The sequence below is a fragment of the Idiotropiscis lumnitzeri genome, chromosome 22 (assembly GCF_059441095.1).
Source record: "Idiotropiscis lumnitzeri isolate Australia: NSW breed Sydney's pygmy pipehorse chromosome 22, RoL_Ilum_1.0, whole genome shotgun sequence".
NCBI lineage: Eukaryota > Metazoa > Chordata > Actinopteri > Syngnathiformes > Syngnathidae > Idiotropiscis > Idiotropiscis lumnitzeri.
Window position 1 is genome coordinate 6825909 of NC_142412.1, and position 72089 is coordinate 6897997.

Here is a 72089-nt window from a genome sequence, read left to right on the forward strand (position 1 = left end):
GGTGTAACATTGCATTGTGTCATACCGAGAGGACACGATCGGTGGCGACGTTTCGCGCGGTTCGGACCTAAATCTCATATGTGCCATTACGCGTGCTCCGTCGTATAACTTGGCTGCTAAAAATCCAAAACTTCACATGTACATAAAGAGTCAATGGGCTCTGTCTGAGGTGGGATTCGAACCCACGCCTCCTGTTTGACCCCCGAAACATGCACAAAAACTCACCAAACTTGGCAGTCTCATCGGGCATGGCGAAAAATTTGATATTTTAACGTCTAATAGAACCCGGAGAAAACAGCGTGACCCTGCTAAATAAATGATTAATTTTTACATTTTAGTATTTGTAAGCGATCTTGTGTTCATGACAGCATTTTCAACAGTGTGCATGTGTGCGTGTGCACGAATGTGGGAGCGCGTTCACTATGGTGTGTCAGCTGCCTCGGCTGCGGTGCCTCACTTTTTTGTCTATGACGCAGTTTGCACAACATGTCCAAGTCCCTGTGTCCAAGAAGATTAACATAGAGTGAGTAAAATGATTTCCATTTGTTGTTGGTGTTATGGCCGACTAGGGCGGGCGTGTGTCACAGTTAAGCCGAATTGGAACACCTCTTCCTAGACCCTACACATAGTGCAGAGGCCCTTACCTCTACAATGTCCGCTCCAGCGCCCCCAGTGGGATTGAATGCCCGACATGACTTTCCGCTTACTCAGAATACTCAAGAATACAAGATGGCGGCCAAGATCTTTGCGTACATCAGCACGATGATTCCCAGCGGGAGGGCGATGAAATTTTTAGAAGGGAGGTAATTTACCCCTTCTCACTGGCAATTTGTTTTTGTTTTTTTTCCCCAAAATAGTTGCTGCTTATATACATGTGCGCCTTATAGTCCGTTAAATACACTGATTTGATGGGGGGGGGGGGCAAATCTATCATGCATTATGCAGCACAACAACAGTGATAAACGAGCATTTAAAAAGGAAGCACGTTGCGGCTGGCGCTCAAGTCCCTGAACTGAGAACCCCTAAAACTCTATTGTGTCATACCTGCAGGTAGGACTGTTGGCAGCGCTGAACAAGTTGGTGAGCGAAACGTTTGGTTTAGCTGTTATAAAAGTTCATCATTTTACTTCTCATCATTGTGGGCGAGTTCTTCAGCGCTCCGGCCAGACACCGGGAGGAAGTGAGGGACGAAGAAGAGCCCAAAGATTCTCTGGGCCAGTGGATGAACCATTATTCGTCGCCCGGCCCGAATATGAGCACCTTCCCCGGGCACCGTCTTCAATTAATTTCAACGCCAAACTGGCGGTAGGAAAGCCGCCCATTCACATGCACGTTTACATGTGTTTTATAACAGCTAAACCAAACGTTTCCAATGTAAATTTCCACCTTTATATAGTGTAGAAAGGCATCCTGAAGCCTGGAAAGTCATTAATTTGATTGTCCAGTATTTCCTTCATGAGATATGCGTCCCCGCGGAATTAAATATAAAAAAAAAGAAAAGTGTTTTTGTCTTGGAAACCTAAATCTAAAAGATTACACTTGTATTAGCTATATGACTGAAGACCAAACAACCAGCAAAGCACATTCAGATCGTTCTAAACAACTCAAAAGAAAAAAAAAAACATTTATTTTTTCTGGTTAAATATTGAATTTGCTTTATTAAGATACATTTTTAACTCATAAGGGAAATATTGGACAATCAAGCTCTGAAGAAGTATCCTGCTCATTGGAATCAGGTGTGTTGTAGCCGGGAGAAATGGAAAACATGCAGGAAAGTGGTCTCGGTCCCCATTAACCGCGATAACCCTCGGGGCTGAAAACTGTTTGGTTGGGGTGCCCTCCGCTTGCCACACAGCTTTGCTTTGTCTTGCATGATGTATTTGACTTCGCTGATATTGTCTTTTCAGAGATGAGCTGAATCGAGCGATACGCTGTATTTGGAAAATAAGGCCCGATGTGAGTCATGACGCAATAAAAAGTGTCCAATAATGTGGTGATACTTAATGATCCCAATCATTTTCACATTTAACATGTGAAATAAATAATGATAAAATGTTCAATTAAGCTTTGACAAAAGCATATCCCATTAAGGAAATTTTATATCCTGCCCAGAAGTGATTCAAGACTGAATGTTTTAAATCACGCTATGTGGTCCCATCAGAACCCACGCCTCCTGGGGAGACTGCTGTCCCGCCTCCAAGTGGAATCAAAAATGTGTTTTTATTTTAATTTTCTGTGGATATATAAATAGCAGGAAGGATGTGCTTCCCTCCAGTCACCAATTCTTCGCCACAAGTCCCTATCCCGGCGGAGCACGTTCTGCGTCCGCCCCCAGTCCCTGTTCCGGCGGAGCAGGCCCCGCGTCCGCCACAAGTCCCAGTTCTGCAGAACGAGACCTGGGCTGGCACGCATCTGGCACACAATCTAGGTCAAAAACCAAAGTAGAGGCCACAACAAAACTTTTATAACAGCTAAACCAAACGGAACCGAATCCAGCTGGTTTGCTTCTCGGCATCAAAAATCCCGATCCAATATTTCCCTTATGAGATAATGCCTCTCATAGCAAATGTGTACAGCGCGAGCTGAAAATGCATTTACAGCACTAAAAAAACAAACTTTTATACAAAAGGTTATGCTCAACAACGAGAAAATTATTACAAACATTGAACAATTGCAAAGTACATATTAATACAGAAATTTTATACAGAAACAATAGGGACTTCGCAGCGGTCGCTGCTCATTCAGATCTTGTGGCCCCTAAGTTTAACCGAATGGAAGCTCCGGAGGAGGAGGGCATGCTCGCGTCACAGTAAGCCGAAGAGGAGCACCTTCCCCGGGCACACGCTCAAACACTCATGTGCTTGGGAGTGATAACATGATTAAATTGAATTTAAAGAATTAAACAGTGCATCAGACACAGACAGATTTATGCAGTGTGACTACAAAAATCTTACCAAAATTGCATTCACAGATTTGCTGGGGTTATATTTGTGTATGTTCTCATAAGAAGCACTATTCTCTGCTACACTTTCATTAAGGATGTTCTCGTAGTGTACTTTAATTAGTTTCATGGCCTCACTGGCCTTCCGGCCCTTCGGCCTTCCCCCGGACGCGAGGTGGGCCGAGTATATTTTGGAACATTAAAAAAAAAATCTTGACTCTTATGGAGTTTCCTGATTGCTAGACTTCAATGCGATGATATATAGTTGAACGCCACTTCAAATGGTTTGCAGTTTTACTTTATTTTTGCTCTATTTATCTGTATTGTGCAGTTCTCTTTACATTTAGATGACAGGAATACTCAAATTTTAATTACAACACTGCCTATACGGTAAATAAAGGTCTTGTATTGTCAGCCTTTTGAACCTGGTCCAAATGGATCTACTTTATTCCGGGGCAATTTATAGTTCTAAAAATATGGTGGGCATTACATATATATATATATATATATATATATATATATATATATATATATATATTTATATATTTATTATATATATTGTATATTTTTTTTAAGCATTTTTGAAGGTGCGCCGCTACTTCGCGGATTTTCAGTTTTCGCGGGTGGTCTCGGTCCCCATTAACCGCGATAACCGAGGGTTCACTGTACTCCATAAAATTTACAAAAAGCGAGGTGAAACACTCAACCAGAGCTAACGTTTCCAATGTAAATTTCCACCTTTATATAACACTTTTCACACACTTTTACTTACGTCACGGCACAGGTCCTCATATGTCTACTTCGCGGCGCACCTTCAAAAATGCTTAAAAAAAATATACAATATATATAATAAATATATATATATATATCATGCACACAAATAATTTGCGGTGCAATAGATCTTTCCAGTTTGTATTCAAACGGTTTGACTGTAAGTATAGGTTGCCTTTTGACTTCCATTTCGTTCACTTTTGAGCCACTTCCATCCATTTGTTGTTCATAAAATGTTTTAATATCAATCTGTTGTCAGCACAAAGTTTTGGCATTTTTTTCTCCCAGCTGTGTTTCTGGTCTGTGGCAGAATACCATCTGAGACGAACGTCAGGTTAAATCCTTCCCATGTATAATTGTCAATTGGTTCCACACAATTGATTTTTGTTAATTTAAAAGACTTTTATTGAAATGTTCTTTCTTCGTGTGGTGCCGGCGCACCGTTCACTCGGAACGAGCAGCAGCGCCTCGGAGCCTCGCGGCGGAACGCAACGCCTTAGACCGCTATTTGATTGTCCAGTATTTCCTTCATGAGATATTGCAACACTTAGAAAAAGTGCAAGATATATATTGATGTGCCGCCACGGACGAGACAGAACGACCTTCTACTGCCGCACTGATTAACGAAGCTTACGAGAAAAGTGGACGTTTCGCGCGGTTCGGACCGTACCAGAGCTCCGGCCGCCCCAGGAGGCGTGGGTTCGCGCCACCAACTGGTTAAAACAAACGTCGTTCCCACGCTCTTCTTCGGCGCACGCCGGCCGTCCTCTTGACTGTGTTTGCTTTGTTCTTGCTTGGTACTTTCAATGGGCTAGAACAATAATATTAATCCACCTTGTGGGTTCTACGTTATGTTTGATTCGGAATTTATTTAAAGTGAGTTTTTTGCATTTTTGACCCCCGAAACATGCACAAAAATTCATTATTTATTCATTTATTCATTCATAACTGACAGCCTCGAGCTCCTGTTGGTACTTTCAATGGGCTCTGTCTGAGGCGGGATTCGAACCCACGCCTCCTGGGGAGACTGCGACCTGAACGCAACGCCTTAGACCGCCCGCTACATTTAAACAAGATCAGAACATATTTCGCCTGTTGGCCCAGAAACCCACCATGTGTTATTTCTGAGGCAGCACTTTTTTTTTGGCTGCTTTGTTTCTGTTACGCAATCGTGTCGCTTCTCTTTCATCGTAGTGATCCTCGCTAAAATTCAACTGAATGGAGAAAGCAGCACGAATGAGTGGATCCAAGTTCATTATTTTTTTTTGGGGGGAGGGGTAATTTTCACATGGCCATCCTTTAAGAAGGGTGAAAACAAGAGTTTGAAGTGCACCTTTTCCAGTCAGGTAATCCAAAGTGCAGTGTTTTTCAACCTTTTTTGAGCCAAGGCACATTTTTTTCATTGAAAAAATCCCGCGGCACACCACCAGCTGAAAATGATCCTCTCTGCTTGATGTCCTCTGAGGTTGTCTTGTTACACGCCTCCTGGGTAGACTGCGACCTGAACGCAACGCCTTAGACCGCTCTGCCATCATGGCCTCTTCTTTTTAGAACAGTGCAGATGTGCATATTACTTGGAGGACTGTTAAAGGGATAACAAATATAAACGGATACTGGACAATCAAATTAATGACTTTCCAGGCTTCACTTTTTAATGCAGAGTAGAGTCAGCCTTTCCGTCTATCTGAATAAGTTAATGACTCTCATTGTCATTTCCCTTATGAGATAAGGAAAATACCAGACTGACAACTTAAAAAAAATAATTTAAGATCCGCCGCGAGGCGTGCCACCGTCTGTCCCAGCCCCTGCCTCTCGGCCAACCGTTGGAAAATGTCAAATATATTTTTGCTTTTCTTCAACCACAATGGCTGAAGGAGGGAAAAGTGTGACCTTGCACTTGCTGTGCGAGTTCTGACAAAAACGGAACTTTGAATCTACCATTACCAACATCCTGACCAAAAATAATTTCTAAATAATGCATGCCTTCTATAAAATAACAAAAAAAAGCACAAAAAATATGTTTTTGATAAAATAAATTTATTTGCACATAACACTAAACGACTGAACTGTTGAACTATGTACAAAAATGAAATACATCAGTGTCACACATCAAATCAAAAACAAACTAAACACCAGGAAAGTGCTGATTTTTTGGGGGGATTATAACAACAAGTCCTATAGCTAAACGAATATACATATATATATCAATATATATATATTATATATACATATATATATAATTATATACGTACGTATATATATATATATATTCCTCCAGGGTCGAGTGATCTCCCCTGTGAAATAAATAAATAAAAAGTCCTTGAGCAGTTAAAAGCTGCTACGACACGCTGACAGCCTATACACTAAACTGTTCACGTTCAGTAAGTTTACATCTCTCAAAAGTAAATATCAGTATCATAGAACATGTCTGTGTCGTATACGGAAAGTTTTCAAATTGCTTAGTCATGTTGTCAATAATAATAATAATAATAATAATAATTTCCACAAAAACAATGGGGACCTCGCTCCAATTCGCCCACAACTCCCTCTCCTGCGCCGCTACAGGTATGTCTCGCTTCATGGCCTGTCTCGGCTATCAACCCCCTCTGTTCGGTGAACAGGAGCACGCCGTGCCTGTTCCCTCATAATACACAATTACAAGTTGTATTAACTGCCCTACATGAACAACTCATATCATTTCTTTCTCGCTCACCATTTGGTGATTAGTTTATTAACTGATGTAAAATTGCTCAGCCTTTTCCATCATCCCCTTTGATAGGTGTCCATTTCAGTGCCTTCTCGAGGTAGATTTACCCATGTTGCGAAGTCAAATTCTAATATTGTGCCACTGCCCAGGCTTCAGGATGTCTTTTTACACTATATAAAGGTGGAAATTTACATTGGAAATATGTTCCCCTTTATAAAGGAATTATATGTAAATGATTAATAACAATGTTACAAGTACTTGGTAAATCATCAGGAAACAATTCATAACAACTTCCCACACTTATCTTAGCGTGTATTATGTCGTTATAAGTCAGGCATCACACAAATTGAACGGCTAGCAAAGCTACATGCAATTGTTCATTGTACATGTACTTTTTTTTTGTGTGATATAAAATAAAACAGTTGCCTTGATGCAAGGGCATGTACTTTGAGGGCCTCAGTATCTGTGACCACAGTGCTGCTACTCTCATCTTCTTCACGGGGTCTTTTGGACAATGAGGAAGAAGATCCTGGTGTCGCTGAAACTAGACATAAAGCCTTGCTTTTATGTTTTTGTGGTCGGCGAGGCGAAAAGAGGAATTGGTTCATTTGAGCGCGTGGGCGTGTGTCACATTTAAGCCGAATTGGAGCACCTCTTCCGCCCGGGCACGAGCGGAGCGCGAAGCTGTCAGTTATGAATGAATAAATGAATAAATAAATAAATAAATAAAGAATGGCACCTTTCATTTCACAGGGCACACCAGACGGCGTACCAGCGTCACTCCATCGCACGAAACTGAGCTTTTATGAACCATAGGGACCAACATCGGACAGCACACCCGTGGCGGAACACCTGAACGTCCCACCATGAAGTGTACAGCGCCAGCAGACAATGAATTTTCAGCACTAAAAAAACGAAACTTCATTAACAGCTAAACCAAACGTAAATGATCCAAATGTTTGAATTATTCTAATGGATAATTGAACATTGAATTGACTTTGTTAAATGACAATTTTATCGTGGGGGGCAGTGTTGCGATTCATAGCGAGGCATTTTTTTGTTGCTGGTAGTTGCACCCATAAAACGTTGTTATAACCAACCAAAAAAGGTTTGGCAGCCGTTTACCAGTTCACACGTTGTCAGAGCAATGAAATTTCAACTGTGAACCCTCGCTTCCTGTGTGTCAAACTCAAGGCCCGGGGCCAGATGTGGGATTCGAACCCACGCCTCCTGGGGTTACTGCGACTTGAACGCAACGCCTGAGACCGCTCTGCCATCCTGGCAACTGGTAATGCTCTCTTGACTGTGTTTGCTTTGTTATTGCTTGGTACTTTCAATGGGATCTGTCACCGCGTACAGCTGTTTACTTGAGTATTTGTTGTTTTTTTATTTTTTATACAGGTCCCATGTCAGGTAAAAAATAAAAGTTTGGTTTTTTTAGTGCTGAAAATGCATTTTCAGCTCGCACTGTACACATTTGCTATGTGAGGCATTATCTCATAAGGGAAATACTGAACGCCGGACTTCGTTTTGGCTCGCGGGATCACTACTGCTTGGCCAGTCGGTACCTGTCAGCTGCCTCCGGAGTACCACAGGCCAGAAAGGCCCGATATGACCTCCACCGCTGTGAGATAATGGGTTCATTACTTTCAATGAAAAATAAAAGTACAAAAATCATTTGTATAAACATTCCAAATAGCTGACAGGTAAGTCACACCCTCATGGAACATCAGCTGATAAAGACGGCAATGAACTGATGGATCGACAGAATAGCACATCGGAGCGTGCTATCTTCAAAGTGAGAGAGCTGCGCCGAAGAAGAGCGTGGGCGTGCTGACACGGATCGGACATGAGCTTTGTAGGTTGGAAGAGATTAAAATACAACCTCAAATAGGCAGAAAGAAGTTTAAAAAAATGTACCACTTGACAACACAAGAGCCTGCTGACGTACTGTGTCTCCACCGGACAATCAAATTAATGACTTTCCAGGTCCGGAGGCTCAAAGCGGAATGCGTGCGCGTGTGATATGCACCTGCAGCTTATTATGGCAGCCTTTAGCTTTTTAATAGGAATTTCCAAGACCCCCCCCCCCTTCCAAAAAAAATTACATCATATTACGGTAAACGCAAAACATGCTCAGTCAGTTGTTTTTAATTTATTTTAATTTTTTTTGGGAATCTCGTTCCCCATGTCACATCTCTGGTGTCATACTGAAGCAATACCAAGACACACTATTAAGATGAGTTTTGAACAAGAGTTCACTTTTTTCTGCCCTTAACAGTCCCATTAGTGCGTTCCACAAGTCCTGCAGACTGTATGCACAATGACGCTTTGAGTCAATTTTGCAACAACTGTCCCACTTGTTACAACATCATTCACAAAATGCATAATTTTCAGACGTATAGACCGAAGGGCAGTGCATTTGCCACCAGTCACTTATACACAAAAATATCGCTTCACAGATCCACCTGAGAAAAAGCAAAGAGTGCGGAACCAGCAGGTAAAAGTCGGAGTAATTAAATAAATACAAAAAGAATGGTTGGGGAATAAACATGAGGATGTCACAATACGTAATTCATCCTTTTTCGTGAAAAGTTGTGGGAGGGCCCTAAGTTTAACCGAATGGAACTTTGAAACATTGTATCCGACCGTGGAAGGCTGAACACTGAGGTGAATGTAGGTTTTCACACATGAGGAGAGGGAAAGCGGGAGACTTTCAACTCACTGAAATCTGCAGGATTGTGATACATTAATGAAAAAATGCTGACCTAAAAGAATCTCGCACTGTACACATTTGCTATGTGAGGCATTATCTCATAAGGGAAATACTGGACAATCAAATTAATGACTTCGCGGTTCACCTTTCGCGGGTTCAGTGCTTCGAAACAAGACCTGCTGAAATGGTGGGAAAAAAAAGTTTCAATTTAAAATGAGTGATGAGAAAGTCATTGCACTGTGTGCAGCACCGCTACGAAACATTTCTCACTTTCCGTTTTGCTTGAAAGCAGGTACGAATTCAGGTCAGGAATAAATTGTGCACTTTCAATGATAGTAATCTTGCATGAGTCTGAATTGGTTATAAGAAACATGCGTTGGTCCTTGTGTAAATAAACATGTTTCTCCTCAACACTAGGAGTGAACTATCACACAAAAGATGCAGTCAGAAAAGACTCAAGACAATGATCTTACTCTCTGCCGAATTTTGTGACGATGCTTGAAAGGAAGCAAAGAGGCTTATTTTCTGCCACAGAAATCGCAACAGAATAATGGAATACATGTACTGGCGTTACGTATTCAGAATTAAAAAATTACATGTACTGCGTGATAGACGGGTGATACAAAATGGCAAGAGCATTATAAAAGCGGAATCAAACTGAGAGCCAATGGGCTGAGCAAAAGTTAACGCTCTTGTTTTGATTGAACGTAAAGAATGCTTGTCCTTGACTACACATGGAGCTTATGGTAAATGATCCGACATTGAGCAGCATTCCCCTGTGTGTCAGAAACATGATCATTTCGAATGATTCTGCATTAAAACACTCCATTGGGAGAAAAAACTGAGGCCATCACCCCCGCAAAAATAATAGAAAAATTATAGTCGCTGGAAGCCTTGTGGTGACAGGTCAATGTGTGAGGCCGACTCCAACCCAGTCTGTTCGGATCAAACCCTCTGGTGAAGCCGGCGAGTCGCATGCAAGCCAATCGACCGGCGAGGAAATATTGTGGGAAAACTGATGGTTTTACAATTTTTGGTTTAGAAATTGGTCACGGGCCACACATGACGTTTATCACGTTGATTATTTCAAGCTGCTTCTGATGTGGTCGGTAACACAACCGGTGCGGTATTGGGTGTAATCTCACTGACATGTTTGATTACTATGAGACTGTGTGCAGGCCCACCACTTCGTCCCCTGCGAGTGTCCCGTGTGTGAAGATCCCCTCGCCGCAGCGATACATGATTTTCTCATGCTTGCGGGACCGCCGAGGGCACGCCGGAGGGCGGTTGAGTCGGTAAAAGTTGAAATAATCAACCAGATGCTGACCATCAACCCCTCATAAGGGAAATATTGGACAATCAAATTAACAGGACTACAATCCCAGTTATTCTTGTGACCCGTGCTTCTACTTTCATCTGATAAATGCTTTTTGTTAGGCCCTCTTGGCTGTATACGTTTGTGCCGGAGGGGAGATCAACCTGGCCCAGAAGTGTCTTTTTAGCGTTTAGGCGACCAGGGGCGTTGCAGTTCCGCCGACTGAGCTATTTATAGAGGGCAGGATATGGCACTCCAGGACCTGGATTCCGGCCCGTCTCCTCCGGAGCCTCAACACAATATATATAATAAATATATAAATATATATAATAGTGTAGAAAGGCATCCTGAAGCCTGGACAGTCAGGAGGAGACGGGCCGGAGTCCGTGAAAGTTAGGCCGAAGAGGACGGCCTTCCCCCGGACGCGAGGTGCGGGGGACCTGACCCTGTGCTTAAGTGAAAAGCCTTTTGCAATTTCACTCTAATTTCCAAATGCTGTATCGCATGAACAAGTCAATGAAATCTATTTCACAAACTACTGAGAGAATGTGATGCATGAACAAATTTAAACATGTACTACAGGAGAAATATTTGTTTTTCGTAAAAAAAGTTGAAAATGGTAATTAGCGCCAGAGTGACGGATGCCCACGTTTCTGTTCTTTTCCGATAAATATCATGTTGCAGAAAAACAAAAGTGTTTTTCTCTCATCTCCAGATGAGAGCATTACCAGTTGCCACAAAAAAAATCAAATGTGACACTACAAAAATATTTTTTTCACATGTTCACCTGATAACAGTTAAAACAAAACAAGTGGAGCGCTCTCCTGCTGACGCGTCTGGGGGAAGGCCGTCCTCTTCGGCCTAACTTTCACGAACGCCGGCCCGTCTCCTTGACTTAAAAGTCCCTGAAATTACCAGATTTTCGAGCCAGAATTTGAGTTACAAACATCAGATCATCACTTGAGTGAAGTATAAAAAAATATATATATAGGCTAACGTACTGCAATGCCCTTATTGTCAATGACCCCCCTCATGAACCATGGAGGGTTCACTGTACTCCATAAAATTTACAAAAAGCGAGGTGAAACACTCAACCAGGGCTGCTTTTTTGAAAGCATTATTGTGTTAAAAAAAAAAACACTTCTCTTTCAAAACTAAGGCACAATTTGATTTGAGCCAATTCTGAGAGGATCCAGCAGTCCAGCATTTTTAACGATTCTTGACCCGTTCCTCCTGGGGGATAGGCTCCAGCACCCCCGTGACCCTCGTGGCCTGGTGGACCCTTCACACAATTCATTCCTCAACATCATTAGAATTCTTCACAATTTGTTTAAGATAACAGAAGTGACTAAGGAAGCAATACTACCACGCTTGACTCCCTGCTGTGATATACACAGCTGAAAATGACAAGCTGCATTCGTTTAATTGCAAAATATATGTTTATTTTCACAGCTGCAAATTTTCACTGAGCTCGGAGCACCTTCCCCGGGCACGGGCGGTGCCAAGCGGCCCCTAAACTTCATTTATAACATTGTTATGATCCCATTAATTTGATTGTCCAATATTTCCCGAATGAGACAATGTCCTGGAAACAAAAGTTTGGGATTGCCCTGAGGGTGAATATATATATATATATATATAGGAGCTTCCATTCGGTTAAACTTAGGGGCCGCTTGGCACCGCCCGGGGATCGTTGGGAGATTTTCATAGCCAAAAGCCGCCTAATTGCTTTCGATCGACTCGCCTCCTCGTGTCGGGGGGTATTTGCCTAGCCTTATTTAACGACGCTCAATGACAAATGAGGACCAGGGACCGTGATTGATATCTGAGAAATATAGTTGCTCAAAAAATTATATTGAGAATAGAATTGAATATGCAAATATATCTTGGTCCCTAATTATTGGTGTGTTCAGAAATATGCTCAGAGCACGCAAATATTTTTTTTCATGCTGTATTATATTTTTTATACATTGGATTATTTTTATAGTGAAATGATGGTATTTTCCTGCTACCTTCATGACACTCTTTCAGCAACTGCCAATTGTCACATCTGCTACAGAAAGTTGAAATTGAAAGATGAAAAGCTTGATATCAGCCCACTGCTTGTCGGTGACAGAAAGGTTGGTTAGCAGCCGGAGAGCGCCAAGCTGAAGGCCAACACAAAAAAAAAAACATGCGTCCATATGCAAGACTCGACCCCGATCGACTCCAGCACGCCCAATTGTAATTCAGAGCCTTAAACCTAATAAGTTGCATGCCTGCAAAACGTAACAAAATGGGGTGGGCGGGGAGTTATATATTATTTACAATTATGTCGCAGGAAGCTTGAACTCTCTTAGCATTACGGGGGGGGGCGTAACAGACAATCATTGAGACGCACTGAACTCGACACATTGTCAAACAATTGCCACTCGTTTTGAAGCGACCATTATTTGCTGGACGGGTTGATGAAGAAAACCAGTACTGGGACACGCCCCCTCTGACACACGTATGCACGGAAAGGTCATTAAAATAAAGCTGCTTTTTTAAAACATAGTTGAAGTCACAGTACACACGTGTCGATGCTTGAAATGAAAATTGAGAGTAGCAAAAGGCAGAACCATAGATAAAGCCCTGGGTTCAGTGCTTCGCGGGTATAAAAAATATTCGGGGGCATTGTAGTTTCGCCGCGCGGCACGACGGGCGCTGGAGCGGTTAGACGGCCGGCGTGCGCCGAAGAAGAGCGTGGGCGAATATATACGGGGGGAGAGAGAGAGAGAGAGAGAGAGAGAGAGAGTACAATTTTGTCATAGCAAGAATTACTTGGCCATAATTTGTGAGTCATTTTTTTTCTCAATTTTATTCCTTCTAAATAAATTCAAACCATGAACTCATGCCAGCAGAAAAATAAAGACTCATAGCTGTCCGACGCCGTGGAAGCCAAACTCGCGCACCAGACGGGAAGCTCTGCCCCAGGACCGCCGCCCCCGCCTGGCGGCCCCGGCACGCGGCCGTCGATGAGCCACGGCGTCTGCGGCAGGCTGCGAAACCAAACGTTTCCAATGTAAATTTCCACCTTTATATAGTGTAAAAAGACATCCTGAAGCCTGGGCAGTCATTAATTTGATTGTCCAATATTTGAAGACAGAGGCCTCGAGGGCAGTCGCTCTCCGAGTGGAGACTTCAGTCTTGCTCCTTTGTGTCATTGACAAACAACCTCAATGGCGCACTAATGATTTAAGTAGGAAGTCAGAAAGTGATTGAAGCAAGCACAATACTATATGACGGGGGCGGGGCTTCAAAGTTTTCACTTAAGATTTCCTTCGCCGCAATGGACAAAATGCTTAATAACTCTCATGCACATGCTGCTAAAAATCCAAAACTTCACATGTACATAAAGAGTCGGTACCTGAAGACATCTATATGTTTATATTCTGTTATACACCTTGCGCCAATCAATCTTTTTCTTCTATTGATTGGCAGCCAGTCACACTTGCTGATGACCTTTAAATTCCGCCTTTGTTTTTCATTGCCCAAGGCATGTTTTTCAACTCCTGGAAATGTCTAATTTTTCGATATTCCCATGAAACAATGTAAATTAACCCTCAGTAAGTATGTTAGCATCTGTCGATTTGGTGGCCATTTTATAGGCGCCAAATTCTTTTTACCAATCCAACCGTGCAATGCCACTCCCACAACTTTTAACGGGGACCGAGACCACCCGCGAAAACTGAAAATCCGCGAAGAACCTGGGACGGACGCACAACGTGCTCCAATGGGCACTGTCTGAGGCGGGATTCGAACCCACGCCTCCTGGGGAGACTGCGACCTGAACGCTATTTTGGACGGGCGCTCCAAATAGAACCCAAAGTGTTCCTAAACCTTAACCCAACTCTGCAGATTGCTTCAGATCATGCACAAAGTTATGTTGTTTTAATGAAGGGCTCTTGGACGTAAAAATGGTAGGGGCAAATAAGTGTAATATTGTGTTATATAATGGGTCTACACTCTGGGTTACATTTCCGGCTTCATATATTTTTTTTTAAATCATGAGAACACTGCTATATTGCCCAACATATCCCTCCTCTACAATACATAAGGGCCTTATTTTTCATCGTAGTAGTAGCGCCACCAACTGGTATAAATACGTCTTCGGGAGGCAGGGATGACAATTTTGAAAACGTATATATACGTCTTATGGATTGAATGAGTTTTAATAAGAAAAATTGACCTAACACCCACAATGCATGAGGTTGTGCCCCTGACTGTATGATTCTATAGTCCCGTCTCGTCTCGTCTTGCCGAACAGTGCAATGCCACTCCCACAACTTTTCAACAGACTGGACTGGCAAATTGAAGGATGCAAGGGAAAACCTGTTAAGCACTGGCAATAAGCAAAAAGGCCACATTTACTGCAATGAAAAGCGTAACATCATAAGACGGTGCATCATTAAAGCCATGAAGGGAATATCCATCCATCCATTATCTGAGCTGCTTCTCCTCACGAGGGTCGCGAGCTCAAATGGGTTACTAATTGTACTTTTGTCGAGCGTGACTATGCTTAGTGTAAAAAGACATCCTGAAGCCTGGGCAGTCATTAATTTGATTGTCCAATATTTCCCTTATGAGATAATGCCTCACATAGCAAATGTTTAGTTTAGCTGTTAATGAAGTTTCGTTTTTTTAGTGCTGAAAATTCATTGTCTGCTGGCGCTGTACACTTTTAAACCAAACGTTTCCAATGTAAATTTCCACATTTATAGAGTGTAAAAAGGAATTGTATACCTTGTCAATAAAACGCCTGCTTCTGATTAATTAAATTTTAATTTCTAAATGCAATTGAATAAGGAAAGATTTTATTCAAGGAAATACGGTTTTAATCTGATGTTTATGAATGTCACTGTACAAAACAATTCTTCATTGGCTCGAAGCCAGGAGTGGGCAGCGTGAGAGCCGGGCAGGTTAACAAAATCTACCTTACATCCGCAAAAAATTTTAGCCCCAGTGTTTGTCCCAGGTCTTATTTTATTTACAGGTGAAGGTCCACAAAGGTCTTCTGACATGTTTCGGCGAGTCTTTCGCCTTCTTCAGAGTGTCGCATGATGGTGTCTTGAGCTGATGTTCCATGAGGGCAGTTTATATGAAATAGTGGTAATCGTCATGCTGATGTCTCCTTCTTCGTCTTTCTTCTTCTCCACAAACGTGCCCAATGCAACTGAGTAAGCACAGTAGGTATAGCTTTGCGGACGAAATACATTTCTTTTGGCTGCTTTTGCGGATGAGGATAAACTTTCTCACGAAGCTTTGCACCTTCCCCGGGCACGGGCGGTGCCTTGAAGTGACCACTTTTTGTGGACAACTGGGGTGGTCTCCGCCAATTGGGGCCCGTAGCAAAAAACGTTTCATCTACATCATGCCAGCACGCCTTCGTGAGATGATGTGGACAGTTGAGCCACTCGCAGTCCGAAGCCGCACCGAAGAGAACAAACAACAGCGCTTACCTTCCTTTTAGAGAACAACATTTAGTTTTGAGCTAGTCTGTTTGTGGGGATGCGAATTCACCAAGCGTTGGATTGACTCCCAAATATAGTGAGGTAAACAGAAAACTGCTCCCAGATTTTATACCGCAAACACAGTCAAGAGAGCATTACCTTTTTTTTTTTTTTAAATCTGAGTTGCAAGTACAACTATACCTGGGCTGGCAGTGAATGAGTTAAAGATGACTTCCTTACTCAAAATAGAAAGTGGAGCGTGTTGTTAGAAGGGCGCCGCCCGGTCCCCGCGCCCACTTGTTGAAACATGATATTCTGTAATCTACAAATTGTGTGCACTGAATTACTTTGATTAAATTTGCTAACTCTCTTCAGGTACAAAAAAACCGCCGTCAAGTAGTCCCTGCTGCCTTTTACTGATGACGTGACGCGATAGCCTAGCACATAGCTAAAGATAAAGCTCCTCTAGTTACGTGGCGCGCACAGGATTTGGTGTGTTATGGCCGATCATGCTCAGCAGAGCGTTGTATCTCTGGATCTCTTGCAGCAAAACCACATCTTTAAAAATATGGAGCGGGGAAGAGAAGATTTCTCCTCCTTTCCCCGAAAGGCGGCAGCTTAGATGGGTCACAGGACCCCACAATTCGCAACAGGTTTCATCGATGAAAGGACTAATACATCCGTAAGGATGTCCACTTCCATGCCTGCTCCTGCCCCTCTTGCAAAAATTACTGAAACATCGAACATTCAGTGTTTTGAAGACCAAACGTTTTTGGAACCTTTTGTCTGAAATTTTGGAGTGACAACTAATGCAATGCTTGTCCACAGGCTCAATTGAGCTGGACTTACTCAATCTAATCGCCCCTGCGAAGAACCCCGAAAAGTGCAGCAGCATCAGGGGGATCGTGCCTATTCAGTTGCCAATCCTTCCCTATGGAATGACCTCCCATTAAATGTCAGACAAGTCCCCTCTCTGTCCATTTTTTAAACCCGTTTGAAGACACATTTTTATTCTTTAGCTTTCGACTCAACATGAATGGAGATGATGGTGGCCGTCTTTGCATTGACGTCAAACTCAAACATGAGTACGACCCATGCATGTTCGCCAGGGTCTTACAATGAACGGCGAAAAAACAAAAGCCTGTTCCCCAAGTTCACATGCGCCCCCCTCAGCATTTGATGGAAAAGACACGGACGGGGAAGTCCGAAATTTTTAATAAGACCTTATAATGACTACACACTTAAATCAGTTTACATAATTTAACACTTTATATAGTGTAGAAAGGCATCCTGAAGCCTGGAAAGTCATTAATTTGATTGTCCAGTATTTCCTTCATGAGATATTGCAACACTTACAACTTATTTTTGATCGCAGTGGTAGCGCCACCAAAAAAAAAAAAAACGTAGTCGTGCACGCGCATAAAGCTATTGCAAACCTTTTTAGTAGGGGGCATCAACTACTGGCAAATTTTCTCTATTCACAGCAGGGATCGGATCCCATTTCCCGAGAATATTCCATTGCACGAAATAAAAGCGTGCAAGGAAATGCAGAATTTGAACGTGTACTTTGTGGTTTTGTTTCCTGGCGTTGAAATATGAAAGATATTCTCCACAGGAATACATTTTTGGTGAGCAATGAGCCAACATAGGATGGTTGCAAATATGTCCAAATGAAACATTTTGTCTAGTCGCTGCACGGGCGGTGCCAAGCGGCCCCTAAGTTTAACCGAATGGAAGCTCCGGAGATTTCTTTGTTTTTTTTAAAAACAAAAAACATCCATGTTTTGCTAAGCTACTCTCGTGATATAGTGGATTCTGCGGCTAAATTAAAAATTATGGGGCCAAAAAGTCGGATGGAGCATTTCACCCCCGCCCCCCCCGTAAAATTATTATTATTTTTTTAAGGAGCTGATGGTAAATTTCCCCATGTAGCTAGTCTTCCTCCTCCTGCTGCAAAAGTAGCGGTGCAGACCCTCGATGTGGTTGTTATTTCTCCTGAACAAGCAGGTGACACGTCCAGTGTCATCACATATATGAATATCATTGCGTGTATGGAAGTTGAACATGCTGACTGACTGGGGGAGTTCTCCATTGTCCACTATCTGTAGAATGTTCGATCCCTCTCCAACAAAATGGACGAGCTAACAGCGCTGTTACGACCGGCTCTGCTAGGAAGGAGGGAAGTAACATAAACCAAGCTGTTAAATGGTGTGGAAAGAGTATACAATTTATTTTTAGTAAAGCAAGGAGGTTGGTTCTAAACAAAGGATCTTAATCAACCAGTATTAACAAATGAGTACAAATAACAAAAGCGAGTGTCTCAAGAATTCACACAAGTCCAAACAAGAGACACAACGAGCGCAAGCGAGGCGAACTGAACTGTAAAGTTCCAGCCGCCCTGAGCAGCTGGACCGAGGTCCTTTTATTGGTCCCAGCTGCACAGGTGGAGCTCGTTGATGGGGACGTCCATGTGTAACGAGCAGGCAAAGCAGTCCACCAATAGGGAACGAGCAGGAAAGCAGTCCACCAATAGGGAACGAGCGGGAAAGCAGTCCAGAGATGAGGCACAAGTCCATTGATTTACAAACGAAAGGGTGGAAGAGTTACTGCAATACACAACGGGCCTGGCCTTGTAGGTGGGCCCTAGCCCAGGGCCGTAACACTCCCCCCCTTAAAATACAAAACAAAATTTTATATCAAGCACAACACACAAAATACAAAGTAAAGTTGGTCATACTTATACAAAGGTGGGTAGCTGGACCCAAAGTGCACCTGAAAAGTGTTGGAGAGCAATCAACGGTGACATTTCTTTTGGAATGGGCGATTAACGGAGTTGGCATCTATGGAATTTTCGTGAAACTAATATGATCTACCCCACTATCATCCTCCTGCATCAGGACTCCACCAGCACCGGCAAATATGGCAAATTTGCGTTTTATGCGTTTTAACTGCATAGTCTGTACCACTGAGTTTTTGTTGTATTTCGTATGGACCAGCAAACTTGGCCGATAATGCGCGACCAGGAACAGGAGGGAAAACAAGCACTTTATCACTGATTCCGAAGTCACGTCTCACAGCCTGTTTGACATAGCGACGCTTCATTTTTGGCTGTGCCTTGGCAAGTGCAGTATGGGCAATTTTGTTTGTCTTAAGAGGATGCTCATGAAAGGTGCTAACATGATTAAGAACATTCGGTGAAACTGACGAGGACGATGATACCGTTTTATCCCTTCGTGCCTTTAACAGTGGAATTACTTTATTTGTTTTACTTGTTGGTTTCAAGGGTTCTGAAAGCGCAGACCCAAAAATGCTATGGGGGTTTAAACTAACGGTGTCGGATGTAATTAAACCAACGCCTTTGGTTTGGGATGCGGACCGATCCGATTTTCGTTTTAGCGCGGGGCAGTTTGAGATGATATGTCCCGTTTTATGGCAGTAAAAACACTCTCGGTCTTCATTGGTGAGTTTAGGAGGCGAAGTGCTCATAGGTGGGTGTACATGGGAACTTTTAACAGGATTGGTAAAGACATTTCTGTGGGTTAATACAAATTCATCAGCTAAAACCGCAGCTCCAGAAAGACTGTTCACTTTTTGCTCATTTAGGTAGACAACAACACGTTCTGGGAGATTGTTCTTAAAGTCCTCCAACAACATGAGTTCCCTAACAGCGGAAAATGTTGCAGCTTGCACAGATGCACACCATTTATCAAAAAGGGTTCCCTTCTCCCGAGCAAATTCTACATAAGTGCGGTTTGGGGCTTTTCTAAGATTCCGAAATTTTTGCCTGTATGCCTCAGGCACTAATTGGTAAGCACGCAAGATGGCGGTTTTGACGGTATCGTAACATAAGCTTTCTTCAAGGGGCAAGGCCGCAATTACTTCCTGCGCTTTTCCAGACATCTCAGATTGTAAGAGAATTGGCCAAACATCACGTGGCCACTGTAAAGCCATCGCGATTCTCTCAAACGCTGAGAAATATGCATCAATCTCATTCTCTTGGAATTTCGGCATAAGAGGAATGCATTTACTTACATCAACGGGGTTGAGGGTCTGGAAGGTGGAAGACAGGCCTGCCCCAAGGCCAGGGCTCAACAGGTGTCGCTGAGCTTCAAGCTCCAGCCGCTTAAGTTTGACAGCTTTGTCTGCCTCGATCTCCATTTTACGCACCTCCAGCTCCACATGGGCTTTGCGGGCACTCTCCCTTTCCTCAGCTTCCAACTTGAGGCGAGCTAGACGAACTTTTAGTTTCGCCTCACTAGCCGAGCCAGGAGAACGAGGAGTCGAGAGGGGGTCTCCACGAGAGTGACTGTACGGTTGATCAGGCCGTTCATCGCCCTCGGACGCCGCACCCTCAGTTCTGGAGAGCCCCAGGAGGTGTCTCTCTCCGCCCCTAGGAGGTGTCACAAACCCTGGATTGGGCTTTGGAGAGAGGTCTTCAGCTGGCAAGACCAGCAGGCCCATTTCCACCAACCTATCCCGAATGTGCACGCGAAGTTCATCCTTTCGGATTTGTTTCGGAACCTGCAACTTAAAATGTTCAACAATACTAAGTAAATGAGTTTTCTTGCACATCTCCAGGACCTGCATTGATGGATTTGCAACAAAATCTAAGACGCTAAACGTTGCCATCTTGACCTAACAATACTAACGAGCCAAATTACCTACACGAAAAAAAACAATTGCAACTCTTCCCTTACTCCAACGCCGGGAAATGATGTATAATTTGGAAAGGTATATCCCGGATGAGCCCCCAATATGTTACGACCGGCTCTGCTAGGAAGGAGGGAAGTAACATAAACCAAGCTGTTAAATGGTGTGGAAAGAGTATACAATTTATTTTTAGTAAAGCAAGGAGGTTGGTTCTAAACAAAGGATCTTAATCAACCAGTATTAACAAATGAGTACAAATAACAAAAGCGAGTGTCTCAAGAATTCACACAAGTCCAAACAAGAGACACAACGAGCGCAAGCGAGGCGAACTGAACTGTAAAGTTCCAGCCGCCCTGAGCAGCTGGACCGAGGTCCTTTTATTGGTCCCAGCTGCACAGGTGGAGCTCGTTGATGGGGACGTCCATGTGTAACGAGCAGGCAAAGCAGTCCACCAATAGGGAACGAGCAGGAAAGCAGTCCACCAATAGGGAACGAGCGGGAAAGCAGTCCAGAGATGAGGCACAAGTCCATTGATTTACAAACGAAAGGGTGGAAGAGTTACTGCAATACACAACGGGCCTGGCCTTGTAGGTGGGCCCTAGCCCAGGGCCGTAACAAGCGCTATCTAGGTCCCATATTGATAGCATCTAATACAGGAACAACTTCCGCCCGGGCACTAGCGGGGCGACATTTCGCTCCGTTCGTGGCTGATTTTCTTTTTGTTCTTCACCTGAGAACATTGTCCAAATACGTGCACCTGAAAACAAGCCAATTCAGTCAGGCCACGACCACGTTTGTTACTGTCAAGTTCATGCTCTCGTTCCCGTTACGTCCCTCAGCGTTTTGCCCCGGCTTGATCTTACTCTATCCCTATTTTTGTGACTTTCCTTCGAAGGGCGTGGAAAACTGAGCGGAGAGGTTGTCCTCCATCCTAATGAACAAGTTGAATATTAATTTAATGAATTAAAAAAAGAAAATGGGCAGCCTCTCGCACGGGCATTGAAAAACTGTGACTCAGCAGAGAGACTTTGTGTTAATTCGGCCTCGGCGCGGCGTGCTAGTCCCGGAGGTTGATGGGACAGGACTTCCGAAGACTCGCTCTTATACTGGAAGTCCATGGAGGCAACGTTCCCTCACCTATTTATAGTAGCCACACAGGCGTTGTGCACACCGGCCATCATAAGCAGAGCGTGTGCAAACGTGTGGCGGCCATGTTGGTGGGCAGGATGACGCTCGTGGCGAAGGAAGGGGGCAAACACTGTTTATCATCCAACCGACGACAGGCCTCCTTGAGGCAATTGAACCACACGGCCAAATCGACTGGCACCGGCCCCTAAGTTTAACCGAATGGAAGCTCCGGAGGAGGAGGGCATGCTCGCGTCACAGTAAGCCGAAGAGGAGCACCTTCCCCGGGCACGGCGGTGCCAAGCGGCCCCTAAGTTTAACCGAATGGAAGCTCCGGGGGAGGAGGGCGGGCGTGTGTCACAGTTAAGCCGAATTGGAGCACCTCTTCTGCCCGGGCACGAGCGGAGCGCGAGGCTGTCAGTTATGAATGAATAAATGAATAAATAAATAAAGAATGCTACCTTTCATTTCACAGGGCACACCGGACGGCAGATAATAGTTAAAATTCCAACAGTTGAACAGATGTTGAAATGCTAGATTGGCATTCTGATTAACAAATGGGCACTTTTTTGCCATTTTCATCCCGGCGCAGCCTACCGTTCGCTAGTTCATAAAACAGGTGAGCCTTTATATTAATCAGAATGCCATGTTCAGACAAGTGAAGGCACATAGAATATTTTATTGCAAAGGATTTTCTGGGGTTGACTTATCCTTTAAAAATCAAAACATAAATGTGTAATTTTTAAACTTATATTGCGGTAATGGGAGGTGATTACGACTACAATGAAGCAATATGTGTTGTCATATCCACATTTTTATCCTTTCTGTAGGGAGGTTGATAATTTGGTTGAATAAACACAGCCAGCATACAGGCTCAGAATTATTGTTTTAACAAGCAAGCGACGTGAATGCAATTGCAGATTTTTCTTATTCATTTTTTTGTAGAAAATATTATTACTTTTATTATTATTAACTCTCTGCGCAAACGTGTGCCTTCTGTTTGGAAGAGTGGGTTCTCGTCTCTCCCTCAGGGTGACGATGGGAGAGCGGATGCTCGCGAACATTATGGCACACTTGAGGAACAAAACACAACTGTCAGTCACATGATCCACCATTTTTGTTCACATTCATCTTTTGACTTTGAAAACCTCAATCAACCATGACAGCCATCTCAGATCCATGTACTGTAGAGGGAAGCCCATTTACCGGCCTTTTGGGGACATCTCTACTCCACGGTGGCTTGAAACAGGGCTGCCGTGGTCGCCGGGATTATTTGGCCCGGGCAATCGGGAAGCGAAAACTGCTGTTCACAGATGTGGTTTTGATAACAATGTATTCATACACTATAAATGTCCCGCCGGTGACCAAATTAAAAAGAATGTATACTAGATACATGGGTGACTCCCTGGCATTGTTCCGCTGAAGTTGTTCTTCCATCCGCATCCTGTAGGACTTTTTCCCCTCTCGGATCCTCCTTCTCAGCTGACGCTGCACTCTCTTCAGCTCGTCCTTGTCGCCTGAAACAAAAGCCCGCTTTTTCTCCTTCAGGAGAGCTTTAATGTCCGGTGTGATCCAGGGTTTGTTGTTGGAGAAACATCTTACAGTCCTGGTGGGAATGGTGTTCTCCATGCAGAAGTTAATATAGTCTGTAACTGTGTCTGTTAGACCATTAATGTCCTCACCGTGAGCTTCGCTGAATACCTCCCACACAGTTGTGTTGAAACAGTCCTTCAAGGCCTCCTCGGCTTCTCCGAACCATCGCTGAACTGTGCGTGTCACAGCTGGCTGCCTGCGGATGAGAGGTTTGTACACAGGCAGGAGAGCAACCAAGTTGTGGTCAGCTTTGCCCAGCGGGCGGAGGGGCAGTGACGTGTACGCCTCCTTGGTGTTGGCATAGAAGAGGTCCAATATTTTATTGTCTCTGGTGTGGCAGGTTACATATTGTGTGAATGAAGGCAGAGAGGAGGAAGGAGAACACTGACGACGCGACAGTGGTCGGTCTGATCTCGGAAGGCCGATGGCAAGACTGAATACGAACATTTAGTAAAATATAAATCTCTCCAGCAACAATGTAAATTTCCACCTTTATATAGTGTAAAAAGACATCCTGAAGCCTGAAAATTCACCCGGAGCTCCGTGCCCGAGGGCCGGCTATGAGTACTTTCTTGAGGAAAAAAATATATGGAAAAATATGTAACTGGAAAAATTCTCCAACTTTTCTAGTCCGCCATTAACGCACGCACACACACGCACACGCACACACGTGTCTTGCCCATCTTGGGTATTTGCAGCACTATACAATTAAACATCTCCCATCTTTTCATTACACTGCATCAGTTGGAACTTAACACAAACTTTGCCATATCCACGCCACGTCCTCGTCATAGCATCAGCTTGAGAGGGCCACACGAGAAGGGGTTCTCTGTGGCAAAGCAGGCGGGTACTGTGCTAAGAAAGGATAGCCGGATGAAACATTCGGGTAGGGTTGACCCGTTCACGCCTGTGTAATTCATTGTAATGATTTCATTAAATGCCCTCATCCGATCGTGTCCGGGGGAACGTGCTCTTCTTCGTCCACTCTCCTCTTCGCCCTCTGTCACTCAAACTGTCGGAGAAGGAGTTCAATTAATGTTTGTTTGATGTCGATTTGTTTTGCTCTGACTAATCGCTTGTATATAGAACGTGACTACTGGTGCTGGTGATCGTGAGCCGTGAGACGCAAGGGGGACGTGACAAGGCGTGGGGACCGACGGTGGACGAGGTGCGCAGCGTGAATGTGGCTCACGTGGCGCTGAGAGGGATGACGGCTCACGCCCACAGGGAGCTGCGCCAACACACAGACCCCTAGCCCAGACTGACCGGCAGAGAAAGGTCCAACAAGCCTTGGTAATCTTTAAAACAGTATCGCACGGAACATGGCATCAAAGCTGTCCAAGGTCATATATATATATACGGGGAGAGAGAGAGTGAAATTCATGTTATAACAAAAAAAACAAATTATTATTAAAACGTATTATTTTTTTATTCCCCAGCCATTCGACCGTATTCATACTGTGCTTTACTGCAGTACTAACAGTTTTTAAAATTACACTTGTACTTGTGGATCTAATGTATAATCGCCCCATTCCGATTAATAAATAAATAAATAATGTGCAGCCTCGCTGAATATCAAGCACGTGACTCATATGTGTAGTATATGAAACTCCTGATATATACATTACTGGGGCTGGGCAATAATTCAGTATCAATATATATTGCGATAGACGCCTAGTCAATATCAAAATAAATCACAATCAATAGAATATCGATTTAAAAAAAAAGTCAGGTTGCAAACTCTTGACACTGGCATTCTGCTGTTATAAAAGTTTGTTTTTTTAGTGCTGTAAATGCATTTTCAGCTCGCGCTGTACACATTTGCTATGAGAGGCATTATCTCATAAGGGAAATATTGGACAATCAAATTAATGACTGCCCAGGCTTCAGGATGTCTTTTTACACTATATAAAGGTGGAAATTTACATTGGAAACGTTTAGTTTAGCTGTTAATGAAGTTTCGTTTTTTTAGTGCTGAAAATTCATTGTCTGCTGGCGCTGTACACTTTTTCTAAGTGTTGCAATATCTCATGAAGGAAATACTGGAGCTTAAAAAATGGACAAAAAAAAAACTGAAGGAACTGACTCTTTGTGGTAAGATGTAAATGTGATTTTGAAAAATGTAATTTTGCAAAGCTCCAGTATAATACTGTGTGTATAACAAAATAATAACATTAAGATGTCTTCAGGTCGCCAAGTGGAATCAAAAATTTGTTTTTATTTTAATTTTCACGTACTGCACGGTGCCCTTTTGACGAATCCGAGCACTTTTTTTTTTAAGCATTTTTGAAGGTGCGCCAAAAAAAAAAAAAACAAGAAAAAAATAATTTATAAAAAATTGAGACATCCTGAAGCCTGGGCAGTCATTAATTTGATTGTCCAATATTTCCCTTATGAGACCAACCATCTCTCCCAGCATGGCTGCTGACAGTGCTCCACAAAGCCAGCAGCCAATCATGTCACAGCGGGGTGTGCCGGCGCCCGCGGGAGGCTGGGGTGCCACCGGGGGTAGGAAGGGCACCACCAGGAGTGGGGCCGCTTGGCACGGCCTGTGCCCGGGGAAGGTGCTCCTATTCGGGCCAAGTGTGACACACGCCCGCACTCCTCCTCCGACTAACCCATTTGGAGGAAACTTTGCCTTTGAATGAGTGCGCAACAGCCTGACAGAAGGAATGGAATTTGAAGTAATTTCAATCACGTTTTGTTTCATTTTCGGAATACACAAAGGACAAAAGAAACCTAGCAAATTATAAAATTAAACTGCATGTAGAAAAAGCACGCGAACCCACGCCTCCAGGGGAGACTGCGACCTGAACGCAACGCCTTAGACCGCTCCGCCATAAAGTTTCGTTTTTTTTAGTGCTGAAAACAAAACAAACAATTATGGTATGCTGCGCATTGTGTGCTGTGGACAAAGTGTTATCTAGCTTCAAAAACCTTAGGCCAAAACTTACTGCCCTAAAAAGATGTAAAGTGAAGTCTTGAAAGACATTTTTATTTAGTATCTGTTTATGCTACATAAAATCCATGATTTTTTATGTTTTTTTATAAAAGAGCGTGGGCGAAGAGGAGAGTGGACGAAGAAGAGCACGTTCCCCCGGACACGATCGGTGGCGACGTTCAAAGGTGGAAAAAAGGTCTTGTCATCATCCTCGCCAACATACGACAGTCAATTGTTCCCCACCAATTTCAGCTCCGCCCTTCTGGCAGCCCCGCCCCCGGCCCCGCCCTGCCTTCTCCGTGCGGCCAATAAGATCAAAGACACACCTGGTCTAGGAAAGGTAAGAGATGATGATTATCTTTCACTAAAACTAAATATGAATACAAATATTTTACATGAACTATCATTTTAAAACTTGTTTTCATTTTTGCACATTTGTCATTATGATTATAATTCTTTTATATTTTTTTTACACGCCAGTTTCATATTTAAGCGTGAGCCAAAATGTATAGTAAAATAATTTTGGAAATTTGGGTTGTAGAGGGGCTCAAATGTTTGGAAAACATCGCTCATCCTACCATAACGTCCAAACCTAAGCACTCACTTGTGTTCTCAACTCTCCTTACCCAGTGTGGCAGATAATGTGTTATATTTTATACTTTCTTCTAAAAATGTTCAACAACCGGCAAAGTGCTGAACGGGGACTCGGGCTGCAATGTAATGCTCTCTTTACTGTGTTTCCTTTGTTCTTGCTTGGTACTTTCAATGGGCTCTGTCTGAGGTGGGATTCGAACCAGGGGGCCCGCGCGCGGCTGCCGGCGGAGGGACACCCGTTCCACCATCGCGAAACGTTTGGTTTAGCTGTTATAAAAGTTTGGGCCGGCAGGGGCCCTCCGATGGCGGGTCCCCGATTTGGTCAAGTTTACTGAACCTGGGTTATATTTCTCTTGATACCAAGATATTATTCAAGTAAATATCTGTTATAGGTCACACAGAGGAAAAAATGTGCCAAAGTTGGCGATGAGCGCCATCACGGGCACGGCGAAGAACCTGCACGCACCCCAAAAAAATACTTAAAAGGCATGAATAATCGAAACAAGCAAAAAAACAAACAAACAAAAAAACTCGTTAGCAAAACGGGCACCCATCAGTGACGGACTAAGAGGTCCATCGGTACTTGACCCGGTCGCTGACAATTACTATGATGGACAAGTATCCACTTACGCCTGTGCTTAGTCTGTCATTTTTTCGGAAGTCAGTTAAGGTGTGGAAACCTCTCTAGGGTCATTATTTTTAAGATTTATTTCAATTTTGTGCATTCGCACTTCACAGTACAAAATGGTTCTGTACATGCAGTAAACTACAAATTTTTTCAACATCGAAAACTGCTCATAGCCTCTTGCGGCTTGTCCAAGTGAATCGCCATCACCTAATTCGGGGAATTGGCTGTACTGAATTTACACCAACTGACTGGTACAAGATCGAAGGCTCATCTTCGGATATGCTGCCATGGATATTACGGCCCTGGATGAACTTGAAATAGTGTTTACCAATTAAGAAACCTCTGCCGTTAGCCTCTCGTGCATGGATGGATGCTTTTTTTGGGTGGGCGGGGGGGCATACTGGAAATGAAATGCAATGACGGAAGTGCATTAAAAGGACGCAGGGTGAACGGAGACGCAGGGCGACCATTTTTTTGTTATTATTATTATTATTATTATTTAACATCCTAAAACTGGTGCATTATATATACTATATTTTTCCTTGATTTAAAAAAAAAAGAAAAAGTTACCATTCGTTTGTGCTACGTTTGTGCCCGTTATTGTTTTTGTAGAAATTATTATTATTATTATTTTTCCGATTGTTCGAGGCATGGTCAGAACTTTGGGAGACCCGGTCGGTCTCTGCACCTTCGTTAAGGTGCTGAAAAGTCCGATTGTACTTTGTGCATCGACTAATTGTTCTGGGGTCCAACCTCTGAACAGGTCGGCAGGGGACTGCTCGCTCACACGGTGGCACACACACACAGACAATGGATAGCGAAACACAAGAGACGCATTTTGGTCATTGATTTCAAGTGTTTCATTTAGCTTCATTAAATGAATGCGGAACAAAGAATAGAATAATCATTCAGTCTCATTTTATGTTGCAATGTTGTCTTTTTTTGTGAAAGAAGTCAGCTACACAAGGTAAGCTTAAAATGGAATAGATCAAATGTATTACATCCTCTTCTATATTTATTTTCAATCACACAATTAGTTCCCCTTTTCCAAGTTTCTTGTTTGGGCTTATGCAATTAAGGCCAGAAATAACACGATATCCTTGAATCTTCCATCACGCTCCAATTAAGAGGAAACACAAGCTCCTGTGTGGTTGCTGTTTGAAATCCGCTTTTGACCACTTTTCTTTTATTTCTACCCCGTTCACCGCCATGTGCTCACAACTTCAGACATTAAAAATAGAGCAAAAATTTGAATTGCCTGCAAACAACATTCACACGCAACGCACGCACACAGGATATCCAAAAGGGTGGATTAGTTTTGTAAGATTTGAAAGAACAAAACACCACTCTTTATTTATTCTTTATTTTACACACAGCTATGAAATAAATTTGACTGGAGTGGACGCTTTGTGGTGAGCGGACAGAACGTCTGACCTTTTCATGAGAGAAAGCCTGGGCAGTCATTAATTTGATTGTCCAATATTTCCCTTATGAGATAATGCCTCACATAGCAAATGTGTACAGTGCGAGCCGGGCGGCTCGCTGCTGGCCGAAATGGTGCCTCGTTCGGCAGATGCCACGCACCGAAGAGCGGCTTCGAGGTCCTGGTTGGCCCGCTCCGAAAATGTTCTTGTCTGGCTAGTCACTCCCTCCTTTGCTGTTTAATCGCTAGGACAATGTGTTGGACAGAACAACGCAGTGGACATCTACCAAGAATATTTTAAGGATGAGGAATTGCTGGATGAGATTCAGGACAAGCAAGGCAATCTAATGATGGGCTGTTAGAGCTCAGATGAACACGTGCATTACGGGGAGGTGAAACACAGGTCAAGTAAATCTCAACATAATTGTCTGCTTTTAATGAATCAGTCAAATATCCTTTTTTTTAACCGCATGAAATTACGTAAAAAAAAAAGTCATGAAATTGGTCAAATGCAGGGGAACGTGCTCTTCTTCGTCCACTCTCCTCTTCGCCTCACGAGGGTCGCGAGCGCGCTGGAGCCGATGCCGACCGTCTTTGGGAAGTAGGCGGGGCTCCACCCTGAACGGGTTGCCAGCCATCGTTAGCAACACGTTTTGGGCAACCAATTTGTCCAGCGCCTTAGACCGCTCTGCCATCCTGGCAATTGACTCTTATATTATCTCATCTATTATTGCATAGCATCATTGTATGTGTCAAATGTTGACCAAATGACTCTTAGGCTGCAGGAGTCCTTTTCAGCAATGATCCTGCAGAAATTGGTGGTACGGGGCTGGTATAATATTAGTGCCCCCATGTGGTCCGAATGTGTGGCTCGTATTGTGACATCCTCATGGCCGAAACAGTCATCCGGGTGTGTGTCTTTGCCGCAATGGAGTGCCAGAGTTGCGAAACGTTTGGTTTAGCTGTTATAAAAGTTTGGTTTTTTAGTGCTGAAAATGCATTTTCAGCTCGCACTGTACACATTTGCTATGTGAGGCATTATCTCATAAGAGGCGCCACTCATGTAGGGGAATTCCAGCCTTTTTACACATTGCAGACAATACAGCTAAAGAAGCTGTTGCGGACATACACGTTTTAGTGATAGAAGTCCCAAAGTTTGTCCCACAATATCGCTGTGCACCGAGGCCACGTCAAGGCTACAGTGCGGTGAGAAGATCACCGAAGGGTTTGAGTCTGCAAACAAACAAAAAGCGGGACAAGGAAGGGAATTATGTAAATATGAGAAGGAGTAACGTGATATTAACGCAAAGCTGTGGAGACGTGGGTTCGAGCAGGAAAGAACAAAGTCCTAAAAAAGGTCTAACTTCTCCAATATTCAGACAGCTCCGCCGAGACCAACGTTTCACCCCCACACTGATATAAAATGGACCCAACCGTTTGGGTCTCTTTCCAAATTTGGGACCAAACACTTCGAATCAAATCATAAGAATCACGCCGGCCGGAGCTCTGGTACGGTCCGAACCGCGCGAAAGTTACACCCTATTTATGAGGACCTGTGCCACAGCTTTTGACAGCTACTGTCATGATGTAATAGCCACCTTTAGAGCTGTGGCAGGTACATCGCTGTTATTATCTTTCTCAAGTGTTGAGACTAAAAAGCAGCAAGGGGCCAGAGGCAGTTAGTGCCTCTTTAGCTCTTTGTTATCTCTTCTCTATCGCGCAGAACTGTTTGATGATTGACAGCTGTGTGTGATTTACGTAAAGGGAAATGCTGCTTATTTTAGAACTGTGGCAAAGCAATTAGGACCCGTGAACTTGATCCTAATTTATTTTTACTCAGAACATGTTCGAGAATAGGATAGAATGTCTTTATTGTCGTACGTCAGGTATACAATAAATGTAACATTTTGGTTACGTTTAGTCGATATGTCAAATATGAATACATCTCTCGCACTCAACACCGATTCCTTGAAATCACGTTACATTTATAAGTCATCTTTCTCTAGCCATGGAAACCTGCTCTTTGCAAATACCGGCATGACTCTCCCGCTACCTTTACACAAGTGTGATTTAGTTTTTTGATTATTGTAACTTTGTCCTGCTTCTGGAATCCTTTTACGATGTAAACATCGCAGAGTTAGCGTTTTGACTTTGAAGTAGCGAATGAGAAAACGAAAAACACCGTCTAAATCAGGGGTCACCTAACTGCTTGTAGACCAACAAGTGCAATTTATTCGTTAATAATTATTAGTAAAAAGTAGGTTTGTAATGATACGTTTTTTGTATGTTTGTTGCACTCTGTTGTAATCATACTATTTGTCCTTCTCACACAAACAAACATATCAAAAGTCATATCATTTACTGATAATACCAAGTTCGTTTGCCTTCAAAACAGTTGGGAAATGGAGGGATTGTCAACTTCAGACAGTGTATGCAAACTCATGGTTGATGTTCAGCACATAGACTTGAGGTCACGAACGTGTTTAAACCACAACGGCCAAAGGAGGGAAAAGTGTGGATTTAATTGCAGATACACTTGTGAGGCCATTTTCATGATAGCCGCAATGGACAAAATGCTTAATAACTCTCCTGCACATGCTGGAATTATTGAAACCAATGGCATTAGATGTGTGTGGGTCCGAACCGCGCGAAACGTCGCCACCGAATGTTTTTGGGCTTGGCTCACTGAAAGAGAAAAAGAAGCCCAACAAAGGAGTGCAGGGTTGATCGCGAGGTCCCTATTGTTTACCTTGTTGAGTTGCACGGAGAAAAACATCCAAGAAAATAACTTGTATTAGCTTTTACCAGTTGGTGGACTCCAGCAGGCAGAAAATCATAACCCAAGGTCAGTTTAACTAAACACATCTTCAGGATACGGTGTCTGTTATCCTTGGTCGGGATGGGGTTAAGATCAGGATTCGCGGGTGAGCCGACGCTTATCCCAGTTGACTACAGCTGATTAGGGTTGCGATATTTTAGTTTCTTCGATGACTAAACAACACAAATAGTCGCGGGATACAAAAAGGACAAACACGACGGTATGAAAAAAGGCGCTTTTGAATCGCTTTCTCGCTACACGCTCGCCGAAGAAAAGGCAGCGGTGCCGATTGAAAATGCCGTACATAAAAAAAAAATAAAAAAAACGTTTCCAATGTAAATTTCCACATTTATATAGTGTAAAAAGACATCCTGAAGCCTGGGCAGTCATTAACACATGGGTAATTTCGTTGGGCACACCTGCATGTAGTCTGCAGTGAAAGATCTGTATTAAAAAAAAAAAAAAAGCCAGAAAGAGGTTTTCGAGTTTTAGCCTTTACAATAAGTTTGTCATTTGCTATTTTTTGCGTCTTAACTCAGATAAAACCGAGATGCTCATCATTGGACCAGCGCGTCATCGGGCACAGTGGAAAGGCTAAGCAGAAGAAAAAAAAGGAAAAAAAACAAAGGATATGTTAAGATGAATAAGTGGAGGCCAGAAGTCCTCTGGTTTGCCTCCATTTCAAGAGAGCATTACCAGATGCCAGGATGGCTGAGTGGTCTAAGGCGTTGCGTTCCGGTCGCAGTCTCCCCAGGAGTCGTGGGTTCGAATCCCACCACAGACAGTGCCCATTGAAAGTACCAAACACTTAGAAAAAGTGTACAGCGCCAGCAGACAATGAATTTTCAGCACTAAAAAAACGAAACTTCATTAACAGCTCGCCATGGCCCTCGAGAAATGTTAAAAAAAAGCAGCTCTGGTTGAGTGTTTCACCTCGCTTTTTGTAAATTTTATGGAGTACAGTGAACCCTCGGTTATCGCGGTTAATGGGGACCGAGACCTTTCTCTGCCACATAAATTACAGCCCTGAGAGGCACTGGGCCTCAACTTTATCTATGAAGGGTCAGGGATTTAATGGGGGTCACCGAGGCGTCCCAAGGAAAGTTTTTACAGAAAAGATCCCCGTATATATATATATATATATATATATATATATATCTCCAAACGAATCAAACTCGAGGCGCCACTGCAGCAATTGTATATTTATTGTTTAATTTTAATCAGAATTTTCCATTTACAATTCATGTAATTCAATAATTCAGTTTAAAATTGAAATATTCAGTTTTTAATTAAAATATTCAGTTTTTAATTCAAATATTCAGTTTTCAAGTCAAATATTCAGTTTGTAGTGGCACAAATATCTGCCCATAAATACCTGCCCAAAGGGTTCCTTCTGTGCCTCGCGCGCGTGCTGATGATGTCACGCTTTGGAATATATTTTTGTAATGTATTTGTTTGCCTCTTTGAGTTACTGAATAAAAATATATATAAATAAAAAATATATATATTTTTTTATTTACTACTACTTTTGCGAGGATCATCGTTTGGTGTAACCTCTCTTCAGAATTTTGGAGGCATAAACCAGTCGGTTGGCTGTGGTCAGTGACATGTTTCTGCAGCGCAAATGTTGCACAGCAGGGGCTGCAGGTGGTTCCTATATATATATATATATATAGGTGCGAAACCGCTCCAGCGCCCCGTCGTGCCGCTCGGCGAAACTACAATGCCCAATGTCAAAGATTGGTCCATACTAATAATATATTAATAATAAATCCAACGATAACCTCAAGCCAGATGGTTGTTTGGTCCTTTAGTTATCACCGGTGTATTGTATAGTGCCGCAAATTAACTCGGAACATGGAGTAATACCCCACTACTTTGCAAATAAAAAACCCGAGACAATTCCCCAGCGCTGGCGAGTGGTCTGAATTCAGCAGCCGGATGGTTTTTATAGATGCTTGATGAAGACAAAAAAAGTGCCATTTTTTTTAATTTATTTATTTATTTTTGTGTTGCAGAAATGACATGCTGAAGTCCTTGTGTGTCACTCGCATGCAAGTCAGAAGCATTGATCAGCTGCTGCGCAATGTGTATGTGTGACCTGTTTGTGCAGTGGAGTGTGAGGCTAGCGGATGCACTTTCAGGGTCACTGCTGGTGTGGGATTAAATGGACCAGTTCAGGATTCCGTGGGACCGCCTACACTCTAAAAAAGGATTGGTTAAAAAAACTACCAATCTATTTGGTTAAGCTTATTTTGGTTAGATTAACCAATAGATTGGGCGGTCAATGACCAATCCGGTTGTTTATAAGAATACCAAATACATTGGTTATCCAAACAACCAATGAATTTGGTTACAGAAAGGACACTTCACTAGCCCAACTGTTTTGCTACATAGTGTGTAGTGTGCGTCAGACCTACTGAACGAGTATATATTAATTTACAATTTATTTATGTTAATTTAAATTATATTATCTCGATGAATCAACAAGAAATATTGGTACCATTTATGTCATTAATTTAGACATAAATAGTCTGGCGTTGCATTTCACAAACCACGTTGTCTCTCATCGCAAACTTCCATTTTGACTTTTGGATCGAGACGCTACAGGAGTGGGGATTAGAAAACTACGTGGAAAGATTCAAGGGTAAGTATGGAGACTGTTTTTAATGGTTGTACTTCAGCTTGTATTCCCGGGGCTCTCCAAATGGCATGCGCTCCGAGATAAACATCAGACAAGTGTTTAATACTGTTTAATTTACGTATGTATAGCATTTGAAATTAATTACATCTGAGCAGTCTAAACCCTTATTTCAAATGTCCCAAATGTTAACCAGTGTTTGAATCGCTTTAGACAATAGTGTTTGCATGGGTAAAATGTTAGAAATGTGTTTGGCCACCATTGGAAGCTGGCGCTGTTTCGTCCCGTTTGCACCAAAGGAAGTGAAGAAGACGGAAGGCGGGAGCAGACGAAAGCAGGCTTTAGGCGGTTACTTGCTGTATATGGCGTCGGGGGGGGGCGGTCAGTGTAGAAAGAAGAGTAACTGTTAACATCCGCACGGTATTACATGCCTAGTCCTGAACACAACCTGTAACGGCGAGTCCCTGAAATGTAATTGTATTCTCACGGTAAGTCTTTGTTGTCACTCTCATGCTAGAGCTCTTCGGAGAATGTTTGCTGCGCTGGTTTTGAAAATGTGAAAACGCCCGCCATTAAACGACGGTAATGGCTTTTCCAATGTTTTTCGTCAACTGAGCAATTTTTACTTTCGTGAGAACGGTCAGGAAATAAAACATATAAGGCTTTTGTCGTATACTGCCAAGAAATTGTATTCAAATAAAGCTAGTACACCCGCGATATCAATGTATTAGAAGTGCGTGTGGTTATCAACAACGTTGAAGCCCACAACATTAACTTAGCATATTGGCAATGTCGACGTGTTCAAGCTGCTTGTTTTGGAGGAGGACTGACACCTGCTTCATAAGATAACCTGCGCTGATTTGTGTTCAAGCATTCCCCTCTCTTCCAAACCAGTAAACCTGGGGGAAACACTGAATGATATAAGTTTGCAGTGGATATGCACTGCCGAGAAAATAATACATTTGTTTATTTCTAGGTATTAGTGCTTGGTGTGTGATGCTTGAATCTCAATTAAAAAGGTATAGTATCAAAAGCATAATGTCATGTATAAGGACTGTGTGATAATATATTAGTTTTGTTCTTTTTCAGAGGAAGAAATTGACAAGGAGAGTTTTTCATGTCTTGCTGATGATCTGGTGAAAGACATGTTTCCTAAAGTGGTTCCACGGGCCAAGTTCATCCAAAAACTACAATACTTTCTGAAGGTGTGGCATTAATTTTGGACAGTACATGTATAGAGTTGGTGTGAAGCATGGTTTACATTTGTTTTAAGTGCCATAAAGAAATCTTTCAGGTTTCACATTTTAACAATGACAATGAGGTCTATTTGTGTTACCAAGATGCATGCATGCACACATTCCAGAAGTAAAGTTCAAATTGCAAACATTTGTTAAATGCTGACCGAGGTAACGAAATGTTTTTTCAATTATTGTTTTAGTTATTTTGTTAGTTTTCATTAACTAAAATAACTGTCTGTACAATAAACTGTATTTTTCTATTCTCATTCCAGCCTGGAAACAGACCCCCTTGCCTGTCAAAGGGAATGGATAGAGGAATGTGCGAAGAGAGGGGTCACATGCCAGCCCAAGTGGTTGCCTCTGGGACCACAGTCTTGGCAGCAAATATTTTCTACGTCCTTTTATGACGACTAGTTTACCAGTTGGACTCTCTTGTCAAAATTGGATATGATGTGGAATACCCAACAGAAGCTGCTGATGTGTGGATGTTTCTTCAGAGGTGCGTGTGTATGGCATTGCCATACCCTCTGATGTCTTAACTCCAAGGACTCAAGAACTAATTATCAAAACAAAATACAATACAGCTTTATTTATATAGCGCATTTTTCAACAGCTGGAGCTGTAAAAAAAAGCGCTTTTGATGTGGTGTAATATTAATTTGTGGGAAATTAGCACACAAATTAAAAGATATAAACACATACAATAGATACCAGAAGAACAACGACAGTCTCATGTCGAGTCGAAAACTAAAGAATAAAAATTTGTCTTGAAATGTGTTTTAAAAGTGGACAGAGAGGGGGCTCACCTAGCATTTAATGGAAGCTCATTCCATAGGGAAGGACTGGCAATTGTAACTTGTGTTTTGTTATCACTGCATTAACTGTTCCAAATGCTATTTACTAAATATTTTGTATACTGTTATGTATTATATTATGTATGCATTGTAATATATAGTGTATTGTTTTTTAAATTAAACTGAACTGCATTGGTGCTTTAACCTTGCTCATTATTTTATTCCAGATAACAGTGTTAAATTCCAAGCCTGCAGTACCAATCAATAATGGTACCATTTTAACCAATTAAAATAGTCATTATGAACCAATATAGATGGTTCCAGTCCAACCAATTTATATTGGTTGCTTGTGCACAAATTAACCAATATCTTGGTCAAAAGGACTGACGTGTATTGGTTGGAACCTACAACCAATAAACATTGGTTAAAAACGCTATCTATTCTCAATTGGTTGTTTTAACCAAAAGATCAGTCGGACACATAACTACCAACTAGATTGGTCAATTTTAACCATTTTTTTGGTTAATCTCACCAATCCTTTTTTAGAGTGTACGTGGTCACAATGGTGCGCGGCGTGTGAGCCGCCGTGACACTGATGGATCGCCGTGCAAAGTGTGGCGGCCGATTCCACCCTTGGGACGACACCAGACGTGGAAATTAATAGCAATATAATTGTTAATTAATTCATCGTAATTTGGCTCCTCTGGATCTTTGAAACGTTATAATGAAAAAAAAATAATTAATTAATTTGCAGAACAGCGTGGTGCTTTTACAAGTTCAGAAAGTGGTGAAAATGCTTTAAATGCACCTTGTCGATATAGCAAGCGTGTGACGTTTATGATTCCGCCACCAGTGAGGCTTAATGTCACAGCTCGGGCCCTAATAACAATTTCTAGAAAAACAATAGGGACCTGGTCTGTGATCATTTTAAGTCAGTCAAACAGATGTCGGAGAGAAGAAAAACACCAATTGCTTGTACGGACGGGCCCTCCTGTGTTGTCAGTGCATGTGATAATGATTTTATACAGAATTAAGTTTATTGTATACTAATATATATGTATATATAAAATATTATTTTTTGTGAATGATGTTGTAACAAGTGGGACAGTTGTTAAAAATGGACTCAAAGCGTCACTGTGCATACAGTCTGCAGGACTTGTGGAACGCACTAATGAAAAAAAAAAAAAAAAAAAGGAGACAATGGCCAGACTGTGTTTCAATCACAGCAATGAGGACAATGTCAGGTGGGAAAAACATATATCCCCAGATGATAATTTATATAATACATCCCAACATGAAACGAAAAGGAAATAAAAAAACGTCACAAAATTCGGCAGAGAGTAAGATCATAAAGTGCGGGAGCCAGGAGACCGAGGTGGAATGGAACTGCTCAAAAATCTGCCTCAAAACTTCATCTGGCACAGGAAAATAATTCTAACACTAGAAAGCCATGGCCATTTTCCCCCGGAGCTTCCATTCGGTTAAACTTAGGGGCCGCTTGGCACCGCCCGTGCCCGGGGAAGGTGCTCCTCTTCGGCTTACTGTGACGCGAGCATGCCCTCCTCCTCCGAGCATCTGTTTTCCCGGCCGGGCCATTTCCGCTCTGCCATCCTGGCAACTGGGACGCCTCGGTGTCGTTGGACCCATCACTACTGTTCAGCAACTTCCTGGCAGTTGTGTTGAACGGTGAAGGTCGATTGGGGGAGGGGGGAAGTGAGGGCAACGTTCCACACTATATGTTTACAGTTGTAATGATATGTGTTATTTTCAGTTCGATGAATCCGTGGGTGATTTGTCCGAAAAGTGGGTCATTCTTTTGCACCCTGATGAAGTTGTGGTCCCGCTCCGCCGCGGTCGCTGCTCGGGCCCCAATAATAATTTCTACACAAAGTCCATTGTGGTGACCCGCCCGAATCGTGTGGTCGCTGCTCGGGCCCCAATAATAATCTTTGGTGGAGCACACGCTTGAGGACGCCCATGAGGACATCCGTGGCGAGCGTGCTGGATCAGAGAGGCCATTGAGATCTGCAAGCGAGGCATAAAAACCGTGTCAAACTAAATATTTGATAGCCCAACAATGATACCGACTCTACTTTTACTTGTCTTTTCTGCTCCAAACAGATCCGCAGGAGCTTTTCGTCCCATCAGCTGACTACTACGAGGTAATCCAACTGAGAAGCAACTGGCCTACCCGCCTGCCCTGCCCAAATTTTTGCTGAAATGCGACGTTTCGCGCTATTATCTGAAGAACAGATAAAGGTCATCTTATCCAATTTGATTAGGTGTATTGTTAAACCCTTGTTAATCGGGGAGGACATGTCCCAGAATTGCCGGTGATACTTTTGAAACTATTTGCTTGGTCTCACTCACGCTGTCAAGATTCGTGTTGGCGCAAAAGCAATCCTAAAAGCAGTCGTTTATTTACCATCACGTAGCTTGTTGCTGCTGCTGTGCACGGACTTACATATAGTTCGAATAAAGTCCGTTCTGCTGCGGCGCAAAATAGCTTGGTGCAGAGCATTTAAGTAGCGGCAAAAGAAATCACTTCTGGGACAACAAGCGACAGGGCGACACTTTTTTTTTTTAATCAGTACTGCGTGACCTACTGTGTGAACTCGGGGCACAAACAGCTTTGACTCCTTCTCGGCTTACCAGGCAGTTGGAAGAGATGTTGGGAGGTGTGAAATGTCCACAAATATTCATCCAATCAAACGTTAAAGGAGTACAATTGGACGTAACAGAAACAAGATGTTAAAATGTGAGAAATGATTCGTGGAATACTGATTTTTCCGACAAGATCCGAACGAGCGCATTTTTTCTTTTTGCTGGCACGCCCACCGCTGCGCCGAACATATCGAGGCCTCCCTCTCCCATTCGATGATACCCCTGCCACTGCTCTTCGACCCCCAACATAGTAGCACGACCAAAGTCACATAAACACTGACGAATAACAGAAGATACACTGAGCATGGGTGATACATTTACAGACTCTCCGGCCACAACAATTTAATGAGATCCGAAACTAGAGTGTGTCCAAAAGAAACCTGATCTAACAAAAATATAGATACTACATATATTTGTCAAATTTGGGGTATGTTATGAGTTCCCAAGTGGTAGGAAGTCTTTTTTTTTTTTTTTTTGCAGGGGGAAGTTTCTGCACTTCCTTAACAATTGCTACAATAGTGGAAAAAGACATCCTGAAGCCTGGGCAGTCATTAATTTGATTGTCCAATATTTCCCTTATGAGATAATGCCTCTCATAGCAAATGTGTACAGCGCGAGCTGAAAATGCATTTACAGCACTAAAAAAACAAACTTTTATAACAGCTAAAACAAACCCAGAGATCTGTTTAAAAAAATCCCAGATAGCTCTTGAGTGACAATTTTTTTCCCGTTAGCTGCTAATGCTATGCTGCCTCAGTGATGACTTGCAAAAGACGTCTTCTGTGATAATCCCGACGCTAAAGTGGAAATTTACATTGGAAACGTTTGGTTTAGCTGTTATAAAAGTTTGGTTTTTTAGTGCTGTAAATGCATTTTCAGCTCGCGCTGTACACATTTGCTATGAGAGGCATTATCTCATAAGGGAAATATTGGACAATCAAATTAATGACTGCCCAGGCTTCAGGATGTCTTTTTACACTATATAAAGGTGGAAATTTACATTGGAAACGTTTGGTTTAGCTGTTATAAAAGTGTGCCGCGTTATAAGGTGTACAATACTTCAACAGTAACTCCGGACTGTTGAACAGTTGAAGCTGCACATCAACCACGAATGGGAAAAGATTACACCCACAAGGCTTCAATAATTTAGGTCCTCAGGTCGCAGTCTCCCCAGGAGGCGTGGTTTAGAATCCCGCCTCAGACAGATCCCATTGAAACTACCAAGCAAGAACAAAGCAAACACATTCAAGAGAGCATTACCAGGTGCCAGGTTGGCGGAGCATTCTAAGGCGTTGCGTTCAGGTCGCAGTCTCCCCAGGAGGCGTGGGTTCGAATCCCACCTCAGACAGAGCCCATTGAAAGTACCAAGCCAGAACAAAGCAAACACATTCAAGAGAGCATTACCAGTTGCCAGGATGGCGGAGCGGTCTAAGGCGTTGCGTTCAGGTCGCAGTCTCTCTTTAGGGGCAAATCAATTTTGGGCCGTTTTTGTCCACTTTTGGAGTAGTTGGTGCGGTTTATCGGGGGCAGTGACTCCCATAATGAATTTAACCCATTATCGGGAGCAGTGTCTCCCATAATGACAAGTGACGGTAGTTTTTATCTACCAATGCGTGTGTGAGTATTGACTTTTTTTTTTACATGTGTATTTATCGCCAAAGGGGAATTATTTATTATTGTAATGCAATCCTAAATACTCATTCGTACTAGAGAAATGACCATATTTTATAATTGATAAAAAAATCCAGAGATTTAAAAAAAAAAAAAAAAAAACAGAACGCTTGTCCTTAAACTCATTCATTGCCATTGACGGATATAGACGTCAAAAAATGAAATAATTTTACCGGTGCTGGTAGTGAATTAATTGTACCAGAAATTTTTACAGAGACGGACGGTGCAATTAGGTGCGACTAACCGAAACAAAAAAAAAAATAAAAAATCATTCTTTGTTGAGACTTCAGAAAAGTCTTCACTTATTGGATTAGGTCGCCGTGCAATGTGAATGTGGTGGACAAGTATGTCATTTCTTAATTCCTTAAGCAGCAGTGAAGACTGCTTGAACACACTCTGACGTAAAGAGTAATGTTCGGACCAATGTGCCACTTTCTATCTGTCAGGTAGAGCTCTCATTCACCTTGTTTCATGATATTGAAAACAACAAGGAGAGGCTGAGTTTCCAATGTAAATTTCCACATTTATAGAGTGTAGAAGTTTATCTGAAAAAGTAACTGAGACTCGCCAATATATATTTATTATATATATTGTATTTTCTTTTAAGCATTTTTGAAGGTGCGCCGCTACTTCGCGGATTTTCAGTTTCCGCGGTCGACTGCCAAAAGGCCATGGTGCTATGCTCACGCGACGCTGGGGCGGGGCTTGATCGGCGACGTCCGTGGTGGCCCTGCAACAGCGCCGCCTCACCCAGACGCTCCCAGCAGCTGCGCTCGTCCAGCGCCTTGCCGTAGTTTGGGGACCACTGCCTTAGGGGATTGAATCTTGGTAAGTAAGTGATTAGTGAAGTAAGTGATTGCAGAACAACTTAATTCTACCTGTGTGAGTGTAGTAAAAACCGAAAAGATAGACGGCACTTTGCGTTCGACTTACATCGTTCACAAAAATAGGGCCCGAGATATTGTGGCTAACTATACTGCCTAGTAGAATATTTTATTGTTTAGCCACATTGGCTAAGAGTGATACCACTAGAATTGACCCAGTGCCAACCATGATTCTACATTTCAAAATTAGCAAAACACAACTCTCAGCTTTGAACATTATCGTTTGTATTGACGCTATGTTAACACAACGCGCGCGGTGTCCTAACTTGTCCACCAACAGATCATTGAAGTTGTTATCCAAATGATAAGCTAGCAAAGCAAGAACACAATTGTCGAGCCCCTAGTTTAAGGTACACTTATTTCTTTGTTGTGTTGAATCATAAACAATAACCTTTAAAGTAATAAATACGTTAAAAAAAGAAATCTTGAATGTGAGTATTGCACTATTTTACATAAAAGGGAAGTCAACTCTCAAAGGAAATCAACACCTCCCAAGTTAGGAAGCAGGTCCGTCCACTCCCATACCTTTATATCTAATCACCATTGATTACACATCACAACGGTGTTTCTATGACAAACATGCAAGCAGTCACAGCTGGTGCTTTAACAGGCTGCAAGAACCCATTTGAGCAAATAGCTTCATTCTAGTGGACGCTAATAAGACGACAAACCCGGCCTATAACACCCGAGGCTCTGTCTTGTCTTTCACTGGAGAAGATCCCCCGTGCAGAATCAACAATGGATTTCCCTCTCTTCTCCTTTTTACGGCCATCATTTCACTGCATTTATTGCGCACTCCTCCGCAACCCTTTGCGCAACATATTGTTTTAATGTGTTTGTTCTGGCTCCATTAGCTGGAAAAAGATGTTAACTGTTAGGCCTTGTTTTTTTTGTTGTTTTTTTTAACAACTTGGACATAGACATTTTTTCATTAATTAACTGATTATTTGGTTCAGTAATTAATTGCTAATAATTTTTAATTGATAAAGAATATATTTATTAATTTACTGCTTTCACTTTCTTAATTGTATGATTGATTTATATACTTTGTATGCTGCCATGTTATTTATGTGAATAAATTTGAGCTGAGAGTTTTAAAATAATTTTTTTTTATTATGATTGTTACCAGGGGGGTTTTGTGTAAAAAAAAAAAAATGCTTAGAACCGTCTAAGTTGCCGTGAATTGTATTTCCCACTAACCTCCATTATGGGCTTGAATTCCAGGAGTATTCCTCCGCTGGAACCGCTCGTCCAAGTGCTTGGACGAGGCCCACGAGGAGAAACAGCTGGTCTCTAAGCAGCTCAAGCCAAACACCCACAACAAATCACAGCCGACACATTTGTTGTTGATGCTACCAGCAAAAGAGGATTCTGAATTAATAATTAAAAAAACAGACAAGGCATTCCATTTGGAAGGTGAGGAAATCCATTGCGGCGAAGGAAATCTTAAGTGAAAACTTCGAAGCCCCGCCCCATAGAGTGTAAAAAGGCATCCTGAAGCCTGAAACATACAGTGATGTTTATTTCAAATATGTAATAAAAACAGAACATTTATTGCACTTTGGCAACAAGTTAAAAAAAATTTGTGCGCATTTGAATAATGTTGTTTGAGAAAATCGATTCACCTGATTTGGGCATGTGGCTCGGCAAGCTGCGCATACACTATCCTCCAACAGTGATAGTGGTAAAGACTGAATTCAATCACGGCTAATCAACGTGGCTCCTTTAGAGATGGCTCTCGGAAAGAAACTGTTTGTCAGTCTATTGGTCCTCGGGGGGGAGTCATTTCATTTGAATCTTTTCTGACTCATTTTCAGTCGGATTCGTCAAAAGGGCACCGTGCAGTACGTGAAAATGGAGGAGGGCGGGCGTGTGTCACAGTTAAGCCAAATTGGGGGTTTTGGTTTGGTATTTTATATCTTGTTTTTTGGACTGACTGCCAAGATATATGTTTATGTGTTCTGTCGACATTGGGCAAACGGCGTTTTAAAAAATCACAAAAGATAATTTCTTTTCGGGAAAAGCGCGACAGGAACAATTTCAACTAACGTACAATCTTGTAGTGTATCTTCACAAGTTCCAACATACACAACCCATTCCATGGCCATGACGATACTGTTTTAAAGATTACCAAGGCTTGTTGGACCTTTCTCTGCCGGACTTAGTGTTTTCATAGTGCGCAATGATGCTGTTTCAGGGGGGGGTGCGGCCCGCCACAAACTCCCCCCTCCCCAAAAAAATCTCCATCCATTTTTTCATACCGAACTGCCATTTACTTCAACATAACTAGCATATTGAACCAATTTTAAATGCATTGTTACAGAGCTAAAAACAGGATTTCCTGGCATGCCATTTACCCATCGATGCGGCTTAGTCCACCTTCCTGATGTCAATAAAAAAGGTAATGAGTTACATGAAATACTTATTCCGTAATTTGTTTGACAGTGTGTGTGTATGTGTAGAAGTGAGACGGGCTATTTGCAATTTATTGATATTCTTAAACCCCCTTTACAATCATGCTAACTGCAGCTAAATGGAAAGAAGCACATATTTGTATGAGCAACACAAGTGCTTGCTCACGGTTATTCTCGATACTTGTAGGTGTTGTCTGTGCTTGTGTGTAGCGCACTGAGTTGCCTTTTTACATTGATGCATTATGTCATATTATATCCGAGTGTTGTATTTTTAGTGAGAGTTTTTATCCAATCAGAATTCGAAACCTTTATGTCTTCTCCAGGTGTTCCTCGTTGTCTCATCAATTTGTTTGTATTTCATTGCTCGTTTCCTTTCTGTTGGCCTCACACATAGACTCTCAGGTTCCCGCGACCCGAGCAGCGAGGCATGCTACACTTTGACATTTTTTTGACTGTGCCATCGTTATTTTTTTTCCACAAACAAACCCGTCACAGAAGACAAGAACAACCGTAAACAAGATAAGAAGTGAACGTCTTACCCAGTAAACACTGGGGATGTTCAACGGTCTTGATCCGGAGTGACCAGTGAGGCGCATGGAGAGGGTCGAGGTCACTGTCAAAAATATATTCAAGCAAGTTTATCAAGATTATCTTATTTGTTTCATTTGTATATTTAAATGACAACAACAAAAATAATGCAAACATTTTCCCATCTTAGTTGATGCACCTTTGCCTGAAATTACAGACTCAGTTATATTGGATTTGGATGCAACAAGCTTGGCACACCTCTCTTTGACAGTTGTCCTCTTTTCTCTTTGCATCACCTTTGAAGCTCCATCAGGTTGCGCAGCAATTTTGAGATGTTAAATAGGATTGGCAACAAAAGTTCCTGCAAAATGATTCAAATTTAAATAGCATTTTTCATAAAGAGAGTCAAAGCTCCTCTACGTCATTCCACATGTTGCGTGCAGGTCGCAGTAACCCCAGGAGGCGTGGGTGCGAATCCCACCTCAGACAGAGCCCATTGAAAGTACCAAAACAATAGGGACCTCGCAGCCGTCGCAGCTCGGGCCCTAATAACAATTTCTAGAAAAACAATAGGGACCTCGCAGCGGTCCTTTCCTATTGCACATGTAATCTGTCGTTCAAAAAAATTGCATAAAATTTAGTAGTCGATCAGAAAGTCTTTGCTATTAGGTGGACTAGTTTTGAATAGTTTTAACTAAACTAAACTAAAACCTTTTTAAGTTTTTGTCGACTTTGCTGCATGGGACGTTTTTCTGCTGAGCACAGTTCAATCTGAAAGTTTTGCAAAGGTAAAAAAAAAAAAAAAAAAATGTTTACGCAGTTTAATATTCCAGCACTTCTGCGGATGCAATCCATTTGAGCTTCTCCTTCAGATAAATTGGCAGAGAGGTGTGTTGGAAGCTCACATAATGCCTGTGATTATAAGCGGAAATGATCTGACTCTATAGGTAACCTTGAGCATCTGTCACAAAGTCTGTATTTATTTTCTACCGAAAGCCATTTGGAAAAGCAATCGCAATAGGAGCAGCGCTGTCAAGTTTCATTTTCAGGCGAGGCAATTAGCAAGATGCAATATTGAGCGTTTAAAAAAAAAAAAAAAGAAATATAACCTAATTTGATAAACACACCAAAGGATGAATGCCCCTTGATTTGATGCACCTGTAGTGCCTGCCAACAAATTTACTTCAAACATTGACGAGGCTTTGAAAACAAAAGCTGCTCTAACTTTAACTACAAGCAAATTCCTCTTGAAGATTCCTCACGTTATTTCTCGGAAATATTTCACATTTCCAACGTGCCAGTACCCCAACGTTGTCCGGGTGGCGAGGGCCCTTTATAGCTGCTCGCAGCTCTAGTTTTTAATTAATTTTTTTAAATCAATGGTGATGACAGTGAAATATGTCTTGTCTGGTATCATGAGCTCTTTGTGGACTGCAGCTCGGCATTCAACACGATAGCGGACGGTGGCATACACGAAAAATAACTTCTGACACGGCCTGAAATGCTATTAAAAAGTGGTGGGGTTAGAGTGGACAGCGTTAGAACACTGTACTTTTTAAAAAAATTTTTTAGTGTTGTTACATCAAATCTGAATTCTAGCAAAGCACTAGATGTCCTGCATCTTGTGTCACTGTTATTCTGTGGAATGCTGAGTGTGTGGCTGGTGAAGTTGGAAAAAGAAAGTGAAAGAATGTGAGGTTTGGGAGGTTTTAGGTCGATGCCTGGCGCTGGGAGGTGTCCCGAATTTCCCAATGGCCACCACACCCCTCATGTGGGCCCATACTCACTAACGAGGGTAACAGAAGTTCAAAACAAGAAGAACTGTTTACTGCGCAACCTACATACTGAGCGGCACAATTTAAAAGACAAATAAACAGGATTTCCAACAGGGTCAGATTTTTTTTTATCATTCCAACAAAGAAATAATTGACCAAATGCTATTTTCTTTACTTTTTGTGGTATGTGTATATGGTGAGGGTGCCCAATGTGCATTCTACCCCTCTCTGTCCAGCTGCGCACGTCCACAAAGTCCATTGTGGTGACCCGCCCCCTTTTAAGTAAATTCAAAATGGCCGACTTCCTGTAAAACCTAGCTCATTGATCCTGCAAGCAGACCAGGAGAAACATATCATTGCTTTTATCTCCAGTAGACTTGATTCTTGTAACATTCTTCTTAAAGGACTCCCTCAAAAGAGCATGACACAGCTGCAGCTCACTCAGAATGCTGCATCTCAGGTTCTAACAAGTACAAAGACACTAGAACACATGCAAAAGATCTACACTGGCTCCCACTCAGCTGTAGAAAATTGGTCTACGGATACATGAAAGAAATGTTGATTGAATACAAAGCCCGTAGCTCTGAGGGCTGCAGACTTCTAAGCAAACATGGTGAAGCTGCATTGAGCTGTTATGCTGCACGCAAATGGAAGTCGCTACCATCAGAAGTGAAGTCAGCGTAAATCAGTGGAAATGCTTTTAAATCCACCCCATACTTTTGATTATGATCTATTAAACATTTTGGAAATGATTTTAGGTGTTGTGCCTTTGCTTGTGTGTGAAGCACATTGAGTTGCCTCGCGTATATCAGTAAAGCTGCCTTGCCTTGGCTAATGTAATCCTTTGTGAACCAGGGTCCTTTAAATGAATCATTGACTAGATAATGGCCGGTCAGAGGTGATGGGACATGCATATTCAACATTACCGATTTTATCGGTAAATGGCCTTGGTGAAAAAAATAGACTTAAATCACATTAAGTTCCCAAATGAAAGAGTGGAGTGTCATCACGACGCTCATAATGAGAAATCCATTAATAGATCTAACAATGTTCTGTCACATCCTCATAATAGCCACCAGGTCAGGAAGTGGGAGAAGCTTTGCTTTAAACTGGCATAAATGGAATATGCACCACTTGACACGACTTATCGCATTCTCTGATACAATGACATTTTGCCTCGAATGAATGTAGCGTCATTTTGTACCACGTTTTACCAAACTCGAGAAAATTAGTATTTTCCTTGCACATGCTCGCGAATGGCGGTTTACGTTTTAATAGAAGGAGACTCTGTTTTATATACAGAATGCAGTCGTTAAACACTTTTGTGTTTTTTTCAAGTTTTACTTAATGTTCATTAGTGTATTGTTATGGTGTTTCCAATGGATATTTTTGTATTATTGTTGTATTAATACTGCAATAAAAAACGGGCATTTTGGTGTTCATTTTATGTTTTTGTTATTTAGCATTTATTCTAAAATGACAGTTTATTTTTGAAAGCAGACATTTCCCTTTCTACTCTGCTTTAACCACACTTGAGATTTTGACTGGCATAAAAAGCAGCGACATGTATTAACCTGAACCAACTCGTAAATCAGAGATTGTGGTCGAACTCTCAGTTAGCTCAGAATCTTAACTCAGAATCTTAATTAGGGATGTGCCAATCGCAATAACGGAATCAATCCGTTATACTGTACTCATAACAATGTCCCCTATACTCAGTGTGACGCCATCCGGAACCACTGCTTCTTGATGCACAACCTGTAAATTACAGAAATATAAACAATTGGAAATATATATTTATTGCTGCATTTTATTGCTGGCGTGTGAAGTTTCATATTATAATTTACCTTTCTTTACACCAACAAGACGAGGAGGAACTTTCTTGCCGCGGGATGCACAATCTGTGAATTTTAGAAAGTATGCATGATTACCACACCATTCAGTATTGTTGTTTCCTCGTCGGGGAGGAGATACGCTCGCGTCTAACTGCACATTTATGCGACATTTTCTGCCCGCAAGATGCATGATATGTACAATAAAAGCATGAGGGGTAAAACCACATGTTCAATGGTAACTTGCGAGCGCTTACCTCCTCGTTCGGGGGGGATCTGGTGAGGACTCTCAGCTGCTTTGGCTATTGTCCGAAGGCAGGCGATGCAGGCCGCAAGGCACGCGCACCCTCTTTAGACGCCTGTTTGTTGTGACGACGACGAAGCGTCATCCTCTCAACCAAAGCGTCTCCATCGCCTTGATGCTTTTAGGAAGCTTTTTTTTTACAAAAAAGCATTCCTCGATCGTCATTTGCTTGGAGGATTTCATTGCTAACGCTACTAATGCGACTGCTGCTAGTGCTGCCGATGCTGCTGCTACCCACGCTGCTCTCCACACTTATAAGTCTACCCCAGGATCCCGCCCCCCATTTGTACCTCTGGCGCAGATTCAAGGCGGATCTTTTGCACCTCTGCCCCCTGCTGGGTGATTTTTACATGATTCACAATGCGGACAAGGGAAAAGGGACTTGTCAATGGAAAATTAATGGTTGGTTCTTTGTATTAGAAGATAAAACTAAAAATGTTTTCTGTGTCAGAAGCAAATATTTTATTCAAATTTTTGTATAAAGAATTTGTTAATGTAACGGAAAGTGTCTAAAGCACTCCTCCCCCGTGCTCGCGTGGGTTTTCTCTATGAACTATGCCATGTTTCCGTTGTGACTGTGCGGGAGTAGAAAAGTTGCCGATTTTCCATGAACGCAGCATTGTACGCACGCCAGCGCAATGACAAAACCTACTCAAGCTGTATTTCACAAAAAGTCTAATTTTAGTCAGGACATTTTTTTAACTAAACAAAATCGGTGCATCCGTAAAAACTACATTATCAATTTGAAACTTGGACTAAAAACATAAGTATTCTATTTTATGCAGAAATAATTTCAGATATTTTTATTTATATTAATGTTGATGCCAGTTCAAATCAAATGTCCCTATAGAGGTTCTGTGAAGACAAGCATTTTATGTCACCAAATAAATACAATGGGTACTCCTACCACAGTGGTACCCAACCTTTTTTTTTTTTTTAACTTGGGACCACATTTTGATAAAACACAGACAATTTTAATTTAATTTTACTTTACATATTTCATGTATGAAAAGTTGTTTTTGTCAAAAAAATGTGTGAAATTGGAAACGGGAATGGGAGCAGATTTTTGTGTCTGTGTCAAACCCAGTGTTTGTCCCAGGTCTTAAGATGCTACAGACAGAATTTATATATATATATATATTTATATACTGGGAGAGAGAGAGTGAAATTCATTTTTATATATGAGCCGTCGTTCGGCTTATTTTTTGTTTTGACCTGTGAGCAAAAAGTTGAAATAGCCGCTAGTGGGAAGAAAAAATATTGTTTTTTTAACTTTATTAACATGAACAAACCAAACAGTTATTAATACGTACATAATATAGAAAAGACAAAAAGAGCCAGGGGGATTTTCGCAGCTTGAAGCTCCAGTTTCAGTCGGTTCATCTCAGCCTGGAGGTGCGCTCACGTGCCAGGATGGCGGAGAGGTCTAAGGCGTTGCGTTCAGGTCGCAGTCTCCCCAGGAGGCGTGGCACTTTGTTTGCAAAAGATGTGGCTTATCCAGAAAAACTGCATCTGAACCCATTTTGGTTACAATTGTTGTATTAAAGCAAGATGTTAATAGCGGAAACCATTGTAGCTAACGTGCACAGTCATGCTTGCCCAGAAAAAAAGCAATAATGTAGCGGTGCTGTTCCTTCAACTACAATGTACGTTACACCAACGAGAAAGGTCATTTACTCTGCCCTCAGTCTCCTCTTGGATCAAATCTAACTTTCTAAAAACAGCTCCTGCCAAGAATTGAATGATTTTTCTCAAGAGCGACACACTTTAATTTGCTGCCATAAATATTATAAAAGTACAAGACCCCCCAAAACTTTCCTGAAATTGTAAAACATTGACTAGAAATACCTCAACACGCAAGCGCTAAAGGCAACCTAAATCATATGAAGACCTAGCACTTTATGAACTTTTACAAGCCACTTAAATACATCAAAATCATTAAAATGGTTAATGCATTAATATCACAATAATGAAACTATTTACCGTTTAAAATGCTATACAACAGACGCGGGAGTTGCGCCCAATTAATTTGGACGGCCCGGGTGAAGAGTGGCGACGGAAGACATTATCTCATAATGGAAATGCTGGACAATCAAATTAATGACTTCCCAGGCTTCAGGAGACCTTTTTACACTATATAATTGTGGAAATTTACATTTCTTTCAGCTGTCCAAGACGAATGTTCAGTTTCATAAGTTGTTCAAAGAAGTGAGCAGAGATGAGGCACTCACACAAAGTACCAGATATGCTCAGTCCCCTCTAAAAGTAATAGAATGGCAAAGTCAATTTGCAAGTGAAGGCCCATCCTCTTGTAGAACTGTTTGTTTAAAAAAAAAAAATAGGGACGCTTTTTAGATCTGAGTGAATCATTATTTCAGTCGCTTTTCCATTCTTCTATATTTCAACTGCTTCATTGTTGTTTTTTTTATTTTAAATTTTTAATTCTTTTTCCATTTTTTTAGTTGACTGTGTAAAGAAATTGAGAACCACGTACATGAAAAAAACTGACACACAAGTCGCGTTATGACACTACTTCATAAATTCCTTTTCATGTTCTATAATCACCAGGCATCTACCAACTTATTTTACATCGTAGTAGTAGCGCCACCAACTGGTAAAAGCTAATACAAGTTATTTTCTTGGATGTTTTTCTCCGTGCAACTCAACAAGGTCGCCCTCATATATGCTCGGATGACTGTTTCGGCCATGAGGATGTCACAATACGAAATTAGTCCTTTTTCGTGAAAAGTTGTGGGAGTGGCATTGCACTGCCCAAAGATAGCTGGGATAGGCTAGGCTACAGCACTCACACACGCCCCCCCCCCCCCCCCCCCCACACACACACACATGTATATATTAGTGCAGAAATGCGTGATTGCTCTCATTGCCGACAGCCACTGAGGAAGTTACACTATCTCATTTCCTGTCCCGTTTCCTCTTTGTAAAATTCTAATAGTGCTGCCTTCGGATGTGTAAAGGTCCATCCCTCCTCCTTCCACCTTCCATGAGAATCTGAGAATGTCCGGGTCTGCAAGTTTGTGCTTCACTTGGTGCTCCCATAGCTCCTTCATCAGGGGGAGAACCGTTCAGGTCGCAGTCTCCCCAGGAGGCGTGGGTTCGAATCCCGCCTCAGACAGAGCCCATTGAAAGTACCAAGCAATAACAAAGCAAACACAGTCAAGAGAGCATTACCAGCTGCCAGGATGGCAGAGCGGTCTGAGGCGTTGCGTTCAGGTCGCAGTCTCCCCAGGAGGCGTGGGTTCGAATCCCGCCTCAGACAGTGCCCATTGAAAGTACCAAGCAATAACAAAGCAAACACATTCAAGTGAGCATTACCAGTTGCCAGGATGGCAGAGCGGTCAAAGGCGCCAGCCGCTACTCAGAAAAGATATCAAAGACATTGACTCGGAGGAGGTCTTCGAAGCCAGATTCAAGAAGCGGGAGTCATCTTTGACACGTAGCCTCAGAAAGCTAACCAGAAACAAATCAGAAGAAAAATCACCGACATTGAGCCGAAAGATCGGGTTAATGAGGACCGAGACCACCCGCGAAAACTGAAAATCCGCGAAGTAGCGGCGCACCTTCAAAAATGCTTAAAAAAAATATACAATATATATAATAAATATAGACGTAAGGCAGCGTGTCAGGGACAGTTTGGAACATGACTGTAAACCTGACACAAGGGGGGCCAGGGGTGCTGCAGCGTGTCCACCAGTTGAGTTCTGATGTTCAAGTCGTAAAACAGAATTCATTTTATTATTTGCGTTTGTTATGCAACCCGGTGCCGGAAAAGTTCCAGAAGTCGGTGCGGTAGATTGCCTGGATCAAGTTCCCGCTCAGGTACAGCTTGCGTCCGTTGAGCGGTCGCGGCGTTCCACGGTCGGATACAATGTTTCAAAGTTCCCCGCTGGAAAGGGGACTTAGAAGAAATGAGGTGAAAATTCCCCCGGAGCTCCGTGCCCGAGGGCCGGCTATGAGCCGCGCCGTGCCCGCCAACAGCCTTCCACGGTCGGATACAATGTTTCAAAGTTCCCCGCTGGAAAGGGGACTTAGAAGAAATTTGTAAAATTCACCCGGAGCTCCGTGCCCGAGGGCCGGCTATGAGCCGCGCCGTGCCCGCCAACAGCCTTCCACGGTCGGATACAATGTTTCAAAGTTCCCCGCTGGAAAGGGGACTTAGAAGAAATTTGTAAAATTCACCCGGAGCTCCGTGCCCGAGGGCCGGCTATGAGCCGCGCCGTGCCCGCCAACAGCCTTCCACGGTCGGATACAATGTTTCAAAGTTCCCCGACTTTTGCGCTGATATCGGACCGCAATCTGATACAAATATCGGATCAGGACACCCCTAATTAAAATGCCAAAATGACCGTGTAACCGTGGTTACAATAGAAAAAATGGCATTGCCTGCAACAAATTATAGACACCTCAGAAGACATGGCACCTTTGCATACAGTGACCATGGTCATAAAACATCATGTGAACGACATCACGTCACCAAGCCCCGCCATCGTAACATGACCTGTGTACTGTACTTCTGAACAAGGAAATGTTGACAATGACAATCAAAACAAACTTTACCTCAAGGTTTCACCAGGCTTTTAGATTTGAAAACTGCATTCAACAACAATGTTGATGTGATTTTGATTCATAGTTCAGTCCAACATTGGAGACTCCAAATTGTGTCTAAATGTCAACTCGAATAGTTTTGCGATGCCCTGTGACTGAGTGGCGACCAGTCCAAGGTGTACCCTCCCAATCGCCAAAGGTCATCTGAGATAGGCTGCAACTCCCGTGCGACTCAAATGAGGACACGCGCTGTAGAAAAGAGATTAATGGATGGATGGATGTTTTGTAAGCACAACGTATCCCTGCAGTGCCTTTCAAAACACAGTTTTGTCACACCACACAGCCAATTACAGCTTTTTGCTTGGGTAATGACTTTTTTGGTGTAGTGGATAACTGGGGAGTTGGCATCTACCTTTAAGATTACATATTATTATCAGTCTCTGTACAAGGAGGAAGGAACCTACAGGGTGTTTTTGGCTCCCTAATGGTCCTATTTCATCTTTCCTCAAATAATGACCATCCCTCTAATAGCTAGCGCTGTACACTTTTTCTAAGTGTTGCAATATCTCATGAAGGAAATACTGGACAATCAAATTAATGACTTTCCAGGCTTCAGGATGCCTTTCTACACTATATAAAGGTGGAAATTTACATTGGAAACGTTTGGTTTAGCTGTTATAAAAGTTTGGTTTTTCAGCGCCACCCAAAAATTAGCTACTCGCAATGTAAGTGAGTGAAAACAGATTATTTTTGTTAGTTATCTTATCAAAGTATGATTTCTTTTTTCTGAACAAAATTCCTTTTAGCCCAACATGGCGGTTTCAGTATCATAGATGGATAATACATGAGTGTCAAAAGTGCTCATTTTGCTCTGATTTTTCATTTTTTTGACAGGTAAGTCACACCCTCATGGAACATCAGCTGATAAAGACGGGTCTCAAGACACCATCATGCGACACTCTGAAGAAGGCGAAAGACTCGCCGAAACATGTCAGGTAAAAAATTTACCGAAAACATAATTGTCTGCTTTTAATGAATCTGTCAAATATCAATCATAAGAAGACAAAATGAACCTAATACAAATAAATGAATGCTTAATAACTCCCCTGCACATGCTCCTAAAAATCCAAACCTTCACCTGTAAATAAAATGTCCCGACCTGAAGACATCTTAATGTTATTATTTTGTTATACACACAGCGCCGATCTTGACACCCCTGCCTTAGACGCTCCGCCATCCTGGCACCTGCATGGCGGCAAGTTTCTTCTCCACCTCGTCCTCTGGAAATTTTTTTTTTTTAATTTTTAGGAAAATAATCGCAATTAGATTATTTTCCGTAATTGTTCAGTCCTTGTACACGCCATGAGCCAAAACATTGTGGTACGATAATAATGCATATAATTATTCTACGCAGCTATATTTAACAAAAACACTTAATTGACCGTAACAAAAAGCTCCCGGCGGGGCTGAGGGAGGGGGAGTAGCGCAGGGCGGTCGAGCCCCGGCATTGCCCCCCCTCCCGGCCCGGAAGCAATGGTGATCATTTTAATCCGGGCAAACTGTTTTCGCATCTCTTGCACATTCAACAATTAAATTTAAGGCAAAGTTTTTTATGCTGTGAGTGTGAGGACACAATAAACAATGAGGAGATGACACTGACCATGACTGGAGTGCCTAATTTGGTCTGTATTTTTATAATCTGATTTGGCAATGGTTTCAATTTCCGTGTTCCTTTCATTTTATGTTTAGATACTTAATGGTTGCAATACAACATTAAGCCGGAAGGGTCAAAGTCGCACACAAATAGCACAAGTACACATAATATTTTTACACTTGGAAGGCAGTAGAATATAATGTTGTCACTTGGGTGGGTGGAAATCTTGATTTATTTCTTTTTTAATTTCTTTTTTTGGGGGGGTGGGGCGGGGTGGCATTTTGAGAGTTTCTTGTAATTTTTGACAAAGGCAATTTTTTTCTTTTCTGGTGAAATTTGTGTGTGGGTTTTTTAAATCAATGAAAAAAAATTGAATTCACTAAATTGTGACATAGAACGTTTCTGCCCATCGGCAGCAACTTAGATTTAGACATAGAAAAAGAATGAATCATTTATGACGTTGAAAGTTTTATGAAAAAAAAAATAATAATAATCAAATACAATACATTTTGCTAGTCTTAGTCTTTTACCGGTTTCTTGTCATTTTTAACTAAACACATTTAAAAAAAAATCTAAATTAACTGTGGATATATTAAAATAAAATGTTTATTATTCATGTTGTGCATACGGTACAATGCAATGTCTCACTCTCTTGTAGTGGATGATATTCTTGTGTTCTCGGGCTACTCGGGTTGCCCATTTCCGGGCCGAAGAGGACGGCCTTCCCCCAGACACGAGGTGGGCCAAGTGGCCCCTAAGTTACACCGCGTGGAGGCTCCGGAGGAGACGGGCCGGCGTCCGTGAAATGTAAATTTCCACATTTATAGAGTGTAAAAAGGCATCCTGAAGCCTGGGAAGTCATTAATTTGATTGTCCAGTATTTCCCTTATGAGATAATGCGATTGTGGTTTAGCACATCTGCCTCACAGTTCTGAGGTTCCAACATGTTTCAATAATCAATACTGAATGCTTGATTCATGTTTATTCATTCCGACCTAAAAGTGAGTCTTAAAGTTCGATTGTTTACATGATATATATATATATATATATATATCTATACACCGTTGATGAGCGTGTCGACTCAGTTATATTAAATTGTTATATTCAAGCAGGCCATAAATAACGGCGGACTCAGCGAAAGTTCGTTCGTAAGAAAGACCGGAGCTTCCCGGGGGGCGCTGGGAAGGTGTACGCTGACTTTCTTCATTAATCGTCCTGCGTCCCTGTCCGTTCAGCATCCTTTAACAATTTGCTGATCCTGTCCTCAGCAATGTTTGCACCTTTGTTCTCCCAATGTGTGAGGAATAGTGGTACACTCGCCCGAGTTGTGTGCGGGCAGCGTGGGTTGCCTCGTCTGTGGACGTTTAAAAAAACGCCGTTACAGTGGATGGGATAAGGGACTGCTCAGCCCTGAAGACATCTACCAACTTATTTTACATCGAATGTTTTGTTTTTGTTTATAATAATAATAATCCAAATGTCGATCATCTCTGGCTGTTCTTTTGCACTTTGTTGGCCACTTGCTCGCATTGATTTAGTTCAGACTCATCTGGACAAAGCAATTTTGGCATGATTAGGAAAGATCCTTTCGTTTTTTACGTATATCATGAATACATTGCATTATTCCTTATGGACTCGCAACATTCTTTATTGGCTGTATCGAAAGGTTCGCCTTTCAATATGCATCGTCCAAAATGTTGCAAAAAAATAGAAGCCTTGTTTCTTATTTATAACCAAAATATAAATAATAACACGCACACGGGCAGGTTGTTTATGTTTTGAAAAAGGACGACGAGTCAAGTGGGCTGTAAAAATAATCGTGGGCGACGGATGATGAGACGTGGACGGTGGGGAAGCGGGGCTGGGGTGGGGGGTGGTCAGCGTCCACAGAAGACGCCCAAGTACAGCTGCCAACGCATGAATGTTTGATAAGATCCCGTTCTTAAGTCCACGTCAACCTCCGCGGCCGCGCCGTGACATCTGCCGCGGACATGCTGCTGCAAGACTTGCCAGAAGATGACAATGATGCGACCCCGCCATGCAAGTCCATGTCTGGTGTACTTTGAACGTGTCTTAATTCATGGCGCTCGTGGCGTGGGAATACAATACGAGTGATACGGTGATCGCCTATATTCGAAAAGCATTTGAATTAAATTCAAGACTCGGCTCTTATTTGCCGATGACTGCATCATTCATTCACGAATTGTGAGCAAAACACATATGGAAGCCTTATTTGTTCTTGCTTGGTACTTTCAATGGGCTCTGTCTGAGGCGGGATTCGAACGTCTTTAAATTTGAGCTAGGAATAAAACAGTCAGGTAGTATAACCACGTGTTCAAGCTAGCTTGGCACCTAGCAGAAATTACAAGAGAATCCTAGCACACATGTCTACTGATGCAAAAATAAGTGGCCAAAAATTCTTCAGGCTATTCGTAAACGCTTGAAACCATAGAAAATGTAGTACCTTTTTTTTTTTTTGCCATTGGAAAATCATTACAAGGGAGCACAGTTGGTAATAAAACAACGCTGATTATGAGGTTCTAAATATGAACGACAACTCGTGAAACTTGACACACACATTCGTCATTTCCAGATCCTCTACATGGGTGGAACAATCATCCTTTTTCAAGGCCATGTAAATGTGTGCAAAGACACTAATTAGACCCAAGGGTTACCCCTTTTCTAACTCGAGTAATGGCCTGATTTTTTCATTTTTTTGACAGGTAAGTCACACCCTCATGGAACATCAAACTTGGCAGTCTCATCGGGCATGGCGAAAAATCGGGAAAGAAGAGCTTGGTGTTATTTAAATTCCTGGGTGTTCCGTCTTATTGTGTTAAGATGACAAATGGGTGTCATTTTCCACAAGGTTTACAAGAATAATATTTAGAGTTCTAACTCTCTCTCTCTCTCATATATATATATATATATTCTTCCGAAGACATATACTGTAAACATTAAATGTATGTTAGGACAATCTTGAAAAAAGTATTAGAACACCCTTTACTTTTATTTCTTGTTAATTTTATTAACCAAAATATGTCCATTTTTATTACAGATTAATGAATACAAAATTAAAACTCTAATCAGCTACTTTTTAATCGTTATATTTGTATAAACAAATGTTATACATCTGTGTGTTAACTTATACAAGAAATGACGCATTTTAACCAGCTGGAAGAGCTGCTTCCTTTAATTGTGATCTGTAATCATTTAAACGCATCAAATTATGATGTCTCAAACACACATCAGAGGAGGGTGTTTATGGAGACCCTCCCCCATTGCATGTGCACCTTGTTAGGCTTTTGAGGATGCCGAGACGCTCCAGGGGGGTTTCCTAGCGTCGGGAGGGATGTAAACAGCTGTGACAATCACGACCGTTAGCTCCCTCGGGAGAAAATAAGGCCGGTCATTTATTCATTCATAACTGACAGCCTCGCGCTCGTCACCTCCTTCCATAGCTGTTGCAACTCGGCGCTGGAGCGGTTAGACGGCCGGCGTGGGGGCAAGGATATCTCAAGATATCACATATGGCATTGAAGGGTGACAAATCCAAATCCTGTGAAAAGTTGTGGGAGTGGCATTGCACTGTTCGGCAATAAAACAAAGCTGATTATGAGGTACATGCGCTGTGTGCAATGAAGTGAATGATTGTGTGTGTCTTACTGCAGTCTGTCTACCCTCCATTAACGTGGTAGACTTTGTATAACTACATTTTCATCCGCCGCGCGCACGCTGACATCTAACCTGTCGCCTTGAGCCGCTAATTCCGTAAGCAGCCTGAACAGCTTTTAGCGTTTGACACTTGGCCCGCCAGTCGCACTGGGAGTCAGAAGGCCAGGCGGCGGGCAGCTGGGGGCCTTCGGCGTACGGAGCAGAACAGATGGGGAAACTGCAAGTGGCCTTTTGGATACATTGTGTGGAGAAATCCAGAAGAAGGAGGAGGAAGAGGAGGGGAGGGGTGGGGTGAGTCTTTGTTTGTCCGCACCCTCCTCCATCCGTCCATCCAAGCTAAATATGACTGACCAATCGCTATTTTGTTATGAAAAAAAACTAACAATTATATTAGCATCAATACAACTAACATTGCGTGAATTTAGATTTTGTGTTGTGTAGTTTTGGTTCAATGTCGATTAAGGAGCGCTTAGCAGACTGTTAGCTTGTTTGGCATCCCGCTATATACAGTTGCTGTGTCAAAATTCACAGGCTCATCTCGGGAATTTTTTTGCAAAATCCAATCTGGTGCAGCCCGCGCGCGACAACAATTGGTCAATTGCCCCCTCAGCATCCCACCCTCGCGTACGTGGATGTCACGGCAACCCACAGTCGGTCGGTGGGGGGGGCAGATTTGTGGGTGCTGAGTCAGCATTCCAATAGATCTAACGTTGGCCATAAAGAATTCGATAAAAGATTTAAAGTTGCGGCACATATCAGAATCCACAGCAATGAGGTGGGGGTGTGGGCAAGATAAAAATAAATAAATCAATGACTTTTATTTGTTGCTTAAAGGATCTCACTGACTTCAGTGGTGATGTACACGCTTTGCTTGCATGTGTGCTCATAGTGTGCACGCCCCAGGCAATATGTTTTTTCCCAGTCAGATTATGAAGTGGATCATCCGGCCCATCGCAGTCAGAGATAGAGAGACGGTGTAGAACTGGGTCACCAACGTTCATTTAAAAATGCGAACACTGGCTGAGATTTACGAAACAAAGAAAGTGTTTGATATAATATGATATAATTAGAATATAATATATTAATCTTTCTCCTATTTTTGTGAGACATTAACTTGAATGTCATGAATTCCGTGTATCATAAACATCGTGCTGTGCCTTTCTCTGCGCTGAAGGAAAAAAAAACAACAAAAAAAAACAGCCCCATATCTCTGTTTCACCAAACTGAAAATTTGATGAAGTGTGTACAAAGCCAAGACCTAATAAAAAGTCTCATGGAGCCGTATGCTAAATTGAACAGGAAGTCGGCCATTCTAAATTTATCAGAATCCGAAATCCTTTTATTGTCATTGTACAGTGTGCAACAAGATTATGTTTTAACCAGTTGGTGGCGCTACCACTGCGATCAAAAATAAGTTGGCAGCCGTCTTCAGGGCCTGAATATCCTCAAATATTTTCACGCACGTGTTGCGAGCATTATAACAAGCTTGTGTGTGAGGAAAGATAAAGACAAAGATAAAGATGGCCTTTATTTGTCCCACAATGGGGAAATTTGCAGTGTTACAGCCGCAAAAGTCAAAGCCTTTCCCAGCTGATCTTGGGGAAAACACAAACTGTGTGCTGGACAGGTCAGCTGTCAATCACAGAGATGCTAATTATATATGCACCATGGTCAACAACAGAACATAATGATTTTCATTTTTTTTGTACTAATCCATTTTTTTGCTTAATCCTTGAATTTATCAGTAATTCCTCTGAGTAAAAATAAGTGCATTTTCTCTTGCGAAAAAGATGAGAAATGCTGTAATCCAGTCAGTCTTTCAGTTGGCGTTGCTATGTGTCCAGCTGCAGAACGGCATTACGAAAAATCATAGAACGCAAGCGCCAAATTGACATGTTTCATATTCAATTTATTTAGACGCCAGTGACAATCTTTCAGTGTAGAAAGAAGATGCACTGCAATTAGATGCTTATGCTTCTATACAAGATATTTATTGTTAAGAAAAAAAATAGCAAGGTAACGATGCAAAAAAAAAATAAAATGTCATTTTCATATAGCGTTGATGGAGAAGCAATTGCGCCGCTCCAACTCAATTGGCGAATTGATCTGGAATGGAACGATTGATTCAAACATTCCCCTCATGCCAGTTTTTTTTTTTGTTTCCATTACACAGCCGGTGTCATTGACAGCAATGCGTGTGTGTGCGTGTACTTCAAAGATTCCCCGACACGTACCTGCAAGCTTTGACTGTGTTTTTTTGTTGTTGTTTGGTCAGACTTGAGCTTCATCACCACGTGGCCTTTTCTGTGGAAAGTGTCGTCCATCATCGCGGCTTCGCCGATTTTTTTTTTTACAGTGGGATTGTGCTCTGTATTGCGGCCCCTTGAATTTCGAATAAGGATGCCTCGGCCTTGAGATAAAAATGGAGCAATAGCTTCCCTCCCTGTGGGCTCCCGTGAAATAACGCGGTGACAATAGAAAAAGACAGACTAAGTGAGATTCCTCGTTTTAAGTCAGCTGCAGTACCGTGGGGAGAACAGAGAAGGGCATGGCCATATTACTCATTAAAAGTAGCCGCTTTTCAAGTCATTACTTATTTCTTCATTTCGGCGCCGCCCACCGAGACGCCCCATACGCCCCCCCTGCTCGACCATAATCCGTTCCAGAACCCTGTTCGAAAAGCGCGGAGTCATTCCGGGACAAGGGGATCTCTCGCTCTTATCTCTGGGCCTTCCTGACATCACGGTAAACCACGACTTCCAACACTCACAATGATCATTCAGTAGCATAAGATGGTTGGGAAAATTAATAATAATTTGTTTTTTTTGTTATAACATGAATTTCAAAAAGCTAAGTCTTGTCTCACCCAAAACGAGCATCGGGTGCTAACGCTAACAACGCTTGTTTTTTTAGGGCGATGCGGCAGGTGGGTCAATAATGTGGCCCAGTCTGAAGTACGGCAGTTCCCATTTGGACACTTGCTAAACAGTCAGCCCTAAGAATCTCATAAAGAAGTTCATTTTATTGCTTTCCACTGTGAAATCATCGAGCGCGCAGCCAAAGTATATTGTCCACAATTATTTGCGGACTTAACCAAAATCCCATTGAACTGAGCCTGTAAACAACACTCCGAATACCCGTGGTGTCGTCTAAAGTTATAAGCGCGGCGGCTTTGTGTGGGTTGAGACGCAGGGCACCGTCATCTACAACGGCCTTCAAAACTCGTAGCAGGTACTGAGAAACCTCCATTTTTTTTTTTTTTTTGCTTTTGGACTTGCTTTTTGAACATTTCTCGAGGGCCAGATTTTTGATTGATTGATTGAACGGTTGAATAGTCAGCCAATCACTAAGTGACAGGCAAAAGTGGATGTAATGATATTACGACAACTCGGCCCAGCCCAGCTGATTCTCCGCTCCAGCGGGGAACTTTGAAACATTGTATCCGACCGTGGAAGGCTGTTGGCGGGCACGGCGCGGCTCATAGCCGGCCCTCAGGCACGGAGCTCCGGGTGAATTTTTACAAATTTCTTCTAAGTCCCCTTTCCAGCGGGGAACTTTGAAACATTGTATCCGACCGTGGAAGGCTGTTGGCGGGCACGGCGCGGCTCATAGCCGGCCCTCAGGCACGGAGCTCCGGGGGAATTTTCACCTCATTTCTTCTAAGTCCCCTTTCCAGCGGGGAACTTTGAAACATTGTATCCGACCGTGGAAGGCTGTTGGCGGGCACGGCGCGGCTCATAGCCGGCCCTCGGGCACGGAGCTCCGGGTGAATTTTACAAATTTCTTCTAAGTCCCCTTTCCAGCGGGGAACTTTGAAACATTGTATCCGACCGTGGAAGGCTGTTGGCGGGCACGGCGCGGCTCATAGCCGGCCCTCGGGCACGGAGCTCCGGGTGAATTTTACAAATTTCTTCTAAGTCCCCTTTCCAGCGGGGAACTTTGAAACATTGTATCCGACCGTGGAAGGCTGTTGGCGGGCACGGCGCGGCTCATAGCCGGCCCTCGGGCACGGAGCTCCGGGTGAATTTTACAAATTTCTTCTAAGTCCCCTTTCCAGCGGGGAACTTTGAAACATTGTATCCGACCGTGGAAGGCTGTTGGCGGGCACGGCGCGGCTCATAGCCGGCCCCGCTTTCACGGTCCGTACTCATACTGAAAATCTGGATCAAGCGAGCTTTTGCCCTTCAGCAGGTGCGTGTTGGCCACGCACACGGCGTTGCCGTCATTCACGTCAGCGCCCGTCGGCCGCAGCAGCACCACCAGTCCGACGTTGTCGCGGTCCAGCAGGGCGTCTCCTTTTCTCGCTGGCCCAAATTACAAGTCAAGTTCAGGAGGTCCCATGTTGCACCCAGAAATTGGACCTTTAGGTGAAGCTGTGAAGATTATACCAAAATGTATTACAATGACCGACATAATTTTGCCCATGTGGGTAAAAAGAAGTCTTTTCTGTCTGCGGCGATGGGTATTTGTCTGTCTCATAGGATTAACGTCATCACTGGAGGATTGGGCACCTGGACTGGAAATGATAGATTCTCAAATGCTTGCTTCTGATCCAGCGCTGTTGTTTGTTCTCTTCGGTGCGGATGACCCTGCCCTTCTCCCGGTCCATGATGTGGTTTTCCCTTTTGCAGTGGTCAGTGATTGCTGATTTGTAATGTTGTGCACGCCTTAGACCGCTCTGCCATCCTGGCAGCTGGTTGAGTGAGATTACAAATATTTCATACATGTTTGACATTGAACTCTTTGTCATGACGACGTCAGTTGTTGCGCTCTGAGAGCATTTGCAAAAAAAAACGTACTGATTGAACGACAATATTTCTGTTCACAGCTGCAGGCAGAAAAATGATACTAAAAGACAAAGAAGCTAAAAAAAATTAAAGACAATGATAATAGATAAAATGACAGTCCTGAATTAAAAGACTAAGATAAATTATTTAAAAGCCAAACAAAAAAGGTGAGTCTTGAGCAGGGGTGGGCAATTATTTTTTCCATGGGGCCGCATAAGAAACATAAAATATTGTGGAGGGCCGGGCCAGAGGCCATTGAACGTACCAAGCAAGAAAAAAGCAAACACAGTCAAGAGAGCATTACCAGTTGCCAGGATGGCAGAGCGGTCTAAGGCGTTGCGTTCAGGTCGCAGTCTCCCCAGGAGGCGTGGGTTGAATCCCGCCTCAGACATTGCCCATTGAAAGTACCAAGCAAGAACAAAGCAAACACATTCAAGAGAGCAGCACGATGGTCTCACAATGCAGAGGTTGTGGGATCGATTCCGGCTCCGGCCTTCCTGTGTAGAGTTTGCATGTTCTCCCAAGCCTGCGTAGTTTTCTGAAAAACCATAACATTTATAAAATAAAACATTAACAAGGTTTAGTTATTTAACAAAAAATAACAACCCATCGATGATTACTTTTGCCCCCCCCATCAAATCATCCAGTCAGATGTGTAGATGGTGTAAAATAATATTTTTAATTTGAAGTGCTACTTTCTAAAGGTTGCCATAGGGAAGGACCGTGCCAAGCGGCCCCTAAGTTTAACCGAGTCACCCTCGATCCACTTGAAATGAAATTTTGGTTTATCGCTAACCCAGCCCCCCTGTGCAGGGCAACACAAGAGCTCATAAGGGAAATATTGGACAATCAAATTAATGGAAATATTGGACAATCGAATTAATGACTGCCCAGGCTTCAGGATGGGCCAAGACTATAAGGCTTAGGCAAGTCAATCAAAGACATTCTCAGTGAGGACGATAAGTCGATCGGAAAACGAACGCAGAGTTTTAACTAAAAAATTGATGCCAAGCTATCAAGCTAAGCTAAACACAGACCTCACAACTCCGTCACACAAACCTTTTCAAACGCATTCTTACCAATTTGTATATTGTAGCCGGGAAATGTGTGAGTCCTTTTTTTCCCCCCTCGTCTTCATCTCAGCAGCCATCAAGTGGCAATGAAGTGGTGTGTGTGTGTGTGTGTGAGTGTAAAGTAGTGTCGGCTTCACTCGGAGAGCCATAATGACGTTCCATGAGGGCAAACTTAGGGGCCGCGCAACGCCTTAGACCGCTTAAAAGGACTCGGACAAACAGGGGCGGCCTCACTGGGATAATTTCACCCTGCAGCATTGAACCGCTTTAAACCAGCCTACCTGGAGGGGCCTCAACCTGCACCATCATGCGACACTCTGAAGAAGGCGAAAGACTCGCCGAAACATGTCAGGTAAAAAATTAACCTAAAACATAATTGTCTGCTTTTAATGAATCAGTCAAATATCAATAATAAGAAGACAAAATGATGAAAAGTTGTGGCATATATTATTTATCCTCCGCAAAAAAAATAAAAACAGAACATGTTCAATACAACTTCACTCATCATTAATGAAACCCTCACCAAGCATGTTATACATTTTTCTGTCTGTCTTATATATTTGTAGTAAGCTGGAAAATGTGCTCATTTATATACATATACTAACCATAGGTACCGTAAATAGCCAGGCTCGCCGGGATTTGACCATTATTGACCAGTAGATTAAAATTATGCAGTAAAATCCCTCCAGCCAAAGATAGCAGGCTGCCGTTTGCCGGCTATTGTCGAATACACGTGGCAACGGTTAGTCACCCTGTGGATATGTTACAATTAACTCAAATTCACCCATTCCGCCAAATTTGAGCCAGGTGCACAGTATTCAAAATTAATTCCTTGGCGAAGCCCGGGGTGCACTCTGACCTGCGCCGACTCCTCCTCCAATCGTCGCTTCTCAAAAGACGGCCGCCAACACATGTCGACGCCATGACGACGGCGCTCTAATTCATACACGCAGATTTCGTGGAGCGCGACGTTGCAATTACCTCTCATTACGGCGCTTTAAAAGCTAATACAAGTTATTTTCTTGGATGTTTTTCTCCGTGCAACTCAACAAGGTCGCCCTCATATATGCTCGGTACACCAATACCCATTGCCCTCCTATATATATATATATATATATATATATGGATGGCGGAGCGGTCTAAGGCGCTGCGTTCAGGTCGCAGTCTCCCCAGGAGGCGTGGGTTCGAATCTTCACACACTGGTCATGGCTCTTATATTCTAGTATCAATCCTCCTCTGTTACACGTCCAATACCGTCAGAAGCGGGCAAATTCACAGTTTTATTTCAACCCCCCCAGCAAGCTGGGAAAAAAATAATAATATATATATATATATATATATTTATTATATATATTGTATAACACATTTGTGAGATATAACTGACTTCATGCTTATGTTGTACAAGGGCCATCGTGAGTCAAAATGGTTGCGTGGGCGCTGTGTGTATGGCTTTTTCTGCCTGTTGTTAACGATAGCCACTTTGCTAGAATACACACAACTATAAACGAGCTGCGAGAGTGTAGGCAGGAGAGCAAGGTCGGTATGGCGTCAATGGAACTCTCCCCGGGGCCCCGGCATGTTTGGGGAATGATGGAGGCTTGTAAAAACAAATGCAAACAAAAAGCACCAACAAGAAAAAGATGGAGCAAAAAAATAAATAAAAAACGCACGCATTTCCTATTAAAAAAAAAAAAAAGAAAATGCCCCAGCCACAAATTGATGATGATGATGTTGCCAGGTTGAACGCCTTTGTATTGTTCCTGTGCGTATATGTGTAATTTCAATCAAAGATTTAAAGTCACGTGTGTATGAATCTGTCCACCAGACGACTGGCTTCTTGACCTTGCTGTGGATGATGCCGTCCCGGTGGCCTGCCAGCTGAGAAGGTGCTAATTACATATTGATGCCATGGTAAAACTATCTCGAACGGCCAGTATCTGTATCTGCTTGTCACGGCGTGTAATGCGACCGCGGTCTTTGCGCACACCTTGTGGAAACAGCAGTGTCGTACCAAATAAAATGGATTACCGTATTGCTTCAAATAGTGGCATCATGCGTCCGAGTTTGCGGCCATCCTGGAGACTCCAACACGCCTTTCTTAATCCCGGAGAAATATGTCCGCTGGCTGTATAATCCCAACCTGGGGTGGAGTGGCCGTCCGTGTAGCGACAGACCTGAGAATCCCGTTTGTGCCACGAAAAGAAAACCGTATATGCCAAATCATCTCTTAACAGTTTTCGTTTAATCTCTGGAGCTCTGATACAAGACCAAAGACTGCTTAATCTAATAAAATATTTTATCTTTTTTTTATTTATTTATTTATTTATTTATTGCATTGGAACTCTCTCCACCTGACCTCTGTAATTGCACCACCCTCCCTGTGTTTAAAAAATAATACGTTTTAATAATAATTTGGCCCAAATCTATGTATACAAAATATTTCTACAATAGCACTCAACCTTTACTTCTGTTGAAAGTCCACTGGACACCTAAGAACTAATTTTGGGTTAGGAACACTTTTGCAAAATGAAAGCAAGGCTGAACTTTTGGGCCAGAGTTCAAAAAGGCCTGCTTGTTGCAGGGCCCCAATAATAATTTCTACACAAAGTCCATTGTGGTGACCCGCCCCCTTTTAAGTAAATTCAAAATGGCCGACTTCCTGTAAAACCTAGCTCATTGCTCCAAGAGACTTTTTTGTAGGTCTTGGTCTTATACATACAGTGAACCCTCGCTACTTCGCGGGTTAAATATAACATATTTACATGTTTATAACTGACAATAATGACAAAAAAACATGAATGGCGATCACCAGTCAATCAATTGAGGGGGCGAGCATTTTGCTAAAACTTGGGCTAATGCAAAATACTATTGTAATCTTTAACCCGCTGATTGCTGATCATATATATATATATATATATATATATATGTACACACACACACAGCTTCGAACAGGTTTCAATTGTAAAGAGGCTTATAATAGAGTCGAAATACTATATGACGGGGGCGGGGCTTCAAAGTTTATGGCAGAGCGGTCTAAGGCGCTGCGTTCAATTCCTGCAAAGTTTATAAACAAGGTTTTGGTTTTTCCTTCATACGAAATATATATATATATGTGTATATATATATATATATATATCTCCGCGGCCGCGCCGCGAAATGGGCCACCGGGTGCGACATCCCTCAGTGATATCGAGCTCCGGTGTAACTTTTTTTTTTTAAGCATTTTTGAAGGTGCGCCGGAGTGTAAGCAAGCATTAGGGTGTGCAAACTTGTGCAACATCATTTAACTTGTTAGTTTTCCCCCTTGGGCAAGGTGCAAACAGGTTTTACCAGCTCTCTTTAACATCGGTGATTGCGGTTTGTGCCCCACGTTACATACATGGCCATTTACAAATCAGCAATCACTGACCACTGCAAAAGGGAAAACCACATCATGATTTTTAACCCCCTCACTACTAGGTTGGTTTCACCAAAGCATCACTTTTTCTAAGTGTTGCAATATCCACCGGGTTTGTTTTGCAGGTGTCAACCTACCAACTTCTTTTCAAACGTTAAGATATCAGCTTACCAGCCCTCGCATTTTGTAATGACGGCACGTGCTTCCATTCAGATGACCTCACGCCGACAAGAATCGGTTCAAAGCCGACGTCGTCCCCCCACCTCCCCCGTTATATATATATATATATATATATATAGTCATCCGGGTCAACAGATATTTTTCAAAATGGGCGTGTGGGATGGAAGTGGTGACGGTGAGTTCTGCGTGTGTACACGCGTGCGTATGTGTGTGTGGGTGGGTGTGTGAGAATGGCTCAGCAACGAGCAATGGTACTTTCAATTGGCTCTGTCTGAGGCGTGATTCGAACCCACGCCTCCTGGGGAGACTGCGACCTGAACGCAACGCCTTAGACCGCTCTGCCATCCTGGCAACTGGTAATGCTCTCTTGACGAAAATGGTTTGCTCTCTTTGGATGATGCAGTGTTAATGATGGGCATGTTCGCGTCACAGTAAGCCTTACAACCAGTGGCCACCTGATTTATTAGCCTGAGTAGCAATGATCTGAACGCAACGCCTTAGACCGCTCTGCCATCCTGGCAACTGGTAATGCTCTCTTGACGAAAATGGTTTGCTCTCTTTGGATGATGCAGTGTTAATGATGGGCATGTTCGCGTCACAGTAAGCCTTACAACCAGTGGCCACCTGATTTATTAGCCTGAGTAGCAATGATCTGAACGCAACGCCTTAGACCGCTCTGCCATCCTGGCATCTGGTAATGCTCTCTTGAATGTGTTTGCTTTGTTCTTGGGATTTATTTCATGAAGACACAAGCCGTCAGTCCGGATTCGAACCCACGCGAGTCTTTTCTAGCCAATTTTCAATCGGATTGGCTGCTCAGCACACTCCTTAGAGTCACGGTTTAAAAAAAAAATAAAAAACTCATCATACAAGCAAACAATGAAACATAGAAATAAGAAAAATGCTTAAAAAAAATATACAATATATATAATAAATATAGAAAACCTAAACTTTAAGCAGCTACATGGGGGTTCGATTGGGTGGAGCACAGTATTGTGTTGGCTCGTTTGTAGCACAAGGTTTAAAAAAAAAAAACGGCGGAAATGCATTGTATCTTTTAGGCATATATTGCCAGATAAAAAAAAAAAAACGGGGAAAAAATGCTGACGTAACCCTGATTGTGGTTCGTTCGAGTACACTTTTTCTTAAGTGTTGATATATCTCATGAAGCCGAATAGGAGCACCTGAACTCAAAGATGTAAAAAAAATGGTAATGGGAAGTTGAAAAAAAAATACATCCATCGAAGACGTCGAAAAATAACTAAAATTATGAAAAATAATAATAATAATAATTTCTACAAAAACAATATGTAGCCAGGTTTGAAGTGTCGCGTTGGTTCTCCACATGTTCTCAGTTGTTTCACCCAACCCATTAATTGTTCTTCTCGTAAAGTAAGAATAATAACAGGGTGGTAATAATCGACTTTGCTGTGGAACGTAAATGCCACCAGCTCGTTTGGACGCATACGAGAGAGCGTGTCAATCGCGGCCTAGGCGACACCTCCGGCACTGCCGCCGCCGCCGCACAGCTCATTGCCTTTCTTTGATGTTCCTGGGCTTTCTTAGAATTGCTTAAAATTGGCTGTAATTAGCTCATATTTACAAAAAAAACCGAGCGCCTTTCGCCCGTAGTCAGCTGGGATAGGCTCCACTGTTTTCAAACTTGGATGTGTTTTATTCTGCATGATACATTTTTATATACCGCCCGTGCCACGTACCAAGGGGGACTCCCGGGTTGCAATCCAGCCGCGCCAGTCAGAAAGTGTCAGAAATAGCTTTTCATGGGATGAGGAGGCGGGCAAGACTTTCTCATATTGTTTGACTTCAGTGAGTTAATGTTATTTGTCGTTGTGGGAGTGGCATTGCACGGGTTCGAATCCCACCTCAGACAGAGCCCATTGAAAGTACCAAGCAAGATAACCTCACCTCATCGGAGAAAAAAAAATACATTTAATTTTAAATTAAAGTGATCTCAAGCATTATTGCGACGGGCCAAGAATTTCACCTCTAGCGGCCAAACAACAGGCTCAGTGTGCGAGCGCCGTCTGTCGCGAGCCAGTGCCGGAAGCATGTATAAGTTGAACAATAGCGGCTTCAAGGTTGTTTTTCGAATGTGGGAGGAAACCGAATTTTCCCTGATCCTGACACACTTTTCCCACGCCTCCTGGGGAGACTGCGACCTGAACGCAGCGTACTTTACATACATAATCGGTGTCATACACATACCGTGTATTTATTATTGTTAGTCACTGCGTCGGTATGTCACCAATGCTCTTAAACATACAAAAAATGACGCGTCTTCATGCGAACCGTGCAGGAATCCTGGAAGAGATTCCAGGTCTGCTGGACGAGCGTGCGGCGCACAATTTGCATGGATGTTTGGCGCAAACGTGTAAAATTTGAATGTATTCACGGCACGGCCAATCTCACCTGAGGTGTCTAATTTTCAGTCGGATTCGTCAAAAGGGCACCGTGCGAGCACCTAAGCTTCAGCGAGGAGGTCAACTCAACACTTCACACTGGGTTCCGTTCAGGTTTCCATTTAGCATGTCAGAGAGTGGTGAGGTTTAGCCTGGGTTGTGGTCCCAGTGGCGCTATGCTGGGCATTTTCAGCACAAGTCATCGCCAACTGTGCGCAGAGATTAAATATAACATTTGGTCCCGTAATGCTGTTGCCGTCCCAAAGGTGGGCATTTATCAGTGCTTTAATCCGTAGTCTTTTCTAGCCAATTTTCAATCGGATTCGTTACACCTGATCTAATGCATCATATACAGAGTGGTAATCCCTTTTGGGATTAAAAATGAGAGTCGTAACAATAATCAATCCCATTTTCAATCCAGATAACCGAGGTATCGGGAATAAAAAAAAAACAAAAAAGCGGCCCCTAAGTCGGTAAAGGTTGAAATAAGTAAATAAATACAAAAAGGACGAGGGGGGGAAAAAAGGGCAAAAACGTAGAAAATTCCCCCAAACGTCAAAACTTTAAATGAGCTCCAAACTTGCGCTTCTTGTCCGGACGTGGAGGGCATGCTCGCGTCACAGTAAGCCGAAGAGGAGCACCGATGATCTTACTCTCTGCCGAATTTTGTGACGTTTTGTCAATTTACTAATTAAAGTAAATTTTGGGAGGAAGAAGGTGACTCAGAAAGCAATTAAAAAGCCAATCGCCACGACATTTTTGAAATAATCTAGTTCATTAAATTTGTTCTGTTTTCAAGTTATTTAAAAAAAATTTAGATTGTGTAGAATGTTTAGCTTTTTTTTTTTTTTTAACTATTTTTGGTTTCATTTGGTGTGAAACATTTTTATTTAACAAAGGCAACTCCTGTTTATTAAGATATTTGTTATACTCTGATTGCTTTGTACTTTCAATGGACGAAGCAGAACATTCACAAGCACGCCATCTTGTGGTGTGTGTTACAGTATCAATACTTTTCTTTTCTTCGCAGCCGAAGCAGTAGACTTTCGCAATAAAAGAAATAGTGCAAAAGTAATAAACTAGTGAATTAATGTGATAAATTGCCCAGCTCTGATATAGACGTTAGTTTTAAAAAATAACATGTATTCTTCAAAATTATGGTCCCCATAATTAGCCAGGACGATAATATCACTAATACACACACACACACACACACACACGCATATATATCAGACAGTGCCCATTGGGGGGATGTCGCAGGATAAGATTGACTTCTTGAGGAGCAAGGGTCTGTGTTTGACAATTATGTTTTAGGTTAATTTTTTACCTGACATGTTTCGGCATAACGGCCGCCCTGGCGCCAACATGGGCTCCGTATTTTTGGGTTCACATTTGCATTTTTGGAGCTCTGTCTAAAATTAACTAAAATGGCCACGTTCCTGACTCGGCGACGTTCCCATTTTTTTAGAAGCTGTGTGCGGAGGTGAGGGGGTGCGCTTATATCTATATATATATATGGTTTGAAAAATCTCCTTCATACTTGAGAATGACATTCAAACAGTCAGCAAATGATACGCTGCAACCGATGAAGCGCATTCGATGCAGTGTGGATATGCTCAGGCGGTTCTGCAAGGTAATTCAAATCCATACGCGACTTCTATATATACACAATAATTAAAGGCAGCCGTCGAGTTATTAAGCATTTTGTCCATTGCGGCGAAGGAAATCTTAAGTGAAAACTTTGATGCCCCGCCCCCGTCATATAGTATTTCGGAAACAAAAAATTAAAATAAAAAGGTTTGTTACCTTTGTACAATCCAATACAACTTTATTTATAGAGCGCATAGGAGCTGGGAGCTGATCCCATCTGGGCCTGCCGCCTTCCTCGCCTTCATCTTCC

At 42.5% G+C, this 72089-nt stretch overlaps 2 long non-coding RNA genes across 9 annotated transcripts; one reads left to right on the forward strand and one right to left on the reverse strand.

Annotated features, from left to right (window-relative positions):
• The first annotated feature begins 34192 nt into the window (after positions 1-34192).
• Positions 34193-36469, forward strand: LOC148316184 (uncharacterized). The gene is made up of 4 exons (XR_015840281.1): positions 34193-34822; positions 35311-35353; positions 35424-35539; positions 35845-36469. It is a non-coding gene; the product is annotated as an uncharacterized LOC148316184 (long non-coding RNA).
• On the reverse strand, positions 36133-48693 carry LOC148316185 (uncharacterized). Of its 8 annotated transcripts, none has more exons than XR_015840276.1 (7): positions 48391-48693; positions 48149-48202; positions 44785-48059; positions 44538-44611; positions 42785-42936; positions 40290-41509; positions 36133-38390 (listed from the first exon to the last, which is right to left on the reverse strand). It is a non-coding gene; the product is annotated as an uncharacterized LOC148316185 (long non-coding RNA). The 8 variants fall into 8 exon arrangements; XR_015840277.1 differs by having other exon boundaries at positions 42785-43085; XR_015840279.1 differs by having other exon boundaries at positions 42785-43085; positions 44726-48059.
• Between the last annotated feature and the right edge of the window lie 23396 nt (positions 48694-72089).